The following is a 72,089-nucleotide window of genomic DNA, read 5'->3' on the forward strand; positions in this document are numbered from 1 at the left end:
TGTAGTTCTATTCAGACCAGTTATTTAATGTTGCTACATACAGTTAGCATAACATCAGCTGAAGAGCTGCATTAGCCTACCTCAAGCAGGAACACTAAAACACATGAAGGCTGTAATAACAACTATCATTTGTTACTTAGAGGAAGTTTAACAGCGACGAACAGTGAGCTTCACTATCATGGTCACTTCTGTTGCTGTAGTCTTTGGTTTGGATCATGTGGTATATGCATGTTCTAAATTTGTCTCCACACACTAATTGGCTTTGGGTTTGTCGTGCTCCATATATAGTATGACAGACGTCAAATGACCACCAGGTGAGAATGAATTCCAGACACCTGATGAGGACTAACAGAGGATTGTAAGCAGGGATTTGAACATTCTCTCTGAACCAATTATATTAAGTCACTTTACATTTGTGTCACTTTATATGTGTGAAATGATGATGATGACTTCATGTTTAGTCCTGTGCCAAATGAAACTTGAGACTGATTCTGGCAGTCAGAAGAAATGTACTGAACTGTGAAGAGCTGAAGTGTAAGGCAGCAGACCAACTGCTGCTACCATAAAAATAATCTGCTAAGTTTCCATTATAATATTTCATGTTATAACAAGATGTTTGTGTTATAATGACCAATCTCAAATTATTTCCATTTAAATATCACAAAGCAACACAGGTTTCCCATCATAACATGATAAGCAGGCTGGCTCTGATATCAAGAAACCTGGGTGAATCATACTTCTCGTGTCTCTCAAACTAAATCAAATCGTATAAACCAGTCAGTCAATTTTCTCACTGCACTGATTGGATCTTTCTCCTGTTTCAACAACATATAGATGTTTTATGCTTTCACAAAATACCAACTATCTTATTATAATGAGAAAGGTTTCTTGTCCAGTGAGAAGTTGGTGTGTCATTATAAGACTTTAATTGTGAGATTTGATTCTATGTAACAATGAGACAGTCTCAAAAGAAGCCATAATCAAAATAGTGTCTAGTTAAAACTGAGTCATTTGGTATGTGGTAAGAACAAGTTATAACATGAAATGCATTTCAGTAAAATTCTGAAAAATATCTTTATGATGAGAGGCATGGGACTTTTTTAAATCAGTAACAAGCTTCTGCCTAGTTGGTGCTGGTTGTGGGATTTCGAGTCTACTGGTGATTTTTAAAGTTATTTTAATTTCAGATTAACAGAACTTAAGCTGACGATATAGTATTTGGAAATTCAAATTAAAATGAGCATGGGATCTGTAGTCCAATTGCAATCATGTTGTTCCCTTGTGGTGGTCTGACATGCAGATAAGTCCAATGGAACTGATTTTGACAACACAGACAAGAATGTGCACGGACAGCTAGGTGTGATGTTTGAAGATGTGCATGCTACTATTGGCTGTGGTTTCCCACGTAAGTAGATTATAGATTTGAAGGAAGATATATGTCACTGATTCACTGGTATTAGTAAAGCTATTAGGTTACTGAGATGAGTAGTTTTAGAGTAGTAGTTAGAATAGTATTTAAAGTGAGTACAAGATCTGTTGCGCAGGAATACAGGGTTTGAAGCTGCACAGCCTTTAGATTGAACTAAAGGTTGTGTGGTTGTGTTTGTGGTCTGTTAGTCATGCATGATGATCAAAGGGCAGGGGAGTGTGGGATCTCAAGTAGTACAGTTAGCATTTCCTACATTAGCCATGGTCCACAAGAGGAGTGAGATCAGACGTTTACTGTATCTTGCGCTGTCAGAGGAGAATTCTTATGTGGGTGGAGGTCCGTCATAGCGGAGCATGATGTTGAAGGATCGGGCAAAGTTGTTGGAGAGGGAGCAGCTGTTGCCTTCGTCCATGAGGGGCAGCAGGAACGCCAGGAGCAGCAGAGCCAGGAGGAGGAGCCACAGAGGAAGAGCCAGCCGACACACCCGCTGCATCAACCCAGGCTTCTGCGACGGCAGCAGCAACACAGGGTTAGTGGAAGGCACACACACGTACAGTATGTAATGTAGGCCGAAGCATCCAAAAACAGTGTGAAAGACTGAGCTGCTGGAAATTTACATTTTCATATTAAGCCATGTGGTGAAGACTAGGTCACAGAGCACAGTAAATTTTCTTTCAAGCCGTCCTCTGTCCTACACTGTTTAATTATGAGATGTGTTTTTATTCATGTAATCACAAGAGGCAGGATACAGAGTTTCAGACAGGCTCATAAAGTCCTCTAATAAAAGAGATGGACACCACCTGATAGAACAGCATCTTGAGTTAAATCAGTGTATTTAATGCAAAAACAATCATGAATGGCAACTACATCACTAGCTTAACACTGCGTCTTAGGCAGCATCAAGTGGTTTCTGATCGACTTAATTATTCACTAACTCATTAAAACTGTATTAGTAAGGGACCATGTGCCATATAAAACATAAAGCCGTTTGATGGATCAAATCAGGTTTAGCTTTCGGCATATAATCCAAATCCCTACATTAGTCCTCCATCATACAAAGATGGCAAGTGACAGTTTAAATGAAAGAAATATAAATACACCACAAAGGATTTGGCCTTTATTTTACATACCTCAATGAAAACAAGAGCCAGGCTTTTACTTAAATAATGTGTGTGGTTGCCACAGTCCTTAGTCCCTATACTTTTTGGACATTTGATTGTAAATGGATATAACTGCCATTTGCCCATCCCTATTAGCCATCGATCTATACTCAAAAACTCATAATGACAATGAAAACATGGTTGTGAGTGCCTGGTGTTCAACAGAGTGATTAGAGTTTAGAATGTTCAGTATTCTCATCAGATCCAAAAATCATTTTCCTTAAGCTCTCAGAGTCATCTAGATGCTGTTTGTCAAACTCCAAGTGGGCTGTATGCTCTGAATAAAAATGCCTTGTACTCAAAGTGGCTTCCGTCTGGCCACTGTAGCATAAAGGCCTGATTGATGGAGTGCTGCTGAGATGGTCATTCGTCTGCCAGGTTCTCTCATCTCTGCAGAGGACTTCTGAAGTTCTGTTAATGTGACCATTGAGTGCTTGGTCACCTCCTTGACCAAGGCCCTTCTGGTCCAGTTACTCAGTTTGGCTGGATGACTCTAGGAAGAGTCATGGTGGTTTGAAACTTCCATTTCACAGTTATTGAGACCACTATGCTCCTGGGAACAAAAAGCTTTAGAAATTGTTTTTTACCCTTGCCCCTGATCTACTGTCACTGCAGTTTTATTGTGGAGGTCTACAGAGAATTCCACAGACTTCATGGCTTGGTTTTGTCCTGACATGCAATGTGAATTGTTGGACCTCATATACACAGGTGTGTGTCCTTCTAAACTATGTCCAAACAATTCAATTTTCTACAGGTGGACTCCAGATGAGTTCTAGACACATCTCAAAGATAAGCAAGCAGGATGTACCCGACCACAATTTGGAGTACCACAGCAAAGGGTCTGAATATTGAGAGGTTTCAGTACACCCCTCTAAAGTCCACAGGAGAGGATACCTAAATATCATACCATCTTTAGAGTGGCATTACTCCTCCTGAACTAGAGGCATGCTGTTTTTTTTTCTCTTAAACTAGAGAATCACACTTTCTGACAGGCCTGTCTGTCTGTGGGAGTCATTTACTTCAGTTGATACACTAATATGTAAAGTTGATTTGGATAGTCTCACCTTTTGCCTTCTGCATTGCTCCATTCCATCTGTATTGATACTGATCATTTCTCATCTCCCATCTTTGTTGATGACATCTAGTCATGTTTCTGAAACGGACACTCCTATTGACTCTAGTGCCATCTGGAGTTGCAAAGGGGTGAAAACATTTCCAGAAACATTCCATTGGGAGCTAAACTGGGGAATTTCGGAAATATTCCAAGTTGGAAACTTGTAAAATATTTTACGATTGATGCTGAGTAAATTAATAGAAATAGAAATAGAAATATGAATAGATGATCACCCTTCAATCATCTGCTAAATCAAACTGTAACCTACAGTCTTGTATGAACAGAAAACTGGTAGACGGCAGAAGAAACAACATCACAGTTGAGCTAGCTAGCACCATGCTAGCCTCTTAAACTGTCAATGGAATGGTGTTAGCTAGCTTACATTTGGCTACTGGCTAGCTAGCTACTGTATAAACACATTTATTTTTTGCAAATTAAACTTTAATGCCATAGATCAAATATATTGAGCCCAGTAATATGATCCAAACTGAGTTGACTGGGTCTGTGGGCTCAGATGCAGTAGTGTGGCTGTAGTGAGCAGCATTCTAGAAATGATCTGTGCTTGTGATGGAGGAATGCAGAGTACAGGGGAGAAATTCAACTCAATTTAAATTACATCTGGTTGTTTTACCCAAGATTATGATGTTAAGATGTTACATTTAAGCTCCTTGTTATAAGTCAACCTGTAATTTAGCAAATTTACAGTTTATTCCTGTATATTCCCATTAAATTTTCATGGGAATTTTGCAAGCCTAGTGCCATCACAGCAAATCAGAGTAAACACAGTAAAGTAAATGTGTAGCATGTAAAGTGTGGCTCTGTATAAGGGGCTAACATTCCTTAGACACTGCTGCTTGTTTAGTTAAAGCAATAATTACATATTCTAACTGCTTGTGATTTTGAACATGAGTTGACTCTCAACATCAAGATTATTCATCTCTTTACACATATACCAAAAGTTCTGCTAGTGAAAATCTCTCTTGGAGGCCTGACATTCATCTGGATGTTACTTTGATACATGCCACCCAATTTAACATTGCTGTAGACCAAGCACACCTCCCCATGGCAAACGCACTCCCCGACGGCAGGGGCCTCCCCCAGCAGGACGGTGCTCCAACCACACCACAAAAACTGCTCAGAAATGGCTCAAGTAACATGACAGAGCCCAATGTGTTAACCTGGCCTCCAAATCCCCCAATTGACAAACTGGTTGGTTTCTGCCTCTTTGCATCTTAACTACAGAGACTATACATAGAAACCACAATTTTTTGTCTCCCTTTATGATCTTAAGATCGTTTTTAAGAGTGTGCAAACATGTCTGCTTCTGCTTCCTTTTTTTTTTTTTAGATTTTTTCAGATATTGGAATGTTTTTTGGAATACAGATAGAGACTGAGAATGAATGAAAACAATCGTGATGATTTTGTTATTACTCATTTGCCCAGAAAAAATATTTTTAAAAAGTACACATTTTCTTGTCAGTGAGAAAAAGTCTAGGGAAGTATAGGAGATTTGAGCAATAACAAGATGAAAGCAGAGGCAGCAGCTCACCCACACACTCAGAAACATCATGTACCACAGTAAACTGATTCAACTAAGGCCTCTACACTCTCCCATGTCTCTCAGACTTGTTATTCTGTGAATCATGTTTATCGCCCACGTTTATCTCTCCCCTTCCGAACACTGTGTCACCCCAACTCACTAGAAATAATTTAATGTAAAAGCAAACATTTGCCGACAAAGATAAAATTCACTGTGGCCCAGCATCAGACACAGATACATCAGGGAACAGCTCAGAGAGACTTTAAGGTGATTCTGACTAGCATTGTAAATTTCATATACATCATATTGACACACTGTAGAACTAAAAAAAAAAGGTAACCAAAAAAGTGGTGTCATCATACACCAGAGCCCCGTGACACCATTTCATAGTAGAATATTAAGTTTGTTTTTACCAATATAAAATGATGAATAGAATGCTGAATGAGCAGCTATAATAATGTGATTGATGATGATTAATAGATGTGGTAGATGATACTGTACCTGTAAATAGCAAAAAAGGTCTAATATGGCAAGAAAAATTAGACAGTCAGGCAGGTTATAAACAAACCAAACAGATTATCAACATTTGTGGAGGTCAAACTGAGACAGTGCATCTGGAATGTCACTAACAATCCCTAACAGATAATAAACTGTGATGAATGTTTTGTAAGACACATTATGCTTGCCTGTGAGCACTGTCTATGTAGAGAATAAACAAGACTCTTACTCTCACTGGATGTCCAAAAATCACTCCTCCCACTTTGCCATTGCATCTATATGTACAGTATGAGCAACACTTCCACCACATTTACTTGGTTAACTTGTGCTGACAGAGTAAGACCCCTACAATATGAGTAGAAGGTCAGTTTAGCTTTTGCCATTTTGGGCTGAGTGACACAGACGGAGGGTTACAATAGTTATGTAAGAACTATTATGGTAAGAGACTACGTGACCAATGATGTTTCTATAGTTTTGAATTTTTATCTTCTTTTATTATCATAATACTTTGCAGGCGTGGAGAGGTTTTAAACAGAACATGCAGAGTGAGTTAGACTGTGTATACAAAGGTTAATGATTGATGGAGGAGGAAGCTAGCTAATCATACCTCCACATGACAAACACCCACAGGGCAAAGGTATGCCTGTGTTTCTTTGAATCACACACTACCTCAACTTACTGTGAATGAGTGAATACACCTGACAGAAAGGCATTTACCCTCACCAAGCACTTTATGAGGAACACCATACTAATATTGGGTAGTTCTTTCTTTTGCTCTCCAGCAGCCTCAGTCCTTATTGGCCTGGGTTCAACAAGATGTTGGAAACTTTCCTCTGAGATTCTGCTCCATGTTGACATGACTGCATCACATCATCTCAGCAGATTTGTCAGCTGCACATTCATGCTGCCAACCTCCTGTTCTACCACATCCCAAAGGTGTTCTACTGGATTCAGATCTGGTGACTGAGGAGGTCACTGAAGTTCACTGAACTCACTGTCATGTTCATGAAACCAGTTTGAGACGACTTCAGCTTTGTGACATGGAGCGTTATCCTGCTGGAAGTAGCCATTAGAAGATGGTGAACTGTGGCCATAAAGGGATGAACATGGTCAGCAACAACACTCAGACTGTGACATTCGAACCATGATTGGTTGGTATTAAGGGCCCAAAGTGAGTCAAGAAAACATTCCCCACACCATTACACCAGCAGCAGCAGTCTGGACTGTTGACACAAGGCAGGTTGTTGTTTACCCTGAGATGTTACAACCACTCCTTACAACCACTGTTGCCTTTCTGTCAGCTCCAGTCTGACTGTTCACCTCTTGGCTCCATTCTGAGTAAAAACTCTAGAGACTGTTGTGTGTGAAAATCCCAGGAGTCCAGCAGTTTCAGAAACACTCAAAGCAGCCTGTCTGACACCAACTATCACATCACAGTCAAAGTTAATCAACTGAAGCTCCTGGCCTGTGTCTGTAGGGTTTTATGCATTACACCGCTGCCCTGTGACTGCTTGATTGGATAATTGGATGAATACGCATGTGTACAGGTGTTTCTAATAAAGTGCTTAGTGAGTGTATAATTATAAGACACTGGTCATTAAGATTGCATTCATTTAAGCATCATCTTATGTATCTTGTATAAAAGGATTTGTTCTAGCAACATTAAGGGGGTTGGAAATACCTTTACTCTGAAAATTCAAATAGGGAACTCAACACTTCCTGCAGATGTTTCACAGTAAAAGCCTAGCTAAGGAGAAATTATGCCTTGTCACCTGCTTGAAGCCTTGAGATGTGGACTGTCTGTTCAGTACTATTAACATTCTACACAGTCTAGTTAATTTCTCATCTGTACAATACCTTTACGTTTAATTCAACAAATGAGCTGAGTGTCATGTGAGTGGTGACATCGAATGGTTGTTTAGTTACTCAAGAAGAACCTAAATGTAAAGAATTTAAAGTCCAGTAACTTCTGTAAGCATATGTCATGTATAGTTAGTGTGATGCTAATCTCATCACATGCTTTAAGTGTTGACACTGGCATTGGTGTGTCCCTGTGGAGTATGGGTCCAGCTCAGTCCTGAGCTGAGTCCTCATTCATTCAGTTTTCCTACTAATTGGTGATGATTTTTTACTTGGTAAAAAGGCATGACTCAGTTTGTTGTTTTTTCTTCACTATGTCTTTGTATTACTTCCTGACGTGTTCATCAGCTGGACTATGAATTGAACTACAGCTAGTCATCTTTGCCTCATGGTGTTGTAATAACTTTGGTAATCCTATATTTTTCATCTAGCGCCATCATCGAGTCAAAATTTAAGTTGGTCCAATGCTTTGGTTTATGCTAAATATGCTAAAAAAAAAAAAAAAAGAAAAGAAAAAAAGACATTCCCATCACCCTCAGCTGTATTTTGTGTTTGGTCCAAATTAGCAAATGTAAGTGTGGTAAAACATGACATTTTGATGGGAAACATGAGAAACATTATATGTCAATGTGAACACTGTCATTGTGAGAATGTTACCATATGATTTAGTGTTTAGCTGCTGTGCCTAAGAACAGCCTGACAGAGCTGCTCTGTCACACAACTCTTTTTAACCAACAATGTGTTGTGTATTTTATTATTTTGTTACTTGTGAAAAGAAGACAAGCTTTCAGTGTATTAATTAGCCATTATTGCAGATGAGTATTCTGATCGAGGAGTGGCAAATGTGCAACTGGAAAGAACAAGTACTAACACTAAATGAAAATGGTAAAAAGGGTAAAGAAAAACTGATCTACTGTCTGACAGCTCAGAGACATAGAGCCCAACTGTAGTAAAGCAGACAGGGTGTACACTGTTCTGCACAGTTGTGCTTTAAACCAAGCACTGACATTCAGCACAAAGATGTCTGTCATTCCATAATGAATAAACTAAACACTGTCTTCTAGAAAGAAGAATGACAATTAATGACAAAATAAAACTGCATTTTGCACAAAAAATGTGGATAAATAACTGCAAATTAGAAGCGCATTTTAAAATAGTTTCTAGACTGTCAGCTGAGGAAAACTTTATGTATTGGGAAAAAAGAAAGTAGCAACAAGGCTGCAAATCAGTCTGAGTCAGAATACTAACACTAAATTATTAATCAAACAAACAACTCATTTTGATGTCATTTATGAAGTTAAAAAAAAATCAATTTCATCCAGGTTCCAGTTTCTCAGCTGTGAGAATTTGATGCTCTTCTCCATTTTATGTCAGTGTAAATTGAATATCTTCAGTATTTGGACTGTTGTGTTAAACTTCAAAGTTGGACATTTGAAGATGTCAACATAGCTTCTGTAAAGACTAAATTAATTAACTAATTTTAAAAAATTAGACTAATAAATCTATAATGAAAATGACCATGTAATGAAGCACTATCTAGTACTTAAGTCTAGTCTTAAATCTGCCCCTGAGTCTCTATCCACTCTGATTACACGCTGCATCATCATGTATATATCTGTGTAGGTGAGGTATTGGCGACCTTTTTCTACCACAGCTACTTGTTCATCAGTGGAGCATCATACTGCTGCCAGTGTTACTGTTTCTACATTTTCTGTTTGTGTGACTGTGGAATAGTTTGGTGTTACCTTCCTGTGCTTGTGCTGCGATACCCGGCTCCTCATGTTTGACTTGGACTCTCTGAAGAAAGACAAAATATTTCAATCAATTCACAATGGTGACTTTGTTCAAACACTAAGCTTGCAGACTGGATAATAATACTAAATTCAAACATGCAGACATAAGAACTCTGGTGCACAACCTAGTGGATAGCTCTTAAAAGTTTTTAAAAAGATTTTTCATTTGGTTCCACCACTCCTGAAGAACACATTTAGACAATTAGAACTGACTCCACTGTATACTGAGTATACTGAGCAGCAGCTACCACACAGATGTAATATTACACTGCCACCGTTGTGGTGAAAATAAAAGAGTGCACTTAAATGACATGACAGTGAAGAGAGCAGTAAATGCAGGACTCTTGCCTTTCCAAAATCAAGCACAATTGCCTATGTGCTCCAGATATGTTTTTCATTTCTGTATCAGTATTTACATTTATTCATTCATTCATTATCTATACCGCTCACCAGCTGACACTGGGCGAGAGGCGGGGTACACCCTGGACAGATCACCAGTCGATCGCAGGGCCAACACATACAGACAACCATAAACACATTCACACCTATGGACAATTTAGAGTCACCAGTTAACCTGCATGAAGTGAACCCACACAGGCACAAGGAGAACATGCAAACTCCATGCAGAAAGCCCCATATATTATGTATATTATCAATATCTGGTTCAGAGGATGTCCAGGTTACTCTGTCTCTCTGTTGATTGTCAGTGACAGAGGCGTCATAAAGCCCGAATGAAAGACGATGTACATATCATAAAAAATATATAAATTATAGTGAACTAAAACTGAGAGTTGGCTAAATGACGCTGAACCAGCCAGGCCCTATCAGATTTCTCATGCACAGTGTGGGATTATTCTAAACTCTTCTGGACTGTAGCTGCATCGACCCAAAAGCCTTAAAAAGAATTCTGAACTGAACTGCAGGCAGTGATTGATGAAACGCTCTCCTCTCACCTTAGTGCCACTTCTGGCCCTGACAACTGCCACATCCTTCAGTTTGGACTTGTAAAGCATCCAGTGGTAGCGGAGTTCCTCCAGATCCACATCCTCTACCTGGCCCAGAACTGGCGTCTGTGCACTGACTCTCCTCGGAGCAACAGCTGGAACTGCTCCTGACCCCACGGCACTGCTGCCCTCAGAGCCTGCACCAGGACACAGCAGAGTGTTTCAGGGAAAATAAGTAAGGGTTACTCCTGGTGTTTGTTCAGAATTGGATTTTTTTTCCTGGGTCAGAAATGACAAGAAACATTAGATGCAACGGAACTGAAACTTTTAACAAGAGGTCAATGTCACAGCAGGTTTCATCTTGCTGTAACATCAATTTAATGACAAAAATTACATTTGGAGTATTGACAGTTTACATCAGGATAACCTTTTCTTCCAAGCATAGTAGAAAAAAAACATGCTACTGTTTTATTCTGTAACACAATTTGGAATTTCAGATCATCAGGAAATTAAACCTTAGGAATGTTCAAACTAGTGTACATATAGCTGTGGGGGTATTTATTCAAAACCAAGTTAGTCCAACTAAAATACATTATGAGTTTGGAGTTATATGTTTGCTGACAGCACCGTGGCCAAACGACAGAATATTAATGACCGCAAATGCTTCCTCTCTGTCAGAAGAAATGTACAGGTTACACAGTGATTGTTCCTGAACAAATAATCCCAAAGTTTACTCACCTTCAGTCAGGATTCTGCCCAGAGACCTGTTCACACATTTACTGCCCTTTTCACTACAAGAATGAACCATAACCAACAGCTTGGTATATATTATGTATTTTTTTGGATTATACTGTAAAATGCAAGCTGTATTATAAATGTAACCAATAATAGTTTGTTTCTGCAACAAATAAATTTCAGTTTAGCTCATTTCAGGCTGTTATTCATAGATTTTGTATATCTTAAAATATCTTGTTAAAGGGGGGCAAAACCTTCTAATTCTTGGAAAGAATTTGATCAATATTAATCGTTAATCCAATCAGTCTGATATCTGAAGCTGCAACTTCTGATTCAAGGGATCCTCGCTCTCTACTCCAAAGAAACACACAGCAAAGACCAGGTCCAAATACAGATGATTTTACTAACTACTGTCTACTAACATGGAATAAATGATAAGTGAAAAATAAAGATGTAAAGACGATCAGCTAACACTGTTAACTAACAGCTGGTAAATTGAATAATATGATATGGTTGAAGATAATAGGTTTAGGATATGTACTGTGTGATCAAATTACTACCAAATCCTGGGATGTGTTCAAAAGACACAAGAACAAATGATAGGGCTAAAGTGCAAACCTGACTTAAAAAAGCTACATTCAAACCAGCGTCAGCCCTCAAGTTGACTGTATTAATGTAAAAGATATGACACCAGTGTCTGCTTTATAGGTGAGCACATATATGGAGAAATCTAATTAAATCTGGTTTTGCTAAGTCAGAGTGATTTATGGTAAATTGGCTAAAATATGCAAAAACTTTGGTGGGGTCAATTTTCAGTGGACCACACAAGAAAGTAAGCAGCTGCCTCCCAGAGTAACCAAAGTCATCAGTAACAATAACCTGTGGAGCATCTGCTGGTTTATGAAGGAAACAACCACAAGTATTTCACATCTTCCTTTGTTATAATACAACGACACAGTGAGCTGTACAAAAACCATCCAACATAAATGTTAACAGAAACTCACTTTGAGCGTGTCCTGTTGGGTCTTGAGTTCTTTGGCACTGAGTGTTGCTCCCTTAGTGCTGAGGATCCCTGAGAGGAGTTCATTCTCTTTGCACAGCCAGGCTTCAAACTCCCTCCTCCTGGATTTGTAGTGTCCTGTGCTTCCCTGCAAAACCACAAACAACTTTGACAACTCATACAATTGAAGACTCTTGCACAGCGCACACCAACACTGTCAATAAGTCAGCACTCATTCATATTCTTTTTGAGTCTGGACTGGGGATACTGGGCTGATATGTGGACTCAGTGAGGAATGTTGACCACAGCAGTCATTTGTCACTAGATTTCTGAGCTTCTCTGTTTTTCCTATCAGTGTCATTTCATTTCAAGAACAACTGTTCTGCCAGACAAGTACTAAATGGGTGCCAAGTGATTACAGCCATTCAAAACTCACCAGTGCTCCACAGCTAAATCTCTAAACTGATGCCTAGACAGCTGCATTAGTCCCTGGAATGAACGGTGAGCTCTGAACGGACTTTAACTAGGAAGCTATGGAGAAAAAAGGGAGCTGTGGGTCACTACTACTCCTTTTTCATTGCCTAAGTAATATGTTGCATTTAAGTACCCATCAAGTGTGGTCTACAAAGGGCAACTTCATTATTATTTGCCTATAGTTCCAGAATCCAACCAGTAAACATACATTTATTTAGAGAGATACACTAAGTAAGCACTGTATGAGCTGAAACACACCCACTTATCATCTCAACTGACACAGTGCTTTAAGCACAGGGCAGGTACTATTAAAATAATCTGTCACTGTCTGTCTGCTGCCCCTGACTCTATTTTAGGATTGAGCCAAATTTCTGCCAAATCAGCTGCTCTCTGATGTCCAGTTTGTGGATTTGCATTGTGTAATTACCTGAATGACCACTATTTCATGGCAATGGATCTGTAAAGTGAAGTGAACTTGTTTTAATATTACTGTATTTGTAGTCTGTAGTTGTATTCAACATGTTGTGGCCTCTGTGTTCTGGACTGAAACTGTGCTGTGATGGAAAAAAATACTGTCTCCTCATTGTCATCTGTGCCTCTGCATTTTTCTTTTTCTCCCTTGCTTTCCATTCAACGTGCATGGAGCAATGCTGCCTTTACATTCAGTGTGAGCATAGCTCTACTGTGTAGGCTTGGGATGCAAAAAGGTGATTAAAATGTGTAGTGAGAGTTGCATCAATTACTTGAAGCAAAGATTGATGAAATCGTACAGTTCCTGCCCAGCCTCAGTGGTGGATACATCCAAACCAACTTCAAAATGAATGAATGAAGAATGAATGCTGAATCTGCTGAAACTCAGCCACAGAGGGAATTGTGGTGACAACTTATTAAATATTTTCAGCAGCTTGAACATAGACATGATCCAGCAGACTCCTGTGTTGCTGTGTGGAGGAACATGGAGTTAATCACAGAAAGTAAACTTTGACATTTAGTTTATAAAGTGAAAATATCTCAACGAACTGGCCAGGCCCAATTTCCTACTTCAACAAACTTAGCCAAGGGGCAGGGAGTATGGAAACATAGCACCATACCATTGTGTGTTGAGCTGTTGATGGCTGCCTGGCTGTATCCCTTCTGAACAGCACGAACGCTCCTCCTCCTGGGCTCAGACCGTCCCCTGCCTCCACACTGCCTTCTCCAGAACTTCCTCTTGCTCCATTACCAGAGCTGACCTTAGCGGTTAATGCTGCCACTCCTCTGTCTCTGACCAAGATGCTGCTGTCTCCCCCCGTTGATTTATCACCGTCAGGGCCTCCATCGCTGTCTTTAGAAACACCGTGGCTTGCTCTGCTGCGAATGCTCCAGGCAGAGGAATCTACTTCATCTCCTTTAAAGGAGTGCCCACTGTCCTTGTCTGCCATTGATGCACTGAGATGCTCATTGTCTTGTCCAGTCAGTCTGAGGTGACCTTCAGCATGGCCTTCAATCCACCCACCCTGCCCTGCCATCAACCCTGCTCCCTCCAGGCTTCCTCCCCATCCAGGTCCAGAGCTAGCCAAGGCTCCATACACCTCTGCTGGCTGGTCTTGTTGTTGGTCTCTCTGGTTCCTGGAGCTTCCTGTTCCTGTCCTCCCCTAAAATGAGCTCTGCTGTAGCAGATATGCTCTCTACAGGTGGGCCTCCAACCCTCCGTAAGTCAGAGTCTGTCTGCTCTATGGAGCTGTTCAGCAGCCTGAGAGAGAAAGAAAAAGAGAGGGTAAGTGTTTTCATAAGTCACCAGCTCATCGTCTGTATGTCTAATCAATCACAACATGAAGACACAAACAACAGAGGAATCCTTCCTCTATTTTTTTTCTTGTCTCCATCTAGTTGTTTTATAGATATTAAACTTAGAAGCAACTCAAGGTCAGAAAAGCTCTTGACATTTTATGTTTGTTTATATGCACGCATTCATATTCTGTACTGCAACCACATATCTTAACACTCCAGTGACTCATTCTTGACTGTACAGCAGATTTGACAAGAAATTTGACACAAGATTCTCAATTTGAAAAGTGTCTGAAAGCTTTGTAAACACCAAGTAACTGGATCTTGTCATGATAATTTTTTGTTTAACTTTAGCAACTGGTTTAAAACCACATGTAGTTTATGGTGGCTACTAGAGTAATACTCATTTTAATAATAATAGTAGTGCAATCATTTTCAAGAAGGAACCAATGTAGGCAAAACACACACTTTGTTGAACAATGTTTAAGTATTACTTGGAAAATACATATTGTGCTTACAACTCTGTTTATGTGATATAAAAAAACAATAGCTTGCTAACCACAGTCTTATTTAGCTTATTCTAATGTCTTGAGCTTTCTGTTTCACTAATCTCTCTAGTTTCTGGTCTCATGTGTTCAGTCACTGGAATGGCATAGCTCCTACACTGAGCCAGTACATTCCTGTGATTTCGATCAAGTTCCTCTTGGGGTTATTATCAAGGCCAGTGGTTTGCAAGCCACTGACTGCTACTATCCTATCACCAATTCATTTTCTCCTTTATTTCTAACTTGAGGAAGAATTCCTATGTTACAGTTTTGGTTTAGCTATCACTTAGAGCAAGTCCTCATTAAAAGCAACAATTCCCTTCAACATTACTCAGGGCATTCCTTCAGGCTAGATGCACTTCCACTGTCAATCAAGGCATTTCATCATCCTCCTTTCAAAAAGTGGACTGCTGGTCATCTGTATTCTGTAAATTCTCTGGTAGTCATACCTGGTGGTATTGTTTTGGCTAGTCATTATTTCCAATTGCTGCTACTGGCTCTTTGATTTTGTTTTATTCTGGTCATTGCTGACCCTGTTCTTATATTCTGGTCACTGCACTGGTGTCTTTCCCTGCTTTATCAGGTATGTCTTATCCCTGACTAATTCATACATTATGCATCTTGTATAGAAATCTGCTGCTGCCTGGTAAGGTCAGAAACAGTATTTTCTTTGCAAGGTTTTTTCTCGTACGGCTCACAGAATGACTACCTTTAAATGATGCCATCATGACGGGGTCCAAAGACTCCTCACATATTTCTTCATTTCCACAGTCTCTCTGTGAGCCAATCATCTCTGCCTCCTGCTATCTTAGTGCAAGATCAATGCAGCCATCCCCCATCCCACTGACCTCCACTTTCATCAGGACCAGTGTCAATGGGCCCCTCCACTGACCTCATCAGTTCTGGTGCACATCACATCCCTACAGATAACTGCAAAGAGTCTCTCCTGTCAGTGTAACACATTACTTTGGCTGCTAAGTACTATTCTCAGTAATTTCAAGTAACCTGCCCAACACTGTGAGACACTGATGGAGGACTGAAGCTGTTGCTAATGAGCTGTTTCCACTATGCATTTGGTGTGGTGTGGACACAGAATCAGAGTGAGCAGTAAAAGAAATCGAGGAGTAGCTCTGTGATAGTTTTGCTTACCATCATTACACCGAGCATATCAAACTAAAAACAACCTTTATCTTAGCTGAACAGATTTTTCAGGTACCTGTGAAGATTGAGACTCTTGTTGTAGAGGGCCAGCCAGGACTCTCGTAGTCGCTTCATGTCACGCAGAATGTGGATCTGTCCTTCCTCTGAAGTCCTCTCCAAAACGCCCTCACCCTGGACCTCCATCTGCTGCAGCTGAAGCTCCTTCTCTGGAAACTCTCCCAGTGCTCTCTGCAGACAGATTACTTTAATATAGTGGTCACAGAGAGGAGACCAGACATGATGGAGACTTCACAGTTGGAATATTTTCATGATACAGCTATCATGGTTTGTATTAATATTAAAGCACCAGAAGTCAGTTTCTTCTACATGATTTAGTGGGTGACTGAGGTACTGAGATATGCCATCATTTGGCATATCAGTGGTACTATACATCAGGTGGCTGTGGGGCTGAGGAGGTAGAGCAGTCATCCATTACCACACTGTACCTCAAAGTGCTCTGACTAACAACACAGTGAGTGTGTGTATGTGTATACATGGGTGAATAACAGGCAAACTGCACAAAGTGCTTTGAGTGCTATGATGCAGTCGAGTCTCTCAGCCTGAGAAGTTCACTTTGAGTCTGTGGTTCAGCGGCACACTTGTAGTGTTTGCCATCATTGATGACAACGCCTGGCAAGTAGCCAAGCTTATTTTTAGCAGGTTGTTAGGTTTATTAAGATTTTGTTGGTGAGGGGTGTGTTTTCACTGCTGCTCCAGCATGGAGTTTGGTATAATACTCTGTCTTTGTTAGAGAGAGGACAGTGCCCTTGCTGCTGCTCCCAGCTCATCAGAAACTGTAGTGTTTCTTCCTCTCAAACATGCACTGGTATAGTCCCTAATGTGTAAAACTTATAGAGAATATTAAGCCATGTTTCTATATTCTGTTTTTCCTCCAACAACACATTAATGTGTCAGCTAATGTGGGTTTTCAAACGTATTCAGGAGACTGATTTCTTCAAGCTTCAAGCAGTGTCCGAGCAAGCTAGAGAGTGTACGGCAGACAGAGAGCAGAGGAGAGAGAGATGGAGACAGCGACGAAACCTGGTTGCTACATTTCTACACCCTCACACCCTTTGCACTGTTATTGGCTGGGGGCTACACAGCCACTGTCCACAGTGAATGTCTGTCCTATCCTGAACAATCCTGAGCAAAATGAGAAGAAAATAAGAAAAACATGCAGGTAGAGGGCAGTGTTTCAGATAAATACACCATCACACACTTGTAGTGGGTCATAAGTTATGACTGACAGAGGCTATACATTGCTTTTTTCTTTTTCCTTTTTGCTTCTAACTGCAATATAAAAGGGCAACATGGGAAGAGAACTGAATCCACGTTGAACACTCATAGGAGGATGCAGGGTTGATTCTGCCGTATCATATGTATCATTAGGGCAGTCAGTATCTTTAAATTTGGTTTCTGGGTCCAGGAGTTGGAGGATGAAGAAATCCCTCTGAAAAACTGATCATCCTCAGATGAGCAAAACTATTGCACCAACACATAAAGGCTGGTTGGAGGAGATGATGTTAAAACTCTAAACAGCTAAAGCATATTACTTCATTATTTACACAATGTTGTTTAAAGAACTGGCAACCTTTAAGATCTATCTATGGAACAAGTCACAGCTAATGTGTATAATGATACATCAGCAGTGACTATCAGATCCTTTAAAAGCCACTGATCATGAGCTCAGAGGTGCAGACACACACACACACACACACACACACACAGACAGACCTCAGCTTCATGTTGACGGCCCTCTATGCTCCACTCTCCTGAGGGGCTGTGAAAGGACTCCAGCTTCTGCTTCATGATCATCAGCCACTTCTCTAAGTTCAGCAGGCTCTCGTGGAAGCTCTCATGATCTGTGATGCTCTCCTCACTCTCATGCACCTTTACCTGCACACAAAACAAAATCATCAGCAGAACAGTCAATGGAAGGGAAAAAAGGAAAATTCATATAATGACCTGGCAATATCTGCAATAGTTATTATTATGCAAAGAGTAACTTTATTTGCCAGTATTGTAATAGATACTGCACTCTAGTTTTATAGTCCATTTCAAGAATTATGCGGGCAAATATGTTCCACATTACATCATGTTTGGTGAGTTATAAGACTAAATGGAATGTTTGTGACTAAAAATTCTGCATTTGGCTTCATTTACCAAAACGGCCAGATGAGCTTATTTTCACACAGACATCTATAAACACACTGCCCTTTGCAACTGGTCAACAATGTCATGTGACTGGTTTCATGGCCACATATTTTCAATGTAGCTATAATAATTGAGTTAATTTTAGTATATCCCAGTGTGATTTAAGAATCTCTGTCTCGTGGGGCTGGTGTTTTATTATCTCAGATGAAGGACTGGGTGCATTTTAAACCATATTAATGGTTTGTCAGTGGCATTTTTTTATCATTAAAACACCTGACAAAAGTAATTCATTTCAATATATCTTTTTGCCATATCACTGCTTATAGAACTTTTCTTTTAAAACTAGTGTCTAACAACATCATTTTTGACAGCAGACCACAACAAATTCAATTTAGTTTGGAGAGTGGTTCCACGGAAACTACTTGGAACTTTCCCATTGCAAATCCTGTGTCTCACAAAAAGAGCTATAATGACAAATGTGCCACTAACAATGGTGTTTTCATATGCCTGTGGAGTCCTTATTTTAGTATTTTAACACAACAAAGTCCAAGATTTATTTTGAGTTTGGTCCAACAAAAAAAAAAAAAAAAAAACACAATAATGATGGGGGATTTCAGATGCCTTTTATGGACAATAAAAACAAGTCATACCAGCACATTATACAAGCTACATACTTTCATCTCCAATAAGCCACAATTTAACTTTCTGAGACTGGATACACTTTATTATACTCTAGCTCTGTCTAGACACTATGTTAGGTGATAGTATGGTGAATGTTTGTCTTTTTAATGCCTTTTTCATATGGCAGTGCCCAGTAACATGACCAAATGAGGATATATCTTCTCCATCAGTTGTTTCCCTTCAATGCTGCAAAAGTTTGTATTTTTGGCAAGATAACATGAATCAGTGCATGTATCAACCACAATTATACTGATATACTGGAGGAGATGTGACTATAGGAAAAAATTAACAGAGCGCCAGTAACTCTGAAACTGTACAATAATGTATAACTGTAGCTTTAGAAAGTATTCAGACCCATTAATTTTTTGCACTCTGTTACTGTTTGTAGATGTAATTTGAAATAAATGGATAAAAATGCCATTTTTGCCCATTAGCTCTACACTCAACACCCCAAGATGACAAACTGAAAACATGTTGTTGGGAAAAAAAAAGAAGAAAAAAACATGCCCTTTAGTGAGGCACTCTAAATCACAAATCAGAAAAAGGACTGCTTTCACACAATAAATGTCTTCTGCAGTGTGAACCCTCTGCTGATGCTGAGTATGAGTGTGAAAGCCTCAATTTCTTTTACTTTTAAACTGGCATGAAAAAAACTAACGAAGGGACAGTGGTAAATCTGTCTACTCTGATCTAGGAGTGTTTTCCTTGATAAAATCACAGCCAAATAACCACACACATAGCTCCACATACATCAGAGTGGTTGGTTATAACTCGACAGTGTGCCTGTTCATGAGAGACTGTCACAGCTTTTTCAAAAAATTCAACCAAATAAATAAATGTTTAAAAAAATAAGAAAAAGAAATCAGTATTTAATTTTTTTCTTGAGACACATTATGAAACCATCACTGTTGTGTCACATCTTACAATATGAAGTCACCATTTACAACTTGAAATACATAAGAATTAGAATTGAAATAGCATTGGATCATATTAACTGCTTCACCACTTCTTTTCGTACTAACCAACTGTACTGAAAAAAAAAACTGCATGTGTGGTGATGTGTGTTCATGCTGAGTCTCTTAATCACCACACCCTCCAATTGTATTTATTATATTTATTTCCGGCGGGTGTGCTCGTTTTAAACCACTCCTCTGTCTTACCCTGACGGCGTTGTGCAGATGTTTCCAGTCAGCATAGAGCCTCTCAAACTGAGTCCTGTTGCTCTGACTTGAGGAGACTAGAGTCTCCAGTGCTATGATGTGGGCCTCACATTCATCCAAGTCCTTCTGGATCACCTGAGGACACACAAGACACACACTGTGAAAACAAGCCATGGGAAATAACACAAATAACAACACACAACTGTGGTTTGGTGTAAACTTTCAGTTCAGACACATGAACTGAGAGTGTATTTATGTGTTGAATAATATCTGATGCAGATAAGATTTCATATAACATCATTGAAACAATCTAATCTCTGATGTTAGATACAACCATATTCAGTATGATAATGCAGCACAGTTCTTTATAATGAATAAATCAGCCACAGTGCTCACAGTGATTGATTACCTAACTCAAGCTTAAAGGCTCTGCAATCTGATTCTCTGTCTCTGAAATGAACTGAAACCAATGGCTGCCTGAAGGTATGGAAACAGTTAACACTACAGCATGCTTTGAAAAATGATTGCTATGTAAAGTGTACTTGTATGTAGTAAATGGGCTAAAACATGCAAAACAACACACAGAATATTCATGTCTTTGGTGAATTGTGTAAACATTTCATCAAGGGCTAGTGTCTTTCCTCAGAAACCACAGGTTGAATACAACTAATCTTCTGAACTGGAGTCATGTTTCGATCTTTGCACGATGGTTACCTCCTGCAACTTGGCAGAAGTCGCATGACATTTGATCTGAATCATCTGTTTAATCTGCTGCAGGCAATGGTATGGCAGTTTACACAAAGCATCTTGTGTTCCAGACAGACGCTTTGGCCAACTCAGGCTTGGCCCTGGTCGGGCCTAAGATTTAACTCACCCTGAACTGGTCCGACTGACTTTTTTTGGCCAGGATGTCAGGCTGGAGGCCATCCGCTGCCACCAGTCGGTCTCGGAGACGGGCCAGTTTAGAACGAATCAACTCGTAGGTGTCACCAAAGTCCTTGGTTCTTGAGATTAAGCCCTGAAAGAAGGAAAAATATAATTAAGTGTGTTGTAAGTGGCAGTGTGTCTTCAGTAATGGAATGAGGTCAGCACAAGGAACTTGAGTTATTGGCCTTCTACTAAAACACTTAGTCACATCCTTGAAACTCTCAAACTCACATGTTTCTTTTTATTTGAACACTTGCAGGCCTGATACTGTGCAGTGGATATGACAAAGACAAATCAGACAGAGGCAATGATATGGAGGTAGTGAGAGACTTCACTGTTAAACCTGACAGCATCAGTCATTCCTCCTTCTCTTCTCCATGTTTCCAGTTGTGCTGGAAAGAGCTCTCTTTGCTTTTGTTGGTCAATATAACACGTCATAGAAGTTGTCGCACTAGACAATAGAACTTTTAAAAAAATCTCGTCTTTTCACTCTCACTGTGGGACACGTCAAACAAAGGTTGATTTAAATTTTTGAAAACCAAAGATAGTATTACATCACATTAAATGCTGAGTCTGCAGAGCTTTTCCACAAGTCTAGATGGCTACTTTATTAATATTAATTTGTCGTTGCTATGCGTGTACATTTAACGAGCACTAAGCTCCTCTTCAAAGCATGCCGACATGCTTTATATGAATGTGTGTGTGCACTCAGCTGAGAGGTTGTGTCCTGCCGAGTAAAGACCAGAGTCATCAGCTGATTGACAAATATAACTAAATAACTGATGACAACGATACATTATTGCACTGTACATGCAACGTTCTGATTTGAAATATGAATGAATTGAGGACGTCTATGAATGAAATAAAAAATCAGCTCAAAGGGTAGCAGCTGAGGATTTACTTAGCTGGAAGGCTACTGCAGGTAGATTTAGTAACATTTTGAGAAAATGTTCCACTCCACTGATGGTGTGTGCATGCTCTCACCAGGCTCAGTGTAACAGGTGTAAAGACTTACAATAAAACCTTCCATCTTAAAAATAATACTGTATATATAATAGGACAGAAGAGAGGGTTTGCTTCTTCCAGATTTATTTTAGACTTATGGATTCAAGTTATCCCTGTGCCACCCAATTACTATATGTGCAAAGTCTACCATTCATTGTGGCATTTTCCAGATAAAAGTATTCTGCAGACGGATGGTATGAACTGTCTTTGCTTTCATTTTTTTCTAACCTGTATATATATATACACACACACACACATATATATATATACACATATTTGCACAGACACATAAACTTGCCTTTTCTTAAATTGGCAAGTGTCATTATAGGTGTAATGTCTTTCTGTAAGGTACTGTGGAACTTTTGGAAAAATGCCATATGTGCATATTCTAATAATTAATGTTGGAATGCTGAAGAGTTCAGCTTGTCAAACCACATACCTTCTTTCTGGCTATGGGATCTATTCATGGTTTATATTCAAATGAAAGGTGCAGTGACACCAAATGAGTGACAGTAACATGTTGGTACCTGTAGTCTGCTCTTCCTCTGCAGCAGCTGAGTGTGCAGCAGCTCTCTGTTCTTGATGGCGGCAGTCAGCTCACCCTGCAGACCGTCAGACCTCTCAGGACCAAACACAGAGTCCAACAAATCTCCCTTCACCTGCAGCAGACTGAGACGCTCCTGCAGCTGGACACTGTCCTTCAGCAAACGCTAACAGAGAACAGAAATGAAGAATGCATTCAGTATACATTCAGTATGTTGCTCTTTAAATTTGTAGTTAGTACGTAGTTGTCCAAAACTGCACACTACATTAAAGGGCCTATAGAGATATGTTATGATTGCTAATGTCACTTCATGATCAAACCCTAAAATCAGAACACACAAACAATTTTGAATTAGACTTTTAATCTCAAAATTTCTCCATACAGAATTTCATACAGAATTTTTATGACTGCACTACAGTGCTGCCACAATGATGCAACTTTTACACAAGCTTTGACTTGAAAATTTCTTCAACTGTAGACTTGAAATTAGAGAGTCATAAATCTGTCTGGGGTTTCTGGGCAGCAGGAGGATGGTTATTTTACTGACCCACCATCCCATTGCTTTTTTTTTTTCTTTTCCCTTTTCTTTAAAGACATTTATTCAGATATAGACAGTGTAATAAGTAACACTGTTTCTTCTTGTTGATTTATGTGATAGAAAATGGAAGAAAATGGGGGCTGACATGCAGCACAGGTGCCTTCTAAACTGTTTTCTGACTGTGCTTGTTACAGTTCCCACTGTGTCTGTGATGCAACACAAGGCATATTGAGTATATTGAGGCTTCCACAAACAAAGGGCTGAAAACAAAGTAAAACAACAGCTTCATTTTCTATTATATTTTGTGTTAGTGACACATTTGTAAAATTCCCTGACACTATGACACTATTCATCACATTTGTTTTCTGTGTCTAGTAGATAACTCTCATAGTCTCATGAAATATGTATCTGACAGAAAATCAAAAATGAGTGGCAACCACTGGCATTCTGTATTCTCTGTAATTTAGAGTGCGCACAGCAGCAAGATGTGTGATTTGTATTTAGGATCACAGCCTGAACAGACTCCAGATGTTGCTGCTGTGCTATGTATCTGAAGTGCTATATTCTAAGGTCACTTTCACACCTATCTTGCTTAGATTGATTCAAATAAACTCTGGTGTGTTTTCAATCCCTTCATTTATGGAAGCTGGACACAGAACAGATCAATGACAGGCAGAACAATCAGGATTTCATCGCACAGATAATTAAAAATCTAAAATCATGTTTCCATCTGACGTTAACAGACCTGTATGATTTTACTTCCACCATCATCTTATTCACTTTATCATATATTTTATTCATTATTGGTGTAATGTACTGTATAACTTCTAACACATCCTTAAATAATAATAATAATAATAATAATAATACTAGCCCCTCCACACACACACACACACACACACACACACACAGAGTGAGGAGCAGAGGAGACAGCTGACAATCATACACTACGAATACTGTAACTGTTATAAATCTCTGTAAAGTCATAGAGGGACAGACGTCGGCCCAAAATATCAGAGTTTTTAAACACACACAATCTACCATCCTCTAACACTCTATCCTAGGGGAAACACTGGTTAATTACACTATTACACATGGTTCATTTTCCATGACATGAGATTATTAAAGAACGTAAATAATCTTAACAACTTAATTGTTTCCATTGTACTGATAAGTTAGCATCAGACCTCTTGATACCTTTCCCTATAGAAACATAAAGCAGCTGCTACAGCACTTCAGTAAGCTAGCTGCTAGCTAATTAATGACAAACATAACTTTGCACCAACACTGGCCTTTTCAGTAAGATATTTGTGTGGTGTCAGACCATGATCTCTTTGCTCCTCTTGATCCATTTGTATTCAGTCAGAGTAAACTCAAAACAGGCAGGACCTCAAAGGCAACTTCTCTTGATCTTACCTAATGAACTGACCTTCAAATGTGAAGGTAGTTCAAATGCCTTCTCTACTTGAATGTGGAAAACTATCATCAAAACTCCCAACTGTTTATGAAAGTGTATGTATGTGTTTTACCTCTATGTTCTGGACCAACATGGCAATGTGAGAGAAGTCAGTGACCTCAGCAGAGGCCTCCAACACCTGAGACACCATGTGGCTCCAGTGGGCGTAGACCAAGTAGTGGGTCCTGGAGGATGCTTCTCAGCCCTGACTCTGACTCTGAACACAGCCTGGTCGCTCTGGATTTCACACTGCAACATAAGTACACATGACATTTACATTTACATTTGTCATCTTTTCATTCAGTATTTGGTGTCATGTTTCAAGGACGGTCACTTGTACCCTCCCCCATATTTATGGAGTCTCACAATCTGCTCTTGTACTCGTTCAGGAAGTTCCTTACCATGTGCAGCCATGTTGCATTAAACACAACCCAGAGCAGAACTAGGAAGCAACTTAAAAATAATACAGTTACTGTAAGAATATTTTGAATAATTTGATGTTAGTTATATTGACCAGGGTTGTACTCAGTTTTGATGTATACTTCATAGTTGTGTGCAGAAAATACATATCATGCACTATTACAACATTATAACTAAAAGAAAAAAACTGAACAAACAGTAGGGTGCAGACCTACTTCTGCAGGCACACTGCAGATCAGTGCACTACCACTCCTGTGTCAGTTAAATCTTCCTGCGGAATGAACATTTCTTAAGGTGATGAAATAAAAAGTAAAAGTCTATCAGCATTTGAAGAAAGGTTCATTTTCTTCATGTCTATTTGCTGCATTGGTTATATTAAGTCATAGTTTCTTTATTCCTTCATTCTCTGCCTGCCTTTGCAGTCTTACTACCTCTCCTGTCATTTCAGAACCCACCACTCCTTCCTGCCCAACACTAGCTCCAGCTTTCCCGCCTCGCAGCCACCTGAGTCTTTTCTATCCACCCACTCCCTGTTCCCAATCCCCTAATCAGCTCCTAGTATACACAAGCCCATTTCAATCATTCCCTGCCAGATCATCTGTTCTGCTTTCCATGCTGGTAGGTTGCCATTCTTCCTGTCATTCATTCTGTTTTTGCCTGCCTGTTTTTGACCACCTGCCCATTTTTGGATTTTGCCTTTCACCTGCTCCTGTTACCAACCACTGCCTACGCCCTGACTTTGCCTGCTTGTTTGCCCTTGCCTGCTTATTCCTGTCATGCCTTAATAAACATTAGCTGTTATGAACAGTGCCGTTGTGCTATTGAGTCCTCTTTTACCTGAGGTATGACACTACTTGCTTCTTTTCGCTTCAAAAATCGACAATATAATTTGCTAAAGGGAATCCAGACTCTTGCATACAACTGTATATAAACACCAAACAAGTCAAAACATTAATGCAGGATAAACATTCCTGCTGGAAGTTTCACATTACTCCACGGATTAACAGTCGCTGGCAGTAACACATCAAGAAACCAAACATGTAGAGAAGATAACCAGCTTATGTTTATGTGGATGTAAATACCGGTAATTCAAATTTGAAAATCTGCTTCACAAATGTTTTATGAGAAAGAGATGAGGACACACATGTATTTTGGTGAGAAATAGTGAATGTGATAAATGCATGAACATTTCACCAGGTATCTTTAGGACAAATTAAAGCAACATGGTTATTTATAAACCTTATCTCGTCCATTTCACTTAACAATTTCACTGTCAGTGTGTGACTGCAGTTTGTTACAGTGATGCAAATATTAATGTCCCCTCCTGTTTTTCTTATTATCCCTTTATTGTGATGTTGTAGTTTTACTGTGCAGAATGATGTATGAGTAGTTTGTTTTCATATTCATCTGCCTCAGTTTCTCTGCTCATAGTAAGTCTCAGTTTAACTGACTCAGTTTGGAAGCCTTGAAACGTGCAAATAATATTTACGTACGTGCATATTCACAAATTCTGGATGTTTGGTGAGGGCGAAGAAGCAGATGTCATTTGAAGAATTTAAATGTAAAATTTGAAAATTAAAAGTTATCATTCTAAGGAATCTTTAAGCAATTTCCTCGATAATCAGAGTCAGACTGCAAAAAAAAGTCAAATAAAGCATTGAAAAAAAGACCTGTAATAATCAAGACTTGGACTGTGGTGTGAATGGTTGTTTGTCTCTATATGTCAGCTCTGTAGTAGACTGGTGATCTGTCCAGGGTGAGCCCAGCCTCTAACCCAGTGTCAGCTGGGACTGGTTCCAGTTGTCCCGCAACCCTTAAGGATAAGCGGGATAGATGATAAATGGAAAGATTGATCCAGAGATTAAATACTTTGTAAAGACAAGCTAGCAAAGTTAGTACTAGGAAGCTGCTACTGTATTTTTGAAGGTACAATTCATTGTAAACACAAACCCACACCACAGCTTAGTGAAATACTTCTGTATTATTTGTGTTATGTATTGATAAAAAGCTTTAAGTTTCAGTGATATGCTTACAGACTGTAACCTGGACTTTAGCATTTAACACTGGAATTCTGGCTATGTACATGGACATCCAACACAACAGCTGTATATAAATGAGAGAAAATCTCAAAAACCATGACAAGCATAATAATCACATTTAAGTTCTTCTGAAAATCAACAACTGCTTTTAAACTTGGGACTAACTAAATTCATATCTCTGAACTTTGTGTTCATTTCCTCTACAATTACCACCATATCATATTGTGCTTTCCAGGAAACTTAACAAATTGTTAGGAAACTATTAGGAATAATGGCCCCGTTTAATAAAGTGATACTGCCAGGGCAAATAGGGTTAGGTAACATAATTAGGGCGTCAAAGAAGATGCCTAATGGTATGTTTTACCCTACCGAGCAAAACGTCTCACTTGTCTTCACGCGACTATATTTTAGGCTGTTTAACCAAAATCCCACTTAAATTATCATTACCTCCCAGCTAAAGAGACTACACAGCTCAAAACAACCAACTCATATCTGGGTTTTAAAAATTAGAGCACTCCATTAAGCCCCACAAATCTCTGAAAGTAGCACTAAAAGATCAGTAGGACAGCCAACTGCAACTGCAGGGAAGTAGAATTCAGACATAAGGAATGATTATTAATTTTGAGTAGTTCATATTGTTATTGTTTGCGTCCACATCATGACGGGGGATTTTAACCAAGCATGCTTAAGGACTGTACTCCCCAAATTCCACCAGCATGTCAAATGTCCAAACAGGGGGAAAAGGACACTTGACCACGTATATTCCAACATTAAGCATGCTTATAGAGCGACCCCCCTCCCCCACCTAGGACAATCCGACCATCTCTCCCTGCTCCTCATCCCGGCCTACACCCCCCTCAGGAAGCAATCAAAACCAAGCACCCAAACCATCAAAACCTGGCCTGAAGATGCTCTCCTCCAGCTACAGGACTGCTTTTCTTGCACAGAATGGAACATCTTCGAACATCAGGACCTTGAGACACACACGGAGACTGTCCTCTTCTACATCAAGTGCTGTGTAGAAAACGTGACAGTCACCAAACGCATCCGGGTCTTCCCAAACAGGAAACCCTGGATGACAAGTGAAGTCCAAGCCCTGATCAGAGAGCGTAACTGAGCCTTCAGGACGAGGGACGGCTCACTGTACAGCACTGCCAGAGCCAACCTGAAGGAGAGGCATCCGACAGGCAAAGGAGGCCTACAGGAAGAAGACGGAGGGCTATCTGATGGACAACAACCCACAACAGATGTGGAGAGGCATCCAGGCCTTAACCAACAGCTGTTTAACCTGTCCCTGACCCATGCCACTGTCCCAACATGTCTGAAGCTCCACCATCATCCCCATTCCCAAAAAACCTGCCATAGACAGTTTCAATGACTACAGACCCACTGCCCTCATATCTGTAGTCACGAAAGTATTTGGAGCGGCTGGTCTCCCAGTACATCAGGGACTGCCTTCCCTAACACTTCCTCACACACCGCCCACAATCTGATAGACTCGGCCCCACCTCTCCTCCACACTCACACTCAGCACTGGCTCCCCTCAGGGCTGTGTGCTGAGCCCCCTGCTGTACGCCCTGTATACCTATGACTGCACTCCAACCCACCCAACCAACATCATCATCAAGTATGCAGATGATACCACCGTGGTTGGGCTCATCTCTGATGGGGATGAGACAGTATACAGGGCTGAGGTAGAGAAACTGTCCCTCTGGTGCTCAGCTAACAACCTGACACTGAACGTCCAGAAAACAAAAGAACTCATCATGGACTTCAGAAAGGACAGACAAGACCACACACCCCCCTCATAAAATGGAGAATGTGTGGAAACTGTGCCCACCTTCAGGTTCCTGGGCACCCACATCTCAGCCGATCTCTCCTGGACCCACAACACCACCCTAGTGAAGAAGGCTCAGCAGCGGCTGCATTTCCTGCGTGTGCTCAGGAAAAGCTGCAGCTGCCCTCTGCTGGATGACATATCCAGATCCTGCTGCCTCAGGAAAACCAGGGCCATGCCCTCCCTGTTTGACCAGTTGCCCTGCTTCAGGTCAATCAAGTCCAGATCCCCTCTGCCATTCAGACCGTAAACAAATGCTGACCATACGCCGCCATACCCCCACCCGCTCCCCTCACCCCACCAACACCACACCTCACACACACACACACACACACACACACACACAGAGCCAAGGACACTATCCATCACCTGCACCTAAAAGTGTCCTAGACTCTTTGCACGATCGTGTGCTATTGTGTGTATGTGAATTCTATTTAAAGTAGACATTGTAAATTTTTGTAATTCTTGTATTTTTTGTATCTCTTGTATTATATTGTGTACACTTTCTTATTTCTTATTGTATTTAAATCTCTTCTAAGTGCACTGTTTGTCTTCGTGGAGCACCCACAATTTCATTGTACTTAACTGTGCAATTGACAATAAAGCCTATTCTATTCTATTCTAAAAGACAAAGGGAAGCTTGCTGATGATCAGGTTTACTTGTGGAAGTTAGTGTTCAGTAACTTGACTGAATGTAATTTTGTTTGGGAAATTCTGAATATACAGCACTGAAGTACAGCATCAACTGACAGGGACAAGGGACTTCACATGGGTCTTGCTTTATCTAACCATGAGGAGGGTCCTGAGGTCTAAATCTAGTTTTAAGATTATTCTGATTTTCACACAATGCAAGTAAATAGGTTTCACAACCACACCTCAGTCTCATGTTTAATATGCAGGTATACTAACAGTCATAGCTAACACTGAGCTGATCCCAAATAATCTACAAGCAAAGGGTTTTATTTAGAGGGGAAGGGATGTTCATTTCTACTGAAGAACTACTTAGTCATCTGAGATTAAAATCTATGTTTAGTAAAGCTTAAGGTTTGTGACAGACTCACTTTTATGTCGGAGATGAGTAGCAGCTACACAAGCATCATTTTTCACACACTCGCCTGTGTCCTTTGTGTGTAATTAAAAAGTACATCAGTGGCAGAGGATGGCCATCTCACCCCTGGCTGACACTGGAATATGTTCGTGAATGAACTTCCAATTTTGCACAACGTGAGCATTACTAAACATGGCAACACATTGTTAATGTTGGTATAAAATCAGAACAAGCAATAGAAGAGAAGTGAGAAGCTGTATTAGTTTCTCTTCTGAATTTTCACCAGTTCCTGCTGCTGACTTCATCATGATATACTGCCCCCGCTGTCCTTGCTCTGAATGTTACGGATGCATAGCATTAATTCAGGAGAATGCGCAGACCCAATACTAAAGGAATGGAGGATTTGCAAGGTAGCTATGAAACAATTGCATAGTTATACAGATATATCAGTGCTAAATTCACACATACTTCAGTTGAAATTATGTTGTAACAAACAACCGACTTAATGCGGTTAAACATTACCCTTTTATATACTTTTACTATATTGCATATGCTAATCAAAGTAAAGGACAGTCAAGAAAGGAATATTCTCAGAAATGAGAAATGAATGAAATAAATGGAAACTGTCCTGGTAGGTAAATGCAAACATTGGGTACTGCAGATAAGTTGCAGGTATTATATGGCCTACAAGTGATTCACTAGGTTTTGCCTTTTAGGATTTTTTTTAACAGTGGTAAACTTCCTGTCACATACCTCTGATGCTCTTTGACAACAGCCAGGACGTCATCAGAAAGGTGGCGTGAGTCCACTGAGAACCTGAAGAGCTCCTTGAGCTGAGATTTAAGAAGTTCCACTTGGGATTCCTCCCCTGCCAGTGTATTCCTGACACCCTGCAACATAAAAGAATATGGAACACAAGCAAAGTGAACTCAAGCCACAATCAGCAGATTTTCACCACAGAAACCTGAGTCACACACTTACTCTGCCACTGTTTATTAGAGCTGTCACTTTTTCAAAAAGTCAAGTTGGAATGAATTCTAACTGACACGTAATTCATTCAAATCAATTCAAATGCAATGCCATTTAGGGTATCCAGTCTATGCAACTGGGCCACGTATCTTTGCATATAATTCTTGATACCTTTCAAGTGATGGTCAGATGGCAGGCTAGCAGGTCTGACACCAATTTTGCTGTTGCTGTAGAGTATGGCAGTGCTTTTTACAAAGATGCAAAAGAGCTTCATCTTTTTGCATTTTGCATACATTGGACTTGAATACTTCAACATGCTTTCAGCTGATTCAGAGTTGTACTATCATTATGCTTTACTTGCTATGTTGTCTCATTTTTACTTATTAGCTTAGATTTGATGTGCAGTCAGCAGCATGCACCATATCAACTGTATGTGCACATGTAAGTAATAGCTGCATTATTAATGTGACACTAAGTTCGCTTTAGGTGTGTCAGCTGCTAATTGGAAAGACTAAATAAGATGTAGCTATAATGACTTTTAGCAGCTGCAGATTCTTTTCACATCTGAAAAGAATCTTGACATCTGACACAGCTACATATGTACATTTTATTTTTTTCCATTTAGTTCTGACACGATTATCCACCTAAATCAGTGAGTTGATAATAAAATTGTTACTAATGTAAATGTACTGCAACTGTCTGTAAGGTGTTATTGTATCTGTAGTGTTTCCCTTACCATTATCAACATTTATGTTCTTTTCTCTCCGTATTAATCAGAGCATGTTTTGATGTGAGACAATTTTCAGTCCAGTTAGATCCAGTTCAAAATCGTCTCAGTTCTGTGACTCACTGGTGTCAATGTTCATTAAATCAGTAGCCAGTCAGTGTCCACAATCCAACGGACTGTACAGTAAAGTGACTACCTCCCCAACTAGTGACTCATTTGTGACTCACCCAAACTTCCTTCAAAAGAAAAAACAAAAGTGACAATATACTGTAACTGCTGTTCTGTGTCTTTTTTGTTGACCTTCCCTTTTCACATTCCTTTTCACAGCAGGTTTAAGACTTGCATTTACACTATTTCTTATGCAGGTATGTCACAGAGAAACTCAACATTCAGTTTTTATCAAGTACATCAAATTAGCCTTTCGATCCTTGCAGGCCTTCTTCAGATTAGGAGTTAACCTGTGATATCCAGTAACTGGAAGCGAACATACATCAGCCATACAGAGCCCTGATATATGGCATAACTATTTAAAATATATATCTAGCATTCAACAGATATATGAAAATTTCTTCTTACTGTTTACTGAAGCCAAAAAGCTTAGGATGGCTTCTTTCCAGCAACTGAAATGTGCCCTCATTAAATAATAAATACACTTACTGAGACAGAGCATATAACCTGTATTTTCTTTAAGGTTAGAGGGTCTTTAAGGCCATTAATTGTTTGGTATTTCTCTTCATTGTCTGTCCAAGTGAATTCTGAGTAGGAGGATATTTCAGCTACAATGGCATCTATCTGCAATGTGGATAAACTTGAGTTGTTTACAATCTATTTCTCTTCAACTAAAAGTGAAAACAGATTGTGTCACAGTGAGGTGAGAGCCTGTCTACACTGCAGCAGATGACAGACAGATGAGTCCACCAGATCACTTTGCATTCCAGTCACACCCAACAGAAGCAGCTCCACAGGTCCACAGGTAGAGAACTCTGTAAAAATTTTCTGAACAGTCTCCTGCTGACTCTGGCTTTTATCCATCACATGCTACAAATATGTAAATAAAACATACTGTATGAAGGCTAAATCCTATAGTGGCAAAGCATGTCACATTTATTCCCATGTTTCTGCTGAATGGGGACTGCTTTTCAATCCACCGCCAGCAGAGACTTCCCAGACAAAGAAGTGGATGAACCCAGCATATACCACAGTGTGAAACGGAAATAATAATCTGACTGTACACCTCACTGAGGCATTCAGTGAGTCCACTAAAGAAGATTCACTGACAGGGCTGCAGGATTAAGTTTCCAGTGTGTATTCCATGTGAGCCAGGTTGTGAAATATACCGTGCTGAAGATAAAGAACTCAGTCAAGACTCATCATGTTAGGACACAAAGGTTATATCACCTCGGAGAGGAACTAGAGGAGGAATGATGTTATGAGGTATGAGGGAAGGCAGTGAAATGACTACAATGTATAAAAAAAACAAGAGATCGGGGAGTGTAGATGGAGTAGATGGAGTGCAAAATATTCTGGTATGCTGGAAAGGACTGAAGTGAAACTGGCAATGCCAGAGCAGACATGATTCAAACCTGTGACTGGATATAAAACCTCAATCCTCTTTTACTAAAATGTGTCCAAAATATGGAGTATCCAAAACTCTCAGGTACTGACTCCAGCATCAAATGTATGGCCAGATTTATAATCTTAAACTGTACTTCATTAACAAGACAGTTTTGTTTTGTCTGTGCTCTTCTCACTGGTTTCACGTGGACAGGGATCAGTTGGAAAAATATGATGTCACCTAGTTTGTGCGCCAATCAGAGTTCAGCAACATTTGAATTCTAATCTCATGGCAGTTGGTTGTTTGCTTATGTGATCAAACCACACCCACACAGTACTAAAGCAGGTCATTTTTCACTCCTAATAAATAGTAACTTAAGATAGTTTATTTTTCAAAATGTCATCTCCTTGTTGCCTTTTAATAATGAATATCTAATGTTTCAGAGTCATGCTAAAGATTTAAGTAAATTTGATGGATTTTAACAACAGTCTTGGTTATAAAGGTGAAACGAGCCCAAAGAATTTGAATAATACAACATTATTATTACATATTACAGGAAGAGATACCATGGTATATACAGTATGGTGAAATTTCTGACAGTACAACAAATTTATAATGAGTGTGTTTACATGAACTCTTATTAACCGGGATACAGTCAATAGTATGATTTCCTAGTTGTCATGTAAATGAGAGTGATCTCATTAACTGAGAAACCTGATTTCCTCCAGTAGATACTATATCTCCTAGTGAATGCTTTACAGGTAACCCAGTTTGAAATCAGCTGTTATATGTAAGAATGTGCAGGACAAACACTTAAAACAGAGTAAGAGCACTATGGTGGGATGGAGGACGTGATAATAAGTCCTAGCATTAGGAGATTATATTTATATTCCTGTATTTGTTGAAACTGATGAAAATGAGTAGGTCACTTCAGGACTGCATTAAGTCTACATTCACACTAATTGTAATAATACTGCTGATATGTTCAGAGGAACCTACCGTGTATTTCCTCCACTGGCCCACTATCTGCTCCTCAGTGTGGTCACTGCAGTCCCCGGGCTCGCGGCCCTCCACCAGCTCATGGTCGAGCCCGTTGCAACAGCACCCTGAGGCGGCCGATGTCTTCTCCCAGCCGCTGGCACCTGGCCACATACTGAGTGTGTGAGTCCAGTCTGGAGCGCAGGCCCTCCTCAGCCTCACACAGGCCCTGCCTCAGCCTCTGCCAGCCCAGCCTCAGCTCCTCAGCTTCCTCCACCACCACCTCCGCCCCCGCAGGAGAGGTGCATCCCCTAACTGCCTCCGCCAGACCCTCAATGTGCTGAAGGGTCATCTCCTCACCGGCCACGCTGTCGTCCAGAGCCTGGCACAGGGAGGCAGAGGTAGAAAGATTACAACAAGCTGTCTTGGATTACCAAGATACAGTGAGAAAAGAATATCATAACTCAATTATTATATTTTAAATTAGAAGTACGCAAAGAACTGGAAGAGTTAGGCCACTGGGAAATAGGATTTTCCAGAGGTGTGATATTTCCACAATCAGTAATTTAGCAAAATGGAATTTCACTCACTTTTCATTTTAAAAAGGCTTTTAAATGAAACTTGATGTTACATGTAAAAGCCAGGCTGCAAGCTAACTCTGGTACAATAAATCACATGGTAACACATATGTTTAACATTATACATGGTCATTTATAAATAAAATAAACACAATTTCCTGCTTAAAATTTACTGCAATAAACTAAGAATTCTGGGACAAAATTTGGACATGTATATGCTATACTGTAGTGTTATCTATACATTGCTTTTCTTTATACCAAATACATCCTGCTGTCCCCACAGATCACACTTACTGTATTGTATCCATCCATTTACTCTCTTATGACGTTTTGTACCAGTAAAGACATTTATGTTTACTTTTCATTTGGTTGGTAAAAAATTCAAAGCATTTCAATTTTATTTACATGGCACCAAATCACAACAGAAGTTATCAAGGCAGTTTTCATATAGAGCAGGTCTAGAAATTACTTAGTATATGTTACACAGGTGAGAATATTAATTCAAATTCTACCTGTCCTTCATTCTGCCTTCTCCCTTACTGAAAATAACAGACAGGATTTGAAACTATGAATATGGTGACATCTTTTTTTTTTTTTTGTATATACAAGTTGAGTCTCACTTGTAAGACTTTGAGCTTGTTCTCAGCTGTATCTTCCCTCTCCATCAGATCAGTTAGCTCCTTGGTTTTTGACAGCAGCCAGGACTGGAACCTCTGAACACAGCCTTGGTACGTCTGGTGCTCCTCAGCGATCTTCTGAAGCAGCGACAGACGCTCCTAGCACAGCAGGAGACACACCTCGTGGTAAATTTTTAGCATCACACTGTTCAAAATGAATGAAAATTTTTCAGCAAACATCACAGACTTCACATTTGGGTATCTGAGTGAGGAGCTTAGATGTGAAGGAGAACCTGTATTCTCCTGTGAGGCTTTCGACTGTCATCTGTTACTTCAACTGCATGTTGACATTTTAGACAACAAGAACACAGAGACTAGTAAAAAGAGCCAGTCCACAGGTAGGAGGTGCTTCCAGGGAACATGACACCTTATAACACAGCATTATTTAAATCACAATTCTCCCATTTGGAATAAGAAGCACTGCTTTGCCAGCAGACTGGTTTGTTAATGTGAATGCAGGATGTAGGTAAAGACTGACGTGGGTGTGTGGTTATATCTGACTGACATTTGAAAGAGCTGTCTGAAAAGAAAGAGGAAGAGTAGCCTCATTGTGTAGCTGACAGAGGAGAAAAGCAGCCTTCATTGATTTGTTCATGTTGACTAATCCAACACTACTTACTCTGAATGTAAATTATCCCCATTTGAAATTCAATACACAGCAAACTTTTGTTTCCCTTTGCAGATTGATTAAAGATGCACAGGGTAAACATCATCATGTTTTTCATTTTCCTCAAATTTATGTACAGTTTTGTGGCTCAGAGTTTTGCTCTAATACGCAGAAAAGTAAACAAGTAAACATGAATAGAAGTTTGAGGTCCTTGCTGATAATGTAAATTAAGGGCTCACTGATTTGTGGGAATATTCACACATAATGTATGCTCACATCGATTCAAAATGTAACCTCATGGTCGCAATTTTCGTTTCCTTTGATCCTCCACAAAACATAATACAATTAAACAACATGCACTACATACTGTATGTGTGTGGGTGTCTATGTGTGTGTATCTCTGCATGTGGTGGTGGTTGAGAGGAAAAAGAATGAAAGTATAGTGAAGTAGTCTCTATTTCAAACCACTGCTAGTGAGACTGCAAGGCCTGCACTTCCTGTTACAAATAAGCTGTTCCTTATTCAAACAATGGAATTCTCTTTTGCTTTGCTCAAGAGGATTGACGTGCTTTCATTTCATGGTTCAATTTCATTTTCTTTCTTTGAGTATTTGTTTAGTTCTTTCAGTTCGTTGACTTCTCTCCTCCTCTGTCTTTTGCTTTTAAAGCATTATTCTATACACATTCTACTGGCTGATCTGTGTGTAGTTTACATAAGCCACAAGCCCCTGTACTCGCATTAGCATATACAGAACTGGGTGCAAGGCTCTGTCCAGACTTATGCAATACTGCAAGACCCTGATCACTGACATGCATTTGCATAAACACTGTATAGAACTACTCAGAACTACTCTAGTTGTAGTTCATGCTCAGGATGCATGGTACAGTGCATTATACAAAAAGTATACACTACACTGTGATAAGACATTAAGATAAATAAGACATTAACAATTTATAATTAATAATTATTAACTGTTGTTTCTAACTTGAAAACACATTGTGTGCATTATGCGCAGCCCCTACAACTGTACAGTATGAACTGTAGGAACTGTAATAAAAAGGACAGAGTACATACAATACACTCACAGAGGACCAGGGCCAGAGATGTACATTTTGCCCCAAGGTTGCTTCAGATGTTAATCCAGCCATTACACACACAACCAGCATTACCCCTTCACAGATGTATGCCTCTGCCAACCAGTCCAGTTGCAGTTAATAGTGTGTCAATTCTTGACATGGGCAAAAATGTGTTTTGTGAGGTCACAGAGATCTTGACCTTTAACTACCAAGTCAGTTCATCTTTGAGTGCAGGCGAGTCAAACGTTTGTAAGGATGTAACATTTGAAAGGATTCCCTCGAGGCACTCCTTAGATGGTTCCTTCCTTTGAAAAGGCCAAAAACATGTTTTTTGAAGTCTCAGTGACCTTGAGCTTTGACCTTTGACCAAATTCTCATCAGTTCATTCTTGAGTCCAGGTGAATTTTTGTGCCAAATCTGAGGACATTTTCTCAGGACGTTTCTGAGATATTGCGTTCATGACAATGTGACGGACAGACTGGCAACCCGAAAACATTATGCCTCCAGCCAAAACAGCTCTATGCACAGCATTATAACTTTTTTCTTTGTTAGTGGTTTGCGCATCTACTTCAGTATTATGGACGTTATTCTAGCTAACTTGCCAATGTCCAAAAAACAGGTCACTATCTTAACAAAAAAAAACAAAAAACAACAACAACAACGAATGTTTTCTGACACTCTGCTGCACGTTAAGAGATGGACTCACCATTAATGGAATGAAATGCACAAAAGACACTTTCCTTGCTTTATTAGCAGCTAACTAAGCAATAGTAATGAAATGATTGGTCAATTAATCAGTTAATGGATTTTCTGATCAACAGAGAAATTTGAAACAGTGACAATCACACACTGATGTACTGATGTACGTAACATTTTTTACATTGGTTTCAGCTTCTGTTTTCCTCATGCATGTGCCACCAGTTGTGTGGCTGCACCTCTCACACACCCTTTGGAACATTGAGCATATACTAGTATATACAAAGTATTAATATGTTCAGGCTGTAGTGAAGAGTAGAGGGGAATCAGAAGGAGTTAATAAGTGCCTCACCTCAGCTCTGTCCCTGACATCATTGTAGGCCTCCTGCAGCCTCTCCTGGGCCTGGGGCTCCACACTAGGGTCCTGGGTTCTGTTGTGCAGCGCTGCAGCCTCGTCCAGCAGCCTCTCCAACAGCACTGCCTGGCCGTGGATGTCGCTCACCACCACCCTCTGCTGGTCCACCTGCCAAAGCTTCTCCTTCACCCCCAGTTGAAGCTCCACCGTGACGTCCAAGCTGCGCTGCTGCTTCGTCAGCCACAACTCAAACTCTTCATAAGCCTTCAGGTACTCGCTCCAGTGGAGCCACACCCACTCAATCCGACTGGGTGTGAGAAGAAACAACACAGGGAAGACTTCGTTATTGGCAATTTGTGAATATGTTTCAACAGTGTTCACATGCATATGTTTGTACATAAAAGTGACTTTTTTGAAAAACTGGGTTTTATCTCCCTACCTACTTATTTAGTTATCTAATTGGTCAGGAAACTACTTGCTGAGCAAAGCATCTATAATTTAGATGCAATTACAAACCACTAGATATTTGTAATGAGACCTCAGATATCGTGCAAACCAGCTAAGTCAACAACAACATGTTGGTGACTGGCTGACACAAATACTGTTCCTAAATACACTAAAATCAATTTAACTCACGCTCACTATGGCACAATAGTACCATGGCACTACTGCATTGTTTACACATGAATCAAATTTGTCAGGTTATAAACGGAGCATCACAGTTCATTCTCAACATTGGAGTAGTTTGATAAAACTTAACTCAAGGGCGTCTTAATACTTCATCTCAGTCTGTTGTATTGCCACAGAAATGGTACAGAAGTCAGTGGACAACCAGCTGGTATTATGCAGCCAAATGACCAAGCAATGTGGTTGAAAGTTATGGAAATGAGAAGCTACTGATGAAAAGCTATTAAGGCTGAAATGTGGATCTGGCCATCAGGCTAAACTAATAGGTAGGAGAGTCAAACACCTACAAATTATTATACATAAAGCACATTTGAAGCAGTCTAATTGAATCTTGAGTGAGTAGAACAGTACCTGTGACAATGGATGATGTAGGTGCAGGTCTCTTCCCACAGGCTTTTCAGATCTTTGAGCTTAGCGTGGGTGTGGTTCCTCAGCTCTTCATCTTCACTCTGCAAAAGGCTGTTGGCTGCCACCAGCGCCATGTCCATCTTCACACGACCTTCATGCTCCGATTGATGGATTTTCTACACGTTCAAAAGGGCAAAGGGAGTGTCACGTTAGTCCATGGAAATGTGTACATTCTGTACCTGTAGCATTAAGTATTCAAAAAGTAAAGCAAAAGTAAATTTTCTACTGTTAAAGGGTGTGTTGCTGTTGCGATGATTGATACAGTAGCAGCTTTCTCACACAACATGTATTTTAAGTGGTAACACTTCTCAAAAATGACAATGCAACAATTTCCCATTAATCCCTTTCACTTTCTGTCCTTTTTCCTGAATAGCGTCTTTGGCAGAAAAGAATAAACATGTTGAGAGTTACCCCAATGCCCCTATTTATATTATTTGTTATATAAAGTGAAAACATGTTTTTTAATCTGTAGAAGTCCCTGGCAGAAATTTCAGCTTTGAGTCTCATGTAAGTCTCAGGCTTTGCAGAGAATCCTGGTCTAAGGATCTCTCCCTGCTGCTGCCATAAGTCTGGTATTAAAAAGGTGATGAGCGATGCCTGGTTTTCACCAGATGTAGTCTTTGGAGTTCCGCCCAAAGTGTTCAATTTTTGAACTCTTTGAGTGTAGACTGACGGACAAAAATATTAACTTCATCCATTTAAAATTACACTTGCAACACAATAAATTTTGCAAACAAATGAAGAGGTCTGAATATTGTCTGAAGCCACTATATACTCTGATCTGCTACACCAGTAAACCGCTGACAGGTGGACTGAATAATCATCTCATTATAACACAATGTTCTGCTGGTAAACCTTAGATCTTGCACTCATCTGGATGGTAATTTGACACGTACCCCCGACCTAAACATTGTTACACTATTTAGTGGCGTTACGAACAACGTGTCTGTGATTTTGTTTCAACCGTTTCATGCTTTATTCTAATAACATACATATGAAGATCAATATTAAAATTTAAAAATGGCACATAGACAAAATCTTTCAAATGAAACTGATTTAAAATACACAAAATACTGAATTACTAAAATGTATTTATCCATTTCATATTGACTTTAAAAACAGAGCGATACTGTGTCTCATTTAGGTTTTTATGTGTAACTGTGTCTGCTCAGTGATTTCTTCATTTGTTTGTGTATCTACTATAATGTCCAATGTAATTGGTCACGAAAAATGATCCAGATACTGTACCCTGCTCAAAGACCAAAAACTGCAGCTGTCTCCATTCTGGTGTCTAATGACAGTATGCTAAAGTAGTAGCAAGAGGTCAGAGGTGAAGGGTCAAATGGTAAATGTGTAAATCTCACCTCTGTCTCCCTGAGTCGGGCCTCCAGGGCATCTCGGGGCCCCTGGGTGTTGTCGTTGGCCTTCAGCCTCTCCTGGATGGCCTTCATCCAGGAGAGGGCTGCCTCCAGGCTCTCCGTGAACTCCTGCTGCTCCTGCTGTGTCATGATCAGTCCCAGGCCTGAAAAGAAAATGAGCAGTCTGATTAGATCACTTGCACACACACTGTCTGTACTGTCCAACAATCTGTGGACATGTTACTACAGTGTTTGTATCCACAAAATATAGCATAATGTAATAAACTGGTATTGTTAGCGATGGGTAACTTGGCTCACGGTTTTCTGACTTATGGTAGTGGAACACGGTCAACTCTAGTGTGACACCATTCCCAGCTCCCATTTCAAAGGTAAATGAAATGGAGGATAACAAAAATATAGATATTGGTTGCATCATGGGAAATGTAGGATCCAGATTTTTTGGAGCAAGCCTCATATAGCAAGGACTAAAACTCTGAATACCTTGGCTTTTGCTGCTTCGATTTTGACTTTGTGTGTCCCCAGCTCTCTGGCAATGCAATACTAAATCGCTTAAGTACCTCTTTACATGATTTGAACACAGCTAAGAGACATAACAAAGAGAAAAGAAAAAAAATCTTAGTAGGTCTGTATGATGAAAACCAGCAGACACACTTTTTGTGACTGGTTATGCATTTGCTGTAGGGCTGTAGAAACGACCTCTCCCTATCTTGTGCTTCTGCCGTAAACCAGTGTTTTCCAACATAGGAGTCAGGGTCCCCATAAGGATCCTGAGCGGAATACTGGGCCAGATTAATAACATTCTAATACAAAAAAGTTTTAATATTTTTCAGACTTTCCTTTAATCATTGCTGCTGAGCTGCTACTAGACACACACCCTGTGACAAGACAACCAGAGAGACAGCTTCATATGAAGGGGAAAGTTGAATCAACATCTCACTGACACAGCATCAACCAAAAATGTAGGGTTTTTTCCATTTGTGCTTGTGTCCTTCTCCTGTCTAATACTTTGGGAAGAAATTTTATTAATTTGCTTCCTACTTGTTACATGTTTTTTTAAGAATTTGGCTATAGCAAACATTCCAGGAATTCGGTCAGCTGCATTAAAACCCAGTGCTGTGTTGTGCAGAAACTCAGTGTGCCCTCAGGAGCTGCAGCAGGGAGGAAAAAAACCTTGAGAGCACTCAACTGACAGAGGTAATAAAATGTATGGGAGGGAGGAGTCCTGGCGCTGCAGGAGCACAGAGAGGCACCACATCATAACTTAGAGGGAAAATAAAACTCAGAGACATTTTCCTGAATGACTCATTTCTCCCCACCACAACATTCTTTCTACCCAATTTCGGCTTGTTTTGCCTCAGACTCTTGAAACTTGGAAATACTTAGAACACACTGTCCTCAGTGAAAGCTGACAAAAACACTTCTTTACACTCCCCCAGCAGATTGTCGTCATTTATCTGGTACTATGTGTACTACCAAACTAGCAAGAAATCTCTTGAAATTGTGGCTCAATTCCTTTTTCTAGTCCAGCAAATTTTCTGACGATGGTCAAGTTTGAAACCATATAACAGTGCCAGGGTTAGCTCCACAGCTAGTCTGCACCTGCGATGAAGTAGCAATTTATAATTTGTATTTCTTTATGTCATGGTATCACTTTTGTAGCGACAGCCGCAGTCTGAATGAGACAGTTAAGCCCCTACTTCCTCAGTCTGACAGCTCGTGCTGTAAACTCACGTTAACATGAATTTAAATTTATTTCGCTCACACGTGCCACTGACGGCGGTAATATTTAGTCTTCTTGTTTGCTTGTCATGCTAACTGCGGTCACCCTACCGTTTTTAATTCAAGGACGCTTATTAATATTAACTCACAGTCTAACTTCTAGGTATAAGTTCAGTCTGGTATAAACGAGCTATACGCTATGCTAAGTTAGAGGTGAATATACAGCCTTAGAACCGCACAGTTTTACGGTTGTACGGATATGCCCGACCACAAAACACAACCAACCCATATGGATAAACAGCAGCTCTGCGCAGCTCATTATAGTACAGTAATCTTGTGTGGAGCTGCTGTGAGCGAGAGAAGCTACATGGAGTTATCCGTGTTTGAGGCAGGCCTATTATCATTAAGCTAGCTGAACAACGGTGCAAATTTACTGGTCAAATTCGGCTCACTGAGAATAAAAACACTTACAGTTTTGTGTTCATCAGGTGCAACGGAACGCTAGTACGAATGCTGTCCTGCTGTGTTGTGTACAGGAAAGTTATGGCAGGCAGGAAGTAAAGCCGAGGCCGCCCAGGGCTCCAGTCAACCCACAGCCTGTCATGGTGCTTTCAAGGACTCCTTGTAAACTACAACACGACCCGAAAATACAAATGCAACCTGCCTACACCACTAAAAAAAACTTTTAGTGTGCAGGGCAGTTGCAGCGTAAAAGACAGAAAAGAAGCAAAGCATTTCAGGGATCCCTTATTGTATGACACAACGGTGCCGAGAGCACTATAATGGTCCAATTGTACGAAAAAGCATTTTTATCCAAGTTTAAAGTAAACAATATATGAAAAAATGATAAATATTTAAATACACTTTTAAAAAATCATTGTATACCCTGGAACTCTGGGCTACACTAGAATTTGTGGTATTTTCCAAAAGTAGGGTGACATACATATTTAACCACAAACTATCTTGTCAAGAATTCATGAATCTATAATATGAATTCATATTATTCATGTCAGTTATTCTGGGTTGATGGTTATATTTCCTTAAAATTTTACTTTGACAAGAGCACAAGAGTTTACTGATGCTTCCTTCCACAATATACTGCCAAAGCAGCAATAATAAGAAACAGGGCTGGGCAACATGGCCAAGTCAAAACAAGCGAACAAGTCCAGGTCGGTGGCAAGATTCCAAAATCCTGGAAACAGGCAAAAAAGGTCGTGTTTGACCTTACTCTGACCATGCACTGACTCCTGATGACCTCTGACACCTTCCTAGGCAATGCTGTGCTGGTGTTCATAGCCAGCAGATGATGTCTGTTTCCACTGTTCAATCAGTTTTTACATCAAATCTATTTTTTTGGTGTCACCTACAGTGAATGTCACCCAAAGTGTGTGTGAATGTATCCAAAGCCTGATATATTGTTTCAGAAGATCCTTCCCCCCCCCACCTCCTGATTTTCAGTCACACACACACTCACATACACATCACCTCTGCCACAACTGGACTGGACTGTGTAATAGGTGATTTTAATTTTAATTTAATTTCAATGTAATTTGTAATTTCTATTTATGCACTTATTTTAACTTATTCTATTTTTTATATTTATTTTTAATACTATTGTATTATTGCTGATGAGTGGTGTGGCATTGTTGTTGTTGTTTTTATGAGCTACTGGACAGCTGAATTTCCCTTGAAATTGAATTGAATTGAATAATCTATCTATTATTTATAAAAACACAAGTCACACTGGGTGACATGTTCCTGCATTACCTTTATTAGTGGATATCCACCACTTAAAATAGTCCACAACAAATGTACTTTGTCCTCCTGTTTGTAGCCAAAATCCTAAAAAGAAAGACAAAAAAAAACAACAACAAAAAAAAAAAACATACACTATATATTTGTGAGGTGTTTTTAAATGTTGATCTTCAGTGGGAACCAATGAGCTCAGAGTGAGAGCTATATACAGGTTAAGGCAGTCAACAGTATTGAGAGATGGACTAATACATTCCTGTTTTTGTTCTTTTCATGGAATCTGTTGAAAGCAAGAAAATTTGATATGGACTCATCTTGCTGCCAAAATGGAAAATAAATTATTCTAACCTTGCTGACAGCAGACAGATTACATTCAGGAGTGAAATTACTTGTAAATCTTAGTTCACTTTGGCATCACACACACCTATATATATATATATATATATATATATATATAAACAGCAATAATAGGAAACAGGGCTGGGCAACATGGCCAAGTCAAAAAAAGCGAACAAGTCCAGGTCGGTGGCAAGATTCCAAAATCCTGGAAACAGGCAATTGGGGAGTGCTTTTGCCATGAGGGGGGTGTGCTTGATTTGTGACAATATTTAGTGGTATTCAGTGGTACGTGTCAAATTACCATCTAGACAAATACCAGAACCCAAGGTTTCTCAGCAGAACATTATATTGTTATAAAATGATCAATGTTATTCACTTCACCTGTCAGTGATCATAATGTTATGATTGATCAGTGTGTCATAGTGCCCATGACTGGTAACTGTATTCTGTCTCAATTCCTTATTTTCATTTAGTCATTATTTTAATGGATCAATAATATTCTCAATTTTCTATTTGTTTGTTTTTATTTTTAACAATATCTATTTTGTTGTTTCTTCCTCTGAGTAATTGATGGGTAAATGTTACCTGTGTATAAACTGAAAACATCCTGTCTTTAGGAGCTGTGATTCTGTGTCGGACAGGAAACCTGACTGAATTGTAGCCTACAACACTGAGTCATCGTCATCTTCCACATGTTATAAATAAAGTTAGTTTTAAAAAGGCCTAGTTTAAATGGTAGTTGGATTGTCTAAACACCAAGGTTCTCTTTTCCTAATTCCTTATCAATTCTCCTTCATATCTTTCCTTCACCTCATGATGTTTTCCATCGAGGCCAAGGAAAAGTGGTTAGAAAAGAAGATTTTTTTCACTAAACAACCACAGCCAAAGAGCTGGTGAGCGTGTTAGTATGCGATTAACAAATACATTCTCAAAAATTCTAAACTGAATGCTTAAGGCTCCTGATAACCAAATGTCAGTGCTTTCAGTTTGTGAGAGAATCCCAGCTTGTAGACTGTTGCTACTGTCTTAGTCAGAAAGTGAGCAGTTTTTGCATTCAGCTCGCCCACCAGCAGTTCTATTTCCAAGACATGTGTATTCAGGTGATACATATTCATGAGCACCTGTTTGTGTCTTTTTGCAGTTCCACATTCAGGGCACCGAGATGCTGTCAGAAGCTTTGCTGTCTCATAATGCAAAGCAACATCACACTTTGTCAGCTTTCATCACAGGGCTGAATGGTTGTGCTTCACTGGCTCTGAACGTGGTGGTGAACTGTCCATTGGACAATTTTGCAGCTCTTTTTCTCCTGCCAAGGAAGACATGCTTTTCCTTACACTCCTCATACAAATATTCTCTGTATATCGTCTGCCTTCACCATCGAGACTCCATTTTCAATAACATAGACATAAAATGATCCATGAATGTATCAATTAGTTTTACTCAATGCCAGTTTTTATGTGGCTGTTATAACAGGGGATTGGAGGTGTAACTGCCTGCTGTGTTCCGTTTTATAAATTAGACTTGTCCTGTCACAGTTTCAGTCTTAGTGGTGGGCTGGATCAGGCTTGTGGATCTTCCATGAGGCACAATGAATCCAGTCTCAGGACTGCATGTTTAAGAGGTCTGAAACAGTGTAGGGAAGTAAACACATCTACTCAACTACTGCTCTTAAGTATGAGTTTGAGGTTCTTTATGTACCACCACCCTCTCAGATCTCAGACCCCCCCCCCCCCCCCCTTTTTTTTTTTTTTTTTAAAAAAAGCAAAGATTCAACTCAAGCCCAAAAAATGAAAACATTTGTATCAGGATGTTGTTTTTTCTGCTGTCCTCTCCCATTAATTATCTCCTGACTCCCAGGATTTATCTTGTGATCCTCTTCTGAGGGCCTGAACTTTAGGTTGGGGGCCACGGCACTGAACTACTTATCTGTATATACATAGATTAGTTGTGACTATCTCTACCTACACCAGCTACAACAGTGAAATGCTGGTTAAACAGGTTACTTTCATTTTTAACATTTTGCTGATAATACACCTGCACATTCACTTAACAAGGATGTTTACATTGTTGTATTGGCACTTGACTGAAGGATTTGAAGACTTTCTTCACCACTGGTCTTGAGAGTTTATTACAAGTTGGGTCTTACTTTTATAATTTTTGTTTATATTTTTAACTTAGTTAGTCTCCAACACTGCATCATGTTTTTCCAACCTCTGTCCTGCCCACAGCACGGCAGACACAGAGCAACATTAACATTCATTTTGAGTTGTATTTTTGTACCTGATGAATGTAAATTCAGTGTTCAGCACTGGTTTCCACCAACTTCTGAGAAGAACATGTGGCTGTTTAGTTACCAAATGCTCCACCATGTTCACCAGCTGCTCTCTAACATTGTCTATTTGTTGTGGCCTTTTCTCACTGAAAACAAATGTTTGTTGCTGCCAGAAACCTGGTTGAAGAGAACAGTGAGACTGAACAAAAACAGTAAAATTATGAATCAGAAAATCAAAACAATTAACTAAAAGACACCAACAGGCAGAGTTGGTGATTATTGTGGGCTTATTACTGTGAGCACTTCTGTTCACATTACAGTCATTTGACCCATTGTTAATAATAAAATCCTGGTTGGTGCAGCTTTAAGTAAGGGCATTAGATGAGTCAAACCCTAACTGTCCCAAAGCTTCACCACATGCCTATGCTGTATAAATGATTTGCTACATGAGATGAAACATTTTCATGCAGCTGTCAGCAGCTTGGCAGTGTGATGAGCAAACCTGAAAAAGCTGGCTTTGAGATGTGTTCTCCACATCAGCCTAGTTGAAAGCTTTGAAACAGCCATTTGCCAACACTCTACTGAAAAAACATCTCTCACTTTTGCAGAGGTAAACAAACATTTCATGACATAACCCCTCTGTCCATTTAGCATCCCAATTTTAGGTTTGGAACTTCAAACTGAGCACTGCAAAACTGCACGCACAAAGTGCCTTGTGTGTACAATACATAGGATTTAAATGCTTCTAAATAAAATGCATACTTAGTTCATCATAATCATATTTAATATCCCCCAATAAATACATTGCAACATTCTTTAGTGTCAATAGTAACTCATGAATGTGTATTACAGTGATAGGCCTACAGTACATTTCGACACAGGCTTCATGTTTAATGAAAGAGACAGCTTCCAAAAAAAAAAACAAAAAAACATTTTATAATCTTGCACACTGTAACAGTATATATGAATAAAGATTTACTTTAAACATTAAATATTATCAGTCAAAAGTCATCTGATTTTTCTGTTATAACAGCAACAGTATTGTCAGTAAATGTATCATCAGATGCTGTTAAATGGCTGTATTTGCCTAAATTAGACATAGTGCAGTTTGGATGATCTATAAATGGCTACAATGATATACAAATCATTTTAAAGCTTATAATACATTCTTCAAAGTAACCAGTTTATTTCAAATGCCACTTTAATATTCAATAAGAATAAATTAATTAGTTTGTTTCCAAAGGGCGTTTTGGGCCTAAAAGAACAGTATACATGATACAGGATATATGTTTCGAATGATGTTTTTTTTTTAACTTAAAACATGCATGACTGCAGAGTATGTATGGTACTTTACAATTTACAGGAATAGTTATTACCACCTAATGAAACTGTTAAGATGTATGTGTCACTAACTTTCCCGGCTTTGATTGATATTTTTTGTCAGAAACATGTTGGGACAGGTTGGGTGGGGGTGGGGGTTGGCTCAATAGCACTGTTGTCTCACATTGACGGGGTCCTATAGCTCCACCTTTACCATGTAGGGGGTAAGTGGTTAAAGAAAACTGATAGAAATTGATAAGATGTATGTTTTTTTTTTTGAGACCATCACCAAAAACACAACATTTCAAAAAACATTACATTTCAGAAAACATGATAGTACAAAATATGAGGTGGTATGTAGCCGCTACCTGTTTCATCTGTAATGCTGATTGAACTTGTTGTCACATTAGTTCATCTTCATCAAATACTCAGGATCAATACCACTGCATTATCAAAGAGAATAAATAAACAGCTAAGTATGGCAGTGAGTAAAACTTTAAATACACACAACAACCTGGCTACACACTGACAGTTAACTAAACAACTGAAAACTTTTTTTTTCTGTAAATACAAGTGGCCCGTTTTCCTCCCTAGAAGCCCTCCCCCCACAGGCATCCATCCTGCTTCTAAAAATGTGCTTTCAGACGTTTTGTGTTTTCTGAAATACTGATGTGTTTTATCAAGTTTTGTGTCTAAAGGTTTCCTGTCCAAAATGACCTTTCTGAAATGTCATGTTTTTTCCGAAATCCAGTTGTTTTTCCCCCAGTTTTGTTTTCTCCCTATAGTCTTATTCTTTGCATCTCTGGGACACCATATATAGAGTGTCCTCATGTGAAGCTAGCCTCTGTTCCGCTGCTGTGACAATATATTTTCTTATGGACAGTTTCTGTTGTCAGTCTGTCTAAAAAGATAAAAAATAATACTGGCTTTCTGTCCATATTATTTGACAAATTAGTATATATCAGTTAGTAAAACCTTTAAATTCTTTAAACAGTGATGATGATGCATCAGAACAATCATTAGTTTGTTAGCCTTTATATATTCCAATGAATGCTAATAAAATAAAGGATGTTTAATCTTGTTCAAATTTGACCAAATGGAACAGTGTCATACTCATGGACAGAAAACCCCAGTAATGTGCTTCAGCTTTTCACAAATAATGATGCAAGAAGCCATGAAAACCAAGACAAACAAACAAAAATCCTGGTTCTCTACGCAACATTTTCTCTTCTGTATGCACACACATGATGAACAAACATAGCTTTGGTGGTCTGGGGAACTGTTTTCATCATCACTTAGATTCACGAATGAACCTAGCCAAGAAGTCATGTGCAAACACTCTAAATGAGACACACACGAGTCACATTGTTCGAGTCACTGTCAGGTCATAGTGTTCACATATTAAGAAGTGCAATTAACGTATCACCAGGCATGTTCGTTTGTAAGGAAGTTCAGGGACACTCACATCAACTCTGGTCAGTAAGTGCAACATGGACAAAAAGCTGTCCATGTTCCACTTCTACTTAACTTTACATGTCAAATACAAGATAAATCATTCCCTCTGAAATGACACTGAATGAATGGCTGCATTCATCAGTGGTGTTGCTGGTGTATCACTGTATTAAGACAGCTTCTGTTCATTTTCTTTGCTGATGAGGATAAGTCACTACAGTTACCTTAGGAGAAAATGTCCAATGTCCATAAAACCTTTAACTTATTGGATATATATAAGTATCACCACAGTCACATGTGGTTCTTCAGTCACTGGTACATATCTGTGTCACATGCTAAGGCAACTAACACTAAAATTAAATGGTCCTTTAAGTAATCCAGTGTTGTGCAAATGACCTTGCCACAAAAGTTTACCAAAAGGCCACTTTCTCAAAAAGTCATTGTAGTCTTAATACAAAACAGTGTGACCATATGACAATCAAATCAATACAATTTGCATGTTAAATCCTTCAGAACTTGGGATTGGCCATAGCTGTTAATATTTTTTAGGCCTGTCACCTCAAAATCTTAACTCAATTGATAAATTTACTCACTGCTACTAAGCCCCACCCCCACCACCACCTCCCTTTCTCAACAGTCGAGGCAAATGGCAGCACTGCCTGAATATTATAGAGTACAGTCTAGACCTGCTTTCTATGAAAAGAGCCCTGAGATAACTTCTGTTGTGATACAGTGCTACACTGACTTGACATGACTCAACACTTTGACTTTGACTCAACACTGTTTTATCCTTAAATAAAGCATGCATGTTCTCCCTGTGCCTATAGGTACTCTAGCTTTTTCCCACAGTCCAAACACATGCAGGTTCATTGATGACTTTAAATCATCCGTAGGTGTGAATGTGAGTGTGAATGGTTGTTTGTCTCTACATGTCAGCCCTGTGATAGACTGGTGATCTGTCCAGTGTGTACCCCACCTCTCGCCCAATCTCAGCTGGATCTGCTTCCAGCATCACCTTGAGGTTGACATTTTTTATAACTGAATATGGATACTGGAATATCTTGACAACTGGGGGCTTAATTACCCTGACATTGTGGTACAAACATTCCAGATCTGCTGAAGATGAACCATAATGACTTTCACATAATGAATCACCTTACTTCCCAACCATTAGCAGGTTGACATGAACTTTGGTACATACATTCATGTTCTCCACAGAATGGGTTGTAATCACTTTGGTGATCTGAAGTTTTCACTTTGGCACCATTATTAGATCAGAGTATGAATTTTTCTAATACTCAGGGTTTTGATAAATCACCAGCAAAACTAATGACATTCCCATCAGCATCAGCTGTGATTTGTGTTTAGCAAATCTTTGATGGTGAACATGGTAAACATTGTCACAATGTCAACATGAGCATGTTAGCATGCTGACATTAGCATTTAATTCACAGCATAATTAAATATAGCCTCACAGAACTGCTAAAATGGCTGTACACTCTTTGTCTAGGTGATTTTTGAACATTAAGTTATAACATCATTTTTTGAGATAACAGGCTTAAGAAAATATGGTCAAAGTTTGTTACTTCAATAATAATTAAGAAGTCACGACTGACAGATAATGGGTCTAGAAACTTTATGGCTATGAAGTTATAAATCAACCAATGAATACATGATACAGAAACCTGTATCTCACAGCATGGACATGGACAAGTGGAAATTATCCTTATCTATCAATTTTACATCCCAAATACAAAAACTGAGCCAGCGTCATCTCAGGAACAGCAGTGATGAGGACAGTTAAGGAAGCTGAAAAAGACTGAGAGAATTAGCATCAATAGTTTAAAAACACTATTTAAATAAGTGTTTTTCTATGTTTTAGTTTAGAGCATTACTGGACATTCAAACTGCTGCATGAGGAAAAAAAAATCAAAAACGAGTGCTCCGATTAGTCCTAAAGTCTCAATGAACTTAAGAAAACGTATCTTTTCAGACTCTTTTACAGTCCAAGGCCTTAAACCTAATGATCTACCAGCACCAGACATACAGTACAATATCACTCTGATAATTTGTCAGGAAATATCCCATTTTGATGCAGCATTCATATTGTCTTGCCTTAGTCCTGACTGGTGAGCGTCTTTCAGCAGTACACAGACCAATAGATAAGATTGAAGAAGATGTATGAGCCAGGGAAAATCATCCGGGAGTATTTGTCAATGGCATGCGTGTTCTGGATGATGTTGAGGGCACGCAAGCTCTTTTTCTTCTTGGTAGTGGTGGACTCGCTGCTGACTGACAGGTGGACCACCATGTGTTCAGGTTTCTCTGGAACCTCATGCATCTCTTCCTGTTCCTCCTCGGGGACCATGGGCTCCTCAGTGTAGCCAGCCAGGCTGTTGGTATCTGCCTCGCTGTAAGTACCGTCTAACATGGTCATAGGTTCGTGTCTGGGAGATGCCAGCAGGTGCAGGGCAGTGACTGGAAGTGAAGAAAATGTATGATGTAATCATTACTATGTTTCAATATGAATTTCAAAGAAATACACCAAAATGCTTGAAATAAAATACGTCATTAAAACCCAACAGATGAATGCATATTAAAATATATATTGTTGTTGATGATGCCCTGACCTTTTTTCTTAACAATTCGTAACAATTACAGGCAAGACTGCTATGTCACTGTCCCTTAAGGATATCTTCTCAAAACCATTGGCACAGTTTGTTTTTGCAAATGACCCGGGGTAGTACAAGACAAAAGCTTGAAAATATGGGTAATTTTGTGTAGTAGGAATATAATTTCCCAATATCACAACCTGTCTGACTGATCCCCCTTAAGAGGGGTCCCTACCTCCTAACACTACTCTAGTGGTAAAAATGTCCAAGACTGCCATTAAAACTGATTAAGTACATTCATGCTCCTCAGATTATGAATATTTTCTATTTTAGATGGTACATGACCTTTCCTCTAGTACCGCCCTCCGGACAAAATATCCTGTAATTTTGCACTAATGACAGTTCATGGTCATGAAGTGTTTGTGTGCATACACACTGTGCAAGTTTATTCAATTGGCTAGAGGATATATGAATGATATAATATGACAGATTTAGCCAAAATTCATATGATGTTAAACAAATTAGCACAAAAACTGTTTCATTGTTATGGATTAAATCAGAAAGAAATTGCATGTATAAGCAATAACTGAAACATCACACATTGTCAGTTTTACCTACATCAGCTTTGATCCTTAATTTTGTATAATATTGTTGTTGTGAAATATCTTTTGATGCTGAGCTAGGATAAATCATCAGTGATACTGGGTTATTAGGTGTTTTGGATCTTTTGAACATCATATACCCTTGCCCAGACCACCTCAGCTAGGAGGTTAATCAGACCTCAGTTTCTACCCTACCTGTTGCCAATAAATCTGTCCTCTTGATGCTCAGCCATCTCAATGCTCTTTTTGTAGCCTCTGTAATGTTATGAATCCCTCTAGCTGTCTCTAGCATCATACACACCTCCTTGCTGAACTTCTGCAGATCAGCTTTCTTGCAGGCTTGAGGCTGCATGAAATTTCTCTTCTCAGACTGTGTGGCTTGAGGGACTGCTCCACTTGGAGGCTGTTGGCCCTGTGGGGTACTTCCTGGTCTGGCTTGTATTCTTTCTTTTTGAATTCTTCAACTATGTGTTGTGGTGCTTGCAGTCTCTCATTGCATTTTTCCTTGCCTGTTGAATCTTTAGGCCTCTCACATTCTTACAAATCTTGTCACAAGAGCACCTGATCATAGTCAGTTGATGATGGTCCCCCCAAAATGGTAACCAATATCCTGATCTGCCACTCTACAGGCACTGTCCCCGACCTCCATGTAACAGCATGCCTTCAGCGTGTCAGGGGGAATCTCATCTATACCTGTCGCTTTGACACTAGGAAGCTTCTTGACTACCTCAGTGACCTCTGTCAAGAATAAGGGTGAGGATTCCCCTGAGTTATCAGATTCGGCTCCTAAAAGTGCTCTTTTGACCACTCAATAATATTCCCAGTTCAGATTAGCAGTTCCCCTCACCGACTGAACACAGCCAGGGCTGAGTCATCAAACAGTTCACCAAAACTTCCTTGAGGTCAGCTGAAACATCTGATGATACAACCACAAGGTTGATCATCAGTCTTTGGTCTAAGGTGTTCTAGTACCAGATAGACTTATGAGCAATCTCAATCTCAGAGTATTCTTTACATACTTTAAAAAGTATGTGCAGGGGAACTTAAAAGCCCTCAGAGCAGTAACTGTACAGAAACTGTACTGCAAAAATTACATCTGCAGAGCAAATGCTAAAGATACTGTAGATATTGAATCTCATACTGTACCATTCTGACAGGAAATGGAGAAAGAAGTTAAAGTTATACCGCAGGAAGACTGAATTAATTGTTTCCAGATTTCCCCTGAATGAACATTTGTCTTTCTATTATCTTTTAACTTTGAAATCAATTTTAATTCACAGTCGCAGCAGCTAACCACATACTTACTTACTTCGAAGTCACAGTGTGCAATGGCCATTTGTATACCTAATAAAATTACTGGTTGCTGTTGCAGCTGGTGTTTGCAGTTTGTAGTCAATTCTGAATGACAGGTCTCATTTCCTACATCCAGCGTTCCAGATCTACCTTCCCATTAGACAAAACTGTACGATACTCTATACCACCTCAAAATCGAAATATTCCATCATTAAATATTCTAATTTCATAATTTGATTTTCAAAAATTGTTTTGATTAGTTTTACTGATTTTCTCTAGCATATTTGAATAACATGTTTATGCCCCTTGGCCATTGATTTGTGCTGATCTAGGTAAGAGAGTCAGTGTATTAGTGTATTAGTCAATGCTCTGCATGAGACTATTAAATCTGGTTCAGGTTCACAGCACTTGTTTTTTTATAGCAGCATTATATCAAAGTCCTCGCCACCTGAGAAAATTAGTGGGTCAAAAATGTTAGCAAACAGCTAAGCTGCCTATTTACACATTCAGCCGTCATCAGCATTCATTTAAGACATGTTTGTGTCCATCTCATGGATGTAGGTCCAATATTTACTCTTTGGTTTGGTCTCCAACAGCTCCTGAGGAAAATATGTAGTTCTTAACTAACTAACTGCGTTTGGTGCTGAGCAGGTTGTGTACAGTCTGTTTATCTGATCTTTTTAAAATAATGAAAACGGATGCTTGCTGCTGCTGCTGCTGCTGGAATGTGACTTTCACTCTTACATTGTTTTATTGCTGCTGGTGCTTACCTCAGTAAAGTATGTTTCATGGTTTCCACCACTGATTTGAAATTGTGGTTAGATTGAATACATTATACCTGCTCTTCACATAAAAACAGATTTCACAGAATGTCTAGACACTGGTTTTAACAGTGCTTCTAGATAGTTCTTGAAATAATGTAATACATCATTCATCCAAAACCAGGTCCACTTCTTTTTGTTCAGCAGGCAGGGATATGTAATTTAGTAACCACTAACTGTTTGAAACAAAGCTGTTGAACATCTTACAGGGATGAGATGTTGCCCCGACCATGCAGTTTACTCTGTTGGATACACACACTGATTGTTCTTGATCTTTGTTTTTGTCTTTGTTTTGCTGCTGCTCTTGTTTTCTTAATTGTATCCAACTAGCCTGACAGATGCTCATATAAGTGAAATTTCACAGACTCCCTGAACAGCTAAAAGGACGTGGCTGGTGTGGAAAATGATGCCTCTTGTTATTTATATTGCTTTTCTTACAGCACCAAACAGCGTGCAGTAGAAACAAACCTGAGATCGTGCCCTCTCTCTCATCTTGCGCTCTCGGCGGTCCTGGACGGTGGACAGGTAGTTGACAGCGGCGTACTCCAACACAGATAAGAAGACAAAGACGAAACTGACCCAGAGGTAAATGTCCACCGCCTTGATATAGGACACCCGGGGCATGGATGCATTCACACCAGTGATGATGGTGGACATGGTCAGCACTGTGGTGATGCCTGGACACAAGATAAACAGCATTGTAGTTGAACTACAGTTAACTTCAAGTTGAAGATGTGTTTGACTGTTTGCCTGACTTTGGTGTAGACACAGTATAACAGCCTTATGTGCTGGCTAGCTAAAGCTATAGAGGGTGAAAGTAATAACAGGACCAATTATATAACATGATGCAATGTGCTCCAACAGCCCTGCAATAAATAGTATCCTGTAAAACTCACAGTCAGTATGGTTTCAAAGATTTGCAGGTGAGGAGGTGTCAGTGGTGAAAGAAGTATTTAGAGCTTTACCTAATTAAAAGTATACTAGTATTAGCATCACAATATACTTGAAGTAAAACTACTCATGATGCAGAATGGCCCATTTCAGGATAATATGTGTATTAGATTACAAATATTAAAGCATTAATCACTTAAATGTTACAGCTGATAAAACTGATAATTTTATCAACTTAATGTACTACTGAGGAGTTTCTGTAATAATAAGTCAGAATTTATTAGATTATTATATTTTATAATCTGAATATGAAAAGTAATTAGTTGCTGAAGCTGTGAAATACATGTGCTGTAGTTAACTTTCCACCACTGGAAGGTGTCTAGATTCACACTCATTCACGACCTGGTTGAAGAGTGAATGTTTTTTAAACATTGTGGTTACACACAGTATAGTTTCAGTAACTGGTTCTTTAATAAATCTGCTACATGTTGAAATAATGTGCCGTTGAAATACTGGATGAAACAACAGTTATGATAACAAAGCAAACTTAAGCCCAGTTAAACAACCTCAAGGACCATTCAGTAGTTGTTCTGAAGCTTTCAATAATATCAAATGTTCATCAGCAATTGGATTTGCGTGGAACTGTAGATGTTCACATTTTCATTTTTCCCACCACTTGAAGGATTTCTCCAAGATCCATCAACTACTTTTCCAAGACAACTAAGCAACTCCATCTGCTGAGGAATTTGTTAACTGAAGTCTCTAATTCCTACCTCCTTTTTCAGAAACCTGGTTCTTCATGTTTACATGACATTTAAGAAATCAGATTATTGTAGAAAGCTGACAGTTTGTGCAAATGCACTGAATAAAAGTCGTGAAGCTGTCCTTTCAGTTGTTTCTTTCAACTTATCTGGAGAGAGAGGGGTTAAGTCGGGAGCAGACCTTTTTGTTGTGTGCTTTTAAATCAAACTGCAGCTTTCAGTTATTCAGTCAGTTAAAAAAAAAAAATCATATTTTTGAATTTAATGGTGCAAAAAGGAGACAAGAAAAATCAAACAATCTGTGGTTAAGGCATAAAAACCTTCAAGGGGTAAAGTAAAAACATCCCATCCAACAGCTAAATTTAATAAGAGCCATGAGATGAGCCATGAGAGGATCTCAGCAAGGGGGAAAACTGATGCCTGTGTGACAAGCAGTGCTGCAACAGCCTCGATACAGAAAATAATTCAGAAGAGAAGTAAGAGTGGTAGAGCGTGGGAGGTTTGTGTGTTCACACATGCATGTGTGTGTTCCCCATTGGTGGAGCCATGTCATAGCCAGCTTTCATCATTCCACACAGATTGTCCTCCGGCACGCACAATCTCTTCAAAGGACATTTGACACAAGTTTTTTTTTTTTTTTTTTTTTTTTTTTACCCAGGGAAACTCTGGCCGGCACAGCCCGACGGTCGATCCAGAATGACACCCATGAAAGCATCACCATGAGAGTGGCAGGAAAGTATGTCTGCAGCAAGAAGAAGAAGATGTGGCGTCGCAACGTGAAGTTGATGTAGAGACGATTGTACCATCCTGCAAACACAGCGAGAGAGCAGCTCACACACAGCAAGGATTCAACAAGGATTCACACAAAACACTGTCAAGACTTTACATGAGGTTTCATTTCCTACATTTATATCAGACTGTTATTCTAAGAAAGTAATTCAAGTATTGTAGACATTTTTCATTTATGTATTTCCTGTAACATCCCAGCCGGTGGCTACAATACCGACTGATTTGACTGTTCGTGAGGGGATATTTATTATCCTACTGCAAGTTTTGTGCCACTGCAATTATACTATGTTGTTGAGTATTTAACAAGATGTAACTGTGTTTCATCTGATTCGCATAAAAAGTTGCTGAATAAGGTCTACTGCTGACTGTGCACATGTCTGGACAGACAGTGTTTTCTGCCCCTGAACTTGGAATAATGATCTCCAAGAAAACACAGGTGAAACACATTTCATTAACACTGGCTCAGTTCCACCAAGTGTCCCAGTAAGCCATGACAGTGAGCCAGCATGGATAATACCAGCATCCTGAAACTACATAGATCACTTGAATAGAATGCAGTGGTTAAAAAAAAAACAAAACAACAAAAAAAAAAACGATCAAATCTGTGTCACTTTTCTCCCAAATAACTGGTTTAAAGCCTCAAATTCTGTTGTAGTACTTAAAGAGGGTCACCTTACAGCCTTGTCAGCAGTGGAGCTAAAAATATCACATTTGTCCTGATGGTAGTGCCAGAGGAAAGGTCACAGGGGTCATTAAATTCTAAAAGGCTCGTGGCCTGTCCTTGCTTTCAGCTGGAAACATTAGCCTGTATTTATGTTCAGTAACTGCAGGTCTGTCCCTGTGGACAGTGCACATGATTCATTTGGACAATATAATTGCCATTCACATCATGATGTTACACACAAGATCAATGAGTAACATTATTTATAACTAACTGAATCCACAATAATGTGTGTGTGTGTGTGTGTGTGTACCTGTGCTGCTGTAGAAGGCCAAGCGAGATGTTGTGTGGAACTTCTGGATGAGGAACTGTGATAAAGAGATGCGATCATCAGTGCTGAGGGACTCGTCGCCGCTCTTCCAGTACAACATCAGGTCTTCATCTGTGTAGGCATCTGCAAAAACACCACATCACAGGGTCAGTCATTTTCAACAGAGCCTTTAAATCAGTGTGTGTCATCACTGATTACCATCACATTTCCAAGTAAGAGCAGAGGAAGATAACCTTGAGGCAAAATGGAAACTATAATGTTAATAAAACATGCCCTGGATAAACAGAGGAACATTGTTTTTGCATTTCAAATTGCTCATGTTTTCCAGTTGCTCTATATTTGTGTGTGAATGTGAACACAGGTTGATGGGAGCAGGACACTTCTCTCCAGTGAGAACAAACAAAATGCTTTTGATGGCCAGAAACTGGGCAGCAGCCTGAGGCAGCCTGCACTTTAAAAAAAAAAAAAAAAAATCAAATCATACAGTATTCTGGATTTGTGAGCTGAAGATTTACATCCTCAGTGGGAATGAGCTCAGAGCCACAGACGGGGTTATGGTTGGGGTTTGATTAGCTTAGCTTTCATCTTTTGCAAGTTATAAATCACTAATAAGATTCAGTTAAGATCTGTGATCAGCTATTGTTCAGAGAGACAACAGATATACTACATTTTGTAATGGTGGCTACTACATGAATCAGCATTAACACTGATTAGCCTAATTAATGAACTAATGTAGCTCCAACCTGAAAAACTGATTCAGCTGATTCAGCTGATCATTTCTCCAGAGAAGAGTCCCCACTCTGGAGAACTACAAAAACCCAAGTCCCACAGTCATAGAGTGATATTACAGAGTGATGCGTCACTCACAAACAAACTACAGTCGGTAGCTTTGAGAGAGCACACTGACCAATGCACACATTGACTTTATCTGCATGATTTCAACTTTGGTGTTTGCTAATATAAAACTAATAAGGAGAGGTCAAATGCTCCATGAGAGAATTGCAGGTGTCAGAACTATAGGCATTTTGCCAACTGGGAACTGGATCCAGAATGGAACTGACTGTTGGAGCCCAAGCCTAGACAGGGAGGGGAGGTCAGACAGTACTGAGAAGGACTAAGACGTTGTTGGTTTTGGTCTTTTCATGAGATGTACTGGCAAGAACAGCAATATAGAAAAGTGATGATCCAAGGCAACCCAAGGATTCAGTCCAAATCTTTTTAGTGAGGTTATGAAATCAATATTTCTATCAGGCAGTTTTCAGACAGATATCAGAAAAGCTTAAGACTGACTGATCTGCTGTTGATGTGTGTAAAGTGTGGTGTGTACATGCAGTATAAAGTGAGGCTGCAAAATAGGATCAAAGGTGTTACAGTGAATCTTATATGATGTATGATCAATATCCCAAGCAAACAGTCTGACAAACATGTTTCTGCACTTCCTGGAGCCATCTTTGTCTCTGCTGAAGAATCCCATTAAACTGTCTAAAGTCCGGCTCCCCACCGAGAGGAGCTCTTTACCTTAGGAGCTGGTAGAGGCTTTGTGAATAACCTTTATCTTTACACATTCACTAATTCCTGAATAGTGCCTGATGGAAACCCCAAGTCACTAAATGTCTTTTTGAATCTGCACACAGCTCACAGTTGAGTTTTAAAACCGCAAAGGCTGCACCTTTAATCTTAAATGTATGGGCACGCTTTGTGAAATGGCTCCTGGTATGTGCTGAACCTTTCCTCTGAATATCTTTGATGTCTCAAAAATAGAGAATTAAAAAAAAAAAAAAAAAAAAGACTGGAGACTGCAGTCCTTCTTGTTCAGTCTCTTTTCAGATAGAGCCCACCCCTCCTGGCTCTGATGGCTCAGGTATTTCAGCTCCTTACTGGGAAGAGCACTGTAAAGGTTGTAAAAGGGAACCACAACATTTTTGAGGCACTAAACTACTTTAAAGCAACAGACCAGCTGTGGACAATCATACACAATCGTTCTGTTATTTCATACTTTTTCTGGTGCTCATTTGATTGAACACAACTTCATTTCATGTGAGGACAAATACAGTAAGATGATGGGGCATGTGACTACAGCCTACAGAGTGGCTTAAAGTCATGGGCTCATGATCAGGTAATACTGCAGGACTGGCCTCAGGTCCTGTCTGAAGATGTGAGGCTGAAGAATCAGTAACAGTAAAGTACATCACTTCTACAAAACAGACAAAAAAAAACAAAAAAACAAAAAAACAAACAGTGTCAGCTCAAATTTTATTTTTCCAGTTCATTCACTTTGATTGGCTGGGGTATTCATTCTGTATGATTTTATATGTTTTTTATAATGTTATATATACCTATAATTAGTTATTATCATTACTATTCAGTTGATTGTATTTAGTGCATGTAATCCTCTCATTACAATCCAACTGATGGACAGTGAACCATTATTGGCAGTGGTATCATTACAACAATATGGAGGAAATACGTTTATTCACTTTGTGTGAAGTTATGTAAAAAAAAAACATCTGCTGCTCCGGCTTCATTTTTAACTTTTACAAGATAAGAGTGGCATTGAATCATCTCGTCTAACTCTCAACAAAAAAGCAAATGTGGATATTTTCTAAAACGTTGAACTGTTCCATTTATATTATTAGACAGTCAGTGATTCAGCAAGTGGTTTGTTGTTGAATTTTTTGATCCAGTTAAAGTGATGAACCCCTCTGGCCAGCCCTCACTGTGTGGCCTCATGATGAAACAATGAGGCAAATGAGGGACATTAGCTCTGTCAGCTTTTTTCAACAATGTCACAGCATCTTTATGAAAGGATAATTGGTTTATTACAACTTGGATCATAATTTGGCTGCCATTGCTATTGGCTATAATAAAGTGCAATACACAACAGATGCCACTATCAAATCATTTCTGGTGCACACACTGAATACACTGCACACAGAAGTCAGTCAAGGTACAATAGATGTGTCACAATAAACTGGAATTACCTTGAAGCTCCCAGTGCTAAATAAAAGCTTATGATTGTTTAACAGAATGCTTGTGCAGGTAATTGCAACAGCACAGTACATTAACACTCATTAAGACCTTGACCTGACCCTCCCTGGCTTCTGTCTCCTCACCTCAGATTCCTCACAGGTGTGGCAGGGATTTGCCTTCTTTTAAACAGCGAAAAGAAAAATTTAGTAAATGTTACATATTTATTTATTTATACATTTTTATACACGTTTTTATTTATTTTTTACAGTTTTCACTGTACTGAACCTGCATGTCACGTTATTTGACCTGACTGTGACCACCTCACTTGCTGTTATTCTGTTGTATGGCTTTCTCCGTTGCCTCTGTGTAGGATGGTTAATTGAGTGAGTGCTGCTGCCTCCAGGTTTTAATTCAGTTGCTATTTTTGTAAGCATTTTATCTGGATTAACTGTCAAACTTTTACTCCATTTTTCCCCCAATAAAAAGCATTTATGGACAGTTGCCTTCTGGGCTCACTGTGTGTCTGCATGGAGGTAGCCTTCCTTCCTTCCACTAAACATGGTTGTAATTTAGGGCTTGGTTGTGTGTGTGTGTGTGTGTGTGTGTGTGTGTGAGAGAGAGAGAGAGAGAGAGAATGGAGGCAGAGGGGCGTTTTTAGGTGTTGGTCTATTTGTTCTTGTTTTCTTCTTGATTATTGTTGATGAGTCTGTTTTCTATATGTCAGATAGCACAGGCGTTACGTTTCAGGTATGTCATGGTTGAAAGTCAACGACTAGTATTTTCATCACTGTTCCTACGGTATCAGCCCACCACCCTTGTTAAAATGACTAGTCAAAGACAGAAAGTGCAGGAATCCCCCAGGTCATGTGCAGCGCAGATTAACACGACCCCTCCCTGTTCGTGCAAGCAGTCAACTCAGTTCAGGCTGCCTGTATTAATGATGGCAGAAGGAGGTGACCCGCCCCAAATCCCCCCCCCCCCGTCAAAAGAGAGAGAATACAGAAAAGAAGGAGGAGGAAGGTCACCTGACTCACCCCAACGTTTGCAACAGCTACAACAGTTAGCATGTCTGACATCGGTGGAATAAATACTATCTGGTACTGTGGCAGATAACAATTAGCTGGCTAACTAACGTTACTTCACAGAGCAGAGAAGAGGAGAGAAGTACAAATTTAATGCAAAATGAATGCTTTTATTTTAGTACTATAATCAAGTTTGGCTGATATCACATCTTGTTATCACTTCTACACTTGTACATGTGTCCAAAATCACAACACGCCTGCTGGCTCTGTGGGTTTCTGTGACTTGCACAGAGAGAGAGGAAGAGAGAGAGCGTCGTGCCTTTGTGCATCGACATTGAAATAACAGAATTAGACTGCATTTATTTAATTTTTAAAAAATAATCTTATATTGTAACATACATGTTTACTAATGTTCCATATATTCTGTGTTGTTTAAAAATAAAATAGATTGTGTAGAATGGGAAAAAAGTTCTTTTATTCATACTGTGATATTTTTGCTTAAGGTTATCATACGGTGAGAGTCTCATACCGGCCCATGCTTAGTCAAGAAACTACAAACAGTTTGAGTTAATAGAACAATAAAAAGAAAGTTAATTTTGGCTAGTGTTCCTTTGAATTGATGAAACAATTGACATATCTAGCAGAATCCTCTCACCCTGAACTGGAGTGCAACAACGTGAGCAACAGTGTGATAATTTGACACATCTTGTGATGTTGTTCTTGACTGGCCTGGGGTATGACTACTTCATGATTTTTAGAGCAATAATTGAAACATTTACTCACAGCTCTCCAGCTCCAGTGAGCAGGTCTGGGAATCCAGGGGAAAGCGGCTGAAGTCCATGTTACAGGCTGCTGTCACCGTCACTCTGTTTAACAGTAAAGACAGAATCAGAGACACATGGTGAGAGCAGTCACGGTGCTGGATACCTGAATCAAAGGCACAAAGATTCACTTTGTACCATCTCTGTATTTTGTTCATTTTAGGCTCAAAATGGTGTCTGGATCACTTTATGGAATGCCTTAAAGGATAATTCCACTGTTTTCATAGTTCAGACATGTTGTCACCAGGTTAGCCTATCATCTACCACTGTCTGGTTTAGCTCTGACCTACTGTCCATGTGGGATTATAAGTAACATTTCAGGTGCATTCAGTTTGACCGCTGAACAAACAGGTTTAGATAATCTGGTTAAACTGTGTATATCACTGTCTTCCCAGTACTCAGCTATTACTTTGTTGAATACATTCTCTAGTGGTGAAAAGTAAGTACCTTCACTTAAGTACTATGCTTCAGTAGAGTTTATAGGTACTTGTACTTTCTTTGAGTATTTCCATTTGATACTTTGTACGTTTCATTTCAGAGGGAGATACTGTACTTTTTACTACACTACATTTACCTAACAACTATAGCTGATATTTCAAGTTAAGGTTTTACATAGTTTATAACAATGTATTGTTAAATATTAAACCAGTGGTTTCCAGTCTTGTGACCACTAAAGTGATGTCCAGTTGTGGCTCTTGTCATTTGTTACCACCTTGGCTCAAGGCTGACAACAAAAGGGAGGCAGAGCACATATATAAACCAAAAAAGGACTTTTTCCAAATTAACTTGATGATCATATAAATAGTGATGTGTGTAAGTAGGCAAGTAGTCAGTCATGTATGTACTGTGTGGATGAGTGAAAATATAGTGTGATGCATGTTGGATGGTACAGCAAACCAAACACAGGAAGATGGTTGAGGAGGATGGCAGAGGCCCAGCTGAGCGAGAATGAGACTGCTCAGCAGGCAGTCCTTTAAGCCTTTTCAGATCTCTGTTTGCAATTCTACCAGACACATTTCTCCTCTAAACCTCTCACATAGTTTTATTTAAATAACTGCTTGTGGCATAATGCTGTAAATTATTTCAGAAAAAAAAAAAAAAAAAAACGATAATAACTGTCCAAAAAATAAAAACAGATCCTCTCCCCTTCCTCCTAATCATCTCATGTCCCTTTAGAGGGACATTAATAAGCTAATAATGTCATTTGATATGAGTTAAAGAGGACATTCTCCTGCAGAGGGAGTACATATAAACTTCTAATGGATTTTTACATCATTGTATTGGTATAATTTAGTTAAGTAAAGAATCAGTCTGGTCTACTTTAGTCTCCACCTACCTCATTATATATTATACAAACTATTATTATAACAGAGATTATAGTCAAAACTACAAAGACAGGAGCTACATTTTGATGAGCTGGAATTATCCTTTAAGGATCCCCTGAAATAGGCCTTTGAAACTTTGTGTAAAACATGCTGCTGCCTGACGTTCAGATGTAGCTTAAGCAAAGTGTGAAATATACACATACTCTGAGTAGCTAGCAGTTACTTCTGGACGAGACACGAAAGCTTATATTGTTCACAGTTTATGCTGTGCTGTTACTTGTACAATAAGAATACAAGTTTATGCTGCATTTACATGGTGTTACATGTTGAATAATTCATGATATGATGTCACACACTGTAACATATGTTAGATAATTTACACACCTCAAATCTTCTAACCTAATACAATCATAATAATCACTGGACCCAGAGGATTACCAGATTACCAGTGGCAGGTGTGCTGGACCATTGTCATCATGGTAACAATAATTTGACCCATGTGTGTGGCAGCAGTAGGCATACCCTGACCTGTGTTGTCATGGTAACAATAATACATGCTTGCTGAAGGTTGGAGAATGGTCAAGTTTCACACAGGAGACAAACAGGAGTTTCCTGTGTGTTTTGTCAACCCACCCACCCTGACCTCCTCCTCACTGCTGTTCTTTACCTTATATTACCTGACTTCCCCCTGAACCTGACTTCAGCCGAGAAGGCAATTTGTGGGGGGGGGGGGGGGGGGGGTGAGTATTCCACCCGCCATCTTAACCTGCCATTCCCTCTCTCCATCCCCCAGCAGCAGGGAGACAGCAGGGGCAGAGGGGTTGTTTAGCTGTATATGTAAGTCTAGTCTGCCTGACTCATTGATCCTGCACCAGACTGAGATTTGTACCAGTCAGAACCTATGGCCCTGACCCTGGCTATGAAATACCAGCAGCCTCACTGTGCTGTGTACTGATCGATCCATGGTGCTGTCCATGGTGCTGAAAGAGCAGACAGGTTTGTAATTGCACCTTCTTCTCTCAGTCCTGCCCCTCTGTCTTGTCTTTGGGTCTATAATACTGTCTTAGCTACATACTATTCTTCACTATATTGTAGCCCATATACTCATTCAGTGGCTCTGTGCAACAGCGTGTTTCAAAAAATAAGCATTATCAAAATGCTTAATGTCCACATCGTGTAAAAGGACACCTACACAAAACATGTATTTAGCCTAATAGCAGTTCTATTAAATTCTAATCACAATATCAAGAATTAGGCTGAGCCTGTATAATAATCCTGAAGTCCACACAAACATGTTCTTTTTGTTCTTTATCATAGACTACACTCCCTTTGTTGGTTATTTCAGGAGTGTAAATATTTCATCTTTCTGAAATGTTTTGACATTAAATGGCTTCAACTGGTTATTAGACCACCCTGTTTAAAAAATAACCAATTACTGAGGTCACTTCATAATAAAACATAACTGTAACAGTCTCTTCACATGTGATAGCACACATTACATCGCCTTTTTAATAACACATTCTGCTGTGGAGTTATTACACACACTTGTTACAGTAGTAGGACAACTATATAACAACTGACTCAGTTAAGTTGTGATATAATGGTCCAACGGGCTAAAGTGGCAAATCACCAGTTCAACTCTGACTGGGGAAATTTGCATTTCCAGCATTTCCTGTCATTTAATAAAGACCTAAAATGGTAAATGCCCTTATATAGCACTTTTCTAGTCCGCCCACTCAAGGCTAGGCAAAACACACATTCATACAGTGCTTGTTCTATATACACTATGAAGCGCTCTAACACACACACACATCCAATCACACACTGATGGTACATCAGGGGCAATTTTTGGGGTTGAGTATCTTGCTCGAGGATCAAACCACTGACCTGACTGGGCGACCCCCTCTATCTCCTGAACCACGGCTGCACCTAAAAATGCCCCCAAAAATATATGTCACCACATCCTGGGAGTGTAAGTGTAGCAGTCTTTGCTTCATTGTTACTGGTTTCACTCTGTTATATTTTGGTCCACAGTACTCCCACTGTTCCACAGTTCCTCTGCAGTGATGTCAGTGAGTATAGGAGCTCATCTGGTTCGACTGTGAGTGCTGCGGTGCAGCTTTACACCTTCAGATGTGAGAGAGAGGATGGTCTGCTGCTGTGCTGATGCTCTGATGTTCTTCTCAGCAAAAAGCCCAGTATACACAGTATACAGTGTATAAGTTACATCCAGCTAATGTAGCATGCTACAGTGTACAATCAAGACAGTCATCACCTTTATGAACTCTCTCCACATGACAAACATACACTTGGCAGTGACTCATCTCTGACCTGTTTGTATAGGGTTTTTTAAGGAAGTAATGACATTCTTTAAGATGCACTGTGATTGGTAAGATACCAGACACATTCAAAACTAATAACCTACCAAACCTTTTAATTCACACACTGTTAAAATAAATCTTCTCATTTGTCCAGTTTTCTATCCATGTCATCATCTTTTTTCTTTTTCTCATTGTCTTTTTTTTCCCTCACATCCTCCTTCTCTGTTCCCCAATCTGCCGTCTTTAAAAAAGTCAAAGACAGAATGAGAGAAAGGCTTTTATCCACTTACATCATTTTTTTCTCTAATATTCTTTTTGTAGGATGAACTAATGTCCATAGTTTGAGCCCATGGTACTGACTGCTTGTGATCCTGGACAATGTATAAATGGAACGTTTTGCTCTTTTAAACGTTTTTCTTGATTATAAAATCTGTTAATCTCTAAACTGCAAATATTCCTGATGGGAACGAGCTCCCAGGTTAGTATGTGCTGTGTGCAAGTGTTCATTAAAGTGAGCTGTCAGGCTGAGATATGACTCATGAAATGGGAGAAATGTCTAAAAATAATTCACGAGTTTCCATGTCAAAGATTTGGAGATGTGGATTTGAGTGAAACCTCAAACAGAACCTCAAACATCGCCAGATCACTCCTCTGCTCTGCTCATTGTATCCCCAGCTGCATCACACAAAAGTAAACTGTTTGAAAAGATGATGAATATGACTGTAATTAAACAAGAATCTGAGCAAAACAAGTAATGTGAGTAAATGAGTAGATGAGTTAACACATAAAAGAGAGTCTAGACACACATTGATTTCTCTGGCTGCAGACCGAACAGTAGCAGAATATACAGATGTGATTGTGTATTGATTTGTTAACTGGTGTAATGAGGTCTGCCGGGCATTAGTAATAGCTCTGTATGCACAAAAGCTTGAGCAAGCTTTATTTGTCAGACTGTATGTTGTATTTTATGCATTTTAGTACTAATTCAGCAGGTGAATACATCAGCTGTAAAGCTGTGGACAGACTTTAAGATGGCTGAAACCTGCACCGGGTTAAGACATCAGAGAGCCTCATGTGTTATTATCTCTGCAGTTCCATCTGTCACCTGACATCATTGCAGGGAATGCACTCATTACTCTGAGCAGTTAACAGGAAACATCAGCATAAAAAGAAAAAAAAAAACAAATCGATCAGCAGGATAACGAGCGAAGACAGAGCAGATAAAGCTTCTGTGACAGAGGCACTGTAGGATTACAACAAGATAACGATGAACCTGAGTAGATGGTATTTGGGCAGAGCTCTTTGCCTTAGACGTTTTGGACCGTCGAAGTTGAAATTCTTTGGGTCACCAGCGCATCGTAATTATGTACAGTACATGACAAACTAAAAGTGTTAGACTGACTTTGTGAACTCTGCGTCTGCAGAGGACAATTAGTCCTAACAGCTCTGAGTTCAGAGAAGTAAGCTATCACATTTTAAACTTTTATAGTCAAGGGGAAATAAGGTCCAGGGTGAAAAGGCCCTCAATTATCCTTCAGAGGAGATTCAATAAAACCTGGATACAAAAAAAAAAACAAGGTTAGCTTTCACTAAAATAAATTTTACTTTGGGAGAAGCAAACATTGGATTCATTTCTTCACCAGAGCTTTCAAAGTCTGACACTGTGAGAACCCTCAGACAAAATCGAGACTACTGAGACATCTCAAAAGAGCTATTAGCAGTTCCTGTTTGCAGAGTATTCATGGATCGACATGATCCATCACTGGACTTTGATACCGAGGAAAACCTTAAGACCTGCTGACTGAGGTTCTGGGGTTATACAGGGCATATTTTTCTATGATTTTCTGAGTGGACTTATGGCCATTTATTCACTCAGATGTAATATCACACTGAATATTAAAATATGTGTATGTGTGTGTTCAGATTTGCCAAGATGGAATTTGATTTTGATGCAAACTGCAGCAACTGGGCACTGAGGATTTCTGAAGTACCTCCTTATCCTCTATGAGCTGTGTCACAGCTGCTGTCACGGTAACTAGAATACATTTCTATTGAGATATTAAGTTTCTTATTGAGAATATTTGACTTCAACAAAAACATAAAATCATTTTTTGTCAGTTAATAAAACTTATTATCCTGCTTATTACTCACAGCCCCAGATAAAAGGTCTGTACAGAATACAGAAAAATCTAGTCAGTTGAGTAGCTAATTGATTGTTAACCCATCTAATGAATCCTGCTGGGCCCGAGTATTGATTTGAATTCAGTCCAAATCCAGCAGCGATGCTGTGAAACCAGGACACTTTTACCAATAACAGAGGCCGTGGAGCTAGAAATAGAACTGAATCTGTGACCACCCCCATGAGCACCAGGTCACCTGCATGTTATGGGACATGGTGAGATCAACAAGTCATCTGGAGGATGGTCAAACAAGCCTCATGTAAAAACAGTTGAAGATTAAAGTTATATTGAATTTTATTTTATCTCTAAATTTGCATTTAAATGACATACTGAGCTCAAGTGAGAATGTTTAATAACATTTAATGACATAAAAAATGTTGAAAAGTCCATTTACTCTGAGGCAGTCATCAACAGTGTGGGCAAATATTACATTTACATAACTGTACATTTACACAGAAATGTAGGAGCAAATTACCTTTAAGGAGCTCAGTGTTTATTATTGCACTGAATGAATGGTCAAAATCTGTGTGGCAGAGACTAAGGTATCTTGACTTTAAGTCCAAGGCATGGGTCAGACTCCAAGAATGCTTGAGCCTACATTTCCCATAATGCTATTCGATGGTGCCTGTCCCTGCCTGGTAAAATGTATATTTAAACAAATCAGTGTGTTTCTGTTATAAACTTGTAAACCGATAACTCAGAAGTCTAATGCCATGTAATTTCAAAAGTAGTGATCTTCAACAACATCTTTAATAGAAAATAAATAAATTAAAATGAATAACTTTAAGCGCAAAGCTTAATGTGGCTTCATTTGAGTCAAAACTTCTCTCAAAGTATGATTGCCTCTTTGATTTCATCGTTTTAGTCTTAAAATAAAGCCTGCCTTCATGCTGAGAGGTTTTCCAGAGAGCTTTGGATAACACTCTGAGTTTGTTAAGTCTGAGTTGAGGGTAAACTCTGAAATTTCCGTTTCCAGAAAAACAGACTTTAACTCCTTTAGTCCTAAACCTGCTCTCTGGCAGGTTTTCTCCAACAATCCCTGAGTTTCTCCCTGGAGGAAGCTGTCTGACTTTCATCTCCTCAGACAGAGTTTACATTGAGAAAGGATCAAAATCTTTTTTCTTTTTTTAAATAGACATATAAAAACTTACACCCAGTTTTAACCTTTATCGAACTGAAAGGTTATAATCTGATTGATTTCATGATCAAAGGGTTATAATAGATGCTGTGCTCTTTATTCTCTTGTTGCCATGGTGAATCGTAGTATAGGAGCTCCATTGATGGTGGCTTTTTTTCATTCACCACACACCGCACTGGGAGAGAACATACTGACCGACCTAACTCTGATCAGTTGTTCTGGAAGCCAAGTTATTCAACTCAGAGGTCAGGGTTTAGCTCAGAGTTTATTAAATCTGTTTTCAACAACAGCCTGGTTTCCAGCCTTGGCAGGTAGCGAAAGAGCTGTAATAAAACAACTGTCCACTACCTGCTCAGCAACAAACAGCAGACAGTCACATTTAGAGAGCAGCTGGTGAACATAGCAGAACATTTAGCAGCTAAAGAGACAGACATTTTTCTCAGGAAATGATGGAGAAAGATGTGATGAACTGAAATGATTGAGCTAGTGCTAAAAGGGGACTGAATATTGGTCTTTGTTCCCTCATCAGGTGGACGCAGTGACAGAAGCAGTCGGCTTGATTGTTAATCATTCGAATTAAAACTAGGAAAAACAATGAATAAAGCAGTTTCATGTTAAAAATCAGTGTTTTTCCAGCACTCAGACACAGGACATCAGTGAGGGGGCTGTGGGCTGTTAGCTGAGCTGCTGCTAACGTTAGCTCAGCTTGTTTTTAGGTTAGGATCCCTTCAGTGTCAACTGTTCAAATCTTTACTGGGAGCTGAAAAACCTGCTTCCACACAGCAGGCGTGGCTCCCTTTAGGGGTCTGATTCCTCGTCAGAGATCGATAAACTGCTCTAGCTTCCCAACACTGTTGCAGATGTTCCAGCATGTCATCACACTGCTATATTGTTGATATCCTAATATGAAGCTTTTTTTGTGTAAAATTTGTTAAAATTTGTACCAGTATTATTGTGAATGATATGGTATGGCACTTGAGTTATGGCAGATGAAAAATATCCTTATTTAGACATGTGGTAAGTGTTGTATGAGTTTAGTCTGGGTTTAAATATGCCCTGTAAGGAACAAGGACTGCAAGGACAAGGATTTCCAACACACTAATGATTAGACATCATTGCCTTAATATTCCAATAAAAACCAAATACATATTAATATGTAAATATGTCTATAAAACAGTTCCAGTCCTGAGTTCATTGCTCCTTTGCTGTGCTAAAATCACATAAAGGAGTTCCTGTCACTTTAAAAATGTTTCTAAATGTGTGCCTTTGCCAGCTGAAATCAAAAAGCCTGTAAGTGACTCAATCAAGCGGGGGTTTAGCAAACATCTTTGGAAAAACAGATAAAATCGCACTTGACCTCCAGACCTGTACTGACACTCTGCTCTAGTGTTTCAAACCATGTCATGGTGAGCCACTGGATTAGCAGGTACTCTCGTAGGTGGGAAAGTGTTTGCTCACTCTACAAGAACAAGGTCTGTGTTCTTGATCTGTGCCACCATGAAAACAGGACCTGCAGTCTGAGGTAAACATCATTTTTGTGCTGACTGTATTTTCAAATAATAACATATGTTAATATATTATACATATAATAATATGTTTGGGATCAAGTAGTGAAGTAGTACTTTTACATACACACAAAAACATTTTTTTTTCTGAGGGAAGTGTCATTTTCATGGCTGTTGTTTCATCACAATAACAGCTACTTGTACATTTGTTCAGATGTTTTCAGACGTTAAAACCAGGTAACCAGGACAAATGGTTGGGAGCTAGCCGGCTGCTCCCAAGACCAAGAGCTGGTTGGTGCCAACAGTGATCCTATGAGGAACAGTCTGAACTCACCAGCAGATAGAATTCTGTGTGTGTCACATAACTATTTTGGACTGATCACAATTGAGTGATCATGCATGTGGTGGCACATTCAAGACAGCAGTGTGGAAACATTTTACGTACATACAGATTAGAATTCAAAATCCTCCTCCTCACCTACAAAGCCCTTAATGGTCAGGCTCCATCTTACCTTAAAGATCTCATAGTCCCCTACAATCCCACTAGGACTTTGCACTCCCAGAATGCTGGTTTACTGGTGGTTCCCAGAGTTTCTAAGAGTAGACTGGGAGGCAGAGCCTTCAGTTATCAG

The 72,089-nt window shown here is 39.4% G+C and overlaps 2 protein-coding genes across 2 annotated transcripts in view; both read right to left on the reverse strand.

Annotated features, from left to right (window-relative positions):
• Positions 1-456: 456 nt before the first annotated feature.
• syne3 (spectrin repeat containing, nuclear envelope family member 3) lies at positions 457-42,902 on the reverse strand. The gene is given in 22 exon segments (XM_051078336.1): positions 457-2,041; positions 9,272-9,398; positions 10,348-10,491; positions 10,494-10,535; positions 12,078-12,221; positions 13,639-14,088; positions 14,090-14,279; positions 16,076-16,248; positions 17,794-17,955; positions 20,055-20,189; positions 20,929-21,072; positions 22,514-22,696; positions 24,598-24,693; positions 24,695-24,773; positions 30,622-30,758; positions 34,119-34,208; positions 34,210-34,479; positions 35,296-35,451; positions 38,084-38,393; positions 39,125-39,297; positions 40,546-40,703; positions 42,751-42,902. Coding segments are annotated over 21 exon segments (3,639 nt in total). The 5' UTR covers positions 40,690-40,703; positions 42,751-42,902; the 3' UTR covers positions 457-1,751.
• Positions 42,903-48,865: 5,963 nt separating this feature from the next.
• gabrr2a (gamma-aminobutyric acid type A receptor subunit rho2a) overlaps positions 48,866-72,089 on the reverse strand; it is a 41,380-nt gene continuing 18,156 nt past the window's right edge. The window contains 7 exon segments of the mRNA XM_018697702.2: positions 48,866-51,851; positions 51,853-51,873; positions 51,875-51,892; positions 55,211-55,419; positions 57,049-57,201; positions 58,158-58,298; positions 62,951-63,033. Of these exon segments, the coding sequence (XP_018553218.1) occupies positions 51,555-51,851; positions 51,853-51,873; positions 51,875-51,892; positions 55,211-55,419; positions 57,049-57,201; positions 58,158-58,298; positions 62,951-63,033 (922 nt within the window). The 3' untranslated portion in view covers positions 48,866-51,554.

The sequence above is a fragment of the Lates calcarifer genome, linkage group LG19, assembly GCF_001640805.2.
Source record: "Lates calcarifer isolate ASB-BC8 linkage group LG19, TLL_Latcal_v3, whole genome shotgun sequence".
Taxonomy (NCBI): Eukaryota; Metazoa; Chordata; class Actinopteri; family Centropomidae; genus Lates; species Lates calcarifer.